Raw genomic sequence first — 72,089 nt, forward strand, 5'->3', positions numbered from 1 at the left:
AAAATAAAAACTTTTTAAAAAATGTTTTTTCAGAAAAACCCCTAAGGCTTTATTTTCTTTTTGAAATTATTTTCTCCACAAGGTTTGTGTTTTCCTTGGCCCAAAATATATCAAAAGTGCCCCTGGTCATTTTAGAGGGTCATATTCCTCCTCTCTTTCTTGCTTGCAAGAAATTATTTCCCGGCACTTCTTGCACGAAGAAAACAAATAGAAATGCAAAAGAAAAATTTGAAAGAATTCAAATGCAAACTCCATTCAAATTCTTTATAGTTGAAGAAGTCATGTCATCTTCTCTCATTGCTTTCAACTGGCTGAATTTGAATTTACGGGAGAAGGGGAAAGTCATTTTATTCCCTCTCATTCAAAAGTTTTTGAAAAGTTTCAAATTTCACTCAAGTTTCAATCACTCAAGTAAACAAACAAACAATATAATAATTATATTATCATTCCAAAATTTGGGATGTTACATCAAATCTAAGATAATCTAGTTGACCGACTCTAATTCCCACATCATCTATCCAAACCCTAGCGTCGCACTTCAACCGTCTGATCATACCCTAGCGCCAAATTACAGCCATCTGATTGGTTCTTCTAGAAGGAATTCCATTGGCACGCTCCTCGCCGTTGGATCGGTTGGCGATCCGCGTCGCTCGATCAGTTGGCCATCTGCATCGTTCGATCGGCCCCTCAGCATCTCTCCAAACCACAACGTCTCACTGCAGCCATCCGATCATACCCTAGCACTAAATTACAACCGTCTGATAGGTTCTTCTAGAAGGAATTCTGTTGGCACGCTCCTCGCTGTTGGATCGGTTGGCGATCCACGTCGCTCGATCAATTGGGCATCCGCGTCATTCAATCGGTTGGCAATCCGCGAGCACCCTCCTTCTCCATGCCAGAGACAGATCAACCACCCTTCCCACCATAGCCTCCCCTTTCTTCTGCTTCTTCTACCTCGACGGGACCACCACTCATCTATTTCTTATTCTCCACGGACGAGAGATGTCCGGCTCCACTTCAACCTCCCATCCCTCGTGTCCCGTGTATGGTCCAGTGCCCATGGATCCATGTCCTAAATGCCCACACACCGCACCATTGAGACGGTGTACGTCGAAGGAGAGCAAGAATGGCAACTATGGGTGTGACTTTGTGAAAAGTGAAAGCAAGCGAGAGGGAAAGTTAAATCTCATGATTTCGCTCTAATTTCCTTCATTCTTGATCTGAATTCTTTTTGTTTTTTCCTATGATTTAGTTTATGATCGAGGATAAATGCAATCATTTTGAATGGATAGATGACTATGTTACGAGGCTTCAACGGGAGGGCTCGCTTGATTTGAAGGGGGCCGCAACCCGGGAGCTCAATCTGTCGCCAGCCATGGAGAATTTGGTCTCTCACACTGTTTCTTTGACAATGGTGGATGCGGATCTGAAGGGGGAATTAAATAAGATGAACAATAATTTGAAGCAGATGATTGGATTGAAGAAGCTGACCAATCTGATATCTTTAGGATTTTTTTATAGTTGCTCTAGGACTTGCTTACTTGCTGGCCGTCTCTCGTTAAGAGATGTTATTACTATGGTGTAAGCTTAATCTTAAATGCTTAATGTGTGGGTCGTATGCTTAATGGTGGTGTAAGCTAAAACTCTGTCTTTGAATGTGTGAATCTCTGAATCTATTTGGACTTACTTACTCAATCTGTGAATCTTTGTAGGTGTTAGTTTTTGATAGTTTCAGTTTCTTAAGAACACACCAAGTGCAAGAAAACAAAAAGTGATTTATTGGGCCCAAACCTAAACCAAGATTTTGTTCGGCCTTGGCAAGGTGAATGTGAAACCCCCAACCCCCAAAGATAAAAGAGACCCACAAAAAACAGTGCATGTGACGACTCTATTTTTTTCTGCTTCATTTATTTGATTGCTTTTTTATATTTGAAATTTAATCTCCAATACAACATTTCAAAAATTAGGCACCAACATTTATTTGATTGCTCTTTCATGCAATATGACGACCAACATTTCAAAAATTAACCACCAACAATTATTATGATTAACATTGCAATATGTCCATGTCACATGGTTGGATGCTTCCTTCCATATCTGATCCTACTTATCACACTCTATGGTGCATGTTGCATGCTAAGGAATGCAGAGGCACCCTCCAAGCTTGTGATTGGATTAAAATAATATGTGATCCTACTTGTCACACTATGGTGCATGTTGTATAGTATAGGGACCTATATTATATGTGCATGTTGCATGCTGTAGGGATCACCATGGAGGCAAAGGTGAGCTTTTTTATACACTGTGTGGTTTATACCAAGTTTATAGGCACGGATCCCCATGATATACTTCATATTTTTTTGCTCTTTTTGCTCTAGCTTTTGTATCCCTTTTGACAAATTTTATTATGTTGTTTCTAATAAAATCCAAATATAACACAACATGAATAAAAGGTTCATATTTTTTTTTGCTTTTTTTCTCTAGCTTTTATATCCTTTTTTGACAGATTTGATTATGTTGTTTCCAATAAAATCCAAATATAACACAACATGAATAAAAGCCCTTACATGCTAGCCAAAAAATCCAAATATAACACAAGCATAACATAGATATATAAATAGAAGTTCTTACATATAACATGATATAACACGACAACAATAAAGATAAAACGACAAGTTCACGGTACAACTTAACAAACAATACAATAATAGTAGAAATTAATAGGCCTAACACACTAGGGAAACAAACTAGGGCAACATCAGGGCAACACCATCCTTACAACAAACCGACCTGCCATCAGCGCCATCTTCCGTAGTCCTCCTCCATGCGATTCTCGCCGATGTAGTAGGGCAGGTTGTGCATAGAGTTGGGGGTGGGGAAGATGTTGTCGACGTCGGTGAAGATGTTGTAGGTTGAGAAAGCGATGAACTCTCAGCCACACCAAAACACCTTCTCGAGAAGATAGAAAGCGTCAAAGTGGTTGGTGAAGTGCGCGAGCAGCCCAGTCGCCGGAGAGGATGCATTCGGACTCATCTCATCCAGGCGAAACATGACCGACGAGCCTGCCGGGAGGTGGCCAAAGCCCGCATGAAGGAACACCTGGGCCAACTCCCTAGGACCCCTCCACCTTGAGATCGCTCAGACACACAGCGTCGTTTCCACGTCGACGCCGATGGGATACCTCCTCTCTGGCACAGTGGGTGGGAAGCGGAAGGTGGGGCCATTGTAATTCATCTTCTCTACTCGCCTTGCTTTGAAACAACTTTGGAGTTGGATGAAGAAGGGAAGGAGCGGCGAAGATGGAAGTTGTGGAGAAGAGACGGAGGGGTGGGTGGTTTAAATAGATTGCTGGGCTTGGTATGCCATGGGATTTAATTGGCAACTAACTCGATGCGAGCCACTGAATCGACACCATGCATTGAATCAAGACGCCAACCATTGAATCAACACGAGCGAACTGAGAAAGCTGAAACGACCATGTTGCTAGCCAGTGGCATCCCTCTGCGACTCTAGCGTGGCTGAAACGCATGCTCCCTGGCGAGAAGAGCAAGCCAAGGAGACGCGAGACGCGTGCGCCCTAGAGTGGCTGCCTGCGCCCTAGCACCCTATGTTACCGCTCTGAAACGACGCCACTATGAATCGAGGAGACTTGAGATGCGTCTGCATGCCGGTCCGGGGCTGCATGTGAGTCTGTGGCGAGGAAATGTCGGTTCATGGTGGTGCGTGCACCCTGGCGTCCCACGCGTGATATACAAAAGGTAGGCTACGTCCCTCGCAGTGCGCGTGACGCGAGGCAAGGAGACGCGAGTGATACGTCCCAAACGTATCTATAATTTCTGTTTGTTCCATGATCTTTTGGGTGACATTGTTATATGTTTTGCTACACTTTCATACCTTTTTACACATATTTGGACTAACCTACAAACTCAGTGCATCCAGTGCCAGTTTCTGTTTGCTGATGTCTTTTTTGCAAGAAATTTTACCCGAATTTACAAAATCCCAAAAATCCCAAGAAAAAAATATAAAAATCAGCGTGACAGAAGCTTCACGAGCATCAAAGGTGGGCCAGAGGGGAGCGAGGCCTCACCCAGACGGCCTCCCTGCGCAGCCCAACCCTTGGCCGCGCCACCAGGTCGTCGGGGTGGGTCCCATGCCCTCTGGTGCCCTCCTTCGGCCTATATTTACCTCTCCGAGAGGAAACCCTTCCAGAATATCCAGAATCACGAATTTCTCCATCATTCCGCCGCCGTAGCGCTTCCGAGACCGGGAGCGTCAGAAGACCTCTTCCCGGCACTCTGTCGGAGGGAGGATTGACCTCCGGGAACTTTTCCACTGCCATGGACGCTTCCCGGATGTGCCGTGAGTAGTCTTCCTTGGAACATGGGTCCATGACAATTAGCTATTGATACGTCCATTTTGCATCATGCTTTCATGTTGATATTTATTGCTTTATGGGATGTTATATTACTTTGTGGTACCATGTTCATGCCTTTTCTCTCTTATTTTGCAAGGTTTATTTGAAGAGGGAGAATTCATGCAGCTGGAATTCTGGACTGGAAAAGGAGCAAATCTTGGTCCACTATTCTGCACATCTCCAAATGCCCTGAAAACTTACGTGGATTTTTTTGGGATTATATAAATAATATTGGGCGAAAGAAGTACCAGAGGGGGGCCACCAGGGCTCCACAAGCCCTGCCACCACCACCCCCTGGTGGCGGAGGGCAAGCTTGTGGGCTGCCTGACGGCCCACTAGCCCCCCTCTTTTGCTATATGAAGGGTTTTGGTCCAGGAAAAATTTATTCGGGAGCTTTTTCGTGGTTTCGCCACCGCCACAAGGCGGAACTTGAGCCGATCCAATCTAGAGCTTCGGCAGGACGATCCTGCCGGGGAAACTTCCCTCCCGGAGGGGGAAATCGTCGCCATCGTCATCACCAACACTCCTCTCGTTGGAGGGGAGGCATCTTCATCAACATCTTCATCAGCACCATCTCCTCTCCAATCCCTAGTTCATCTCTTGTAACCAATCTTCGTCTCGCAACTCCGATTGGTACTTGTAAGGTTGCTAGTAGTGTTGATTAGTCTTTGTACTTGATGCTAGTTGGATTACTTGGTGGAAGATTTTATGTTCAGATCCTTGATACTATTCATTCCACCTCTGATCATGATTATGATTATGCTTTGTGAGTAGTTACTTTTGTTCCTGAGGACATAGATAAGTCATGCTGATAATAGTCATGTGAATTTGATATTCGTTCGGTATTTTGATATGCTCTATGTTGTCTTTTCCTCTAGTGGTGTTATGTGAACGTCGACTACATAACACTTCACCATATTTGGGCCTAGAGGAAGGCATTGGGAAGTAGTAAGTAGATGATGGGTTGCTGGAGTGACAGAAGCTTAAACCCCAGTCTACGCGTTGCTTCGTGAGGGGCTGATTTGGATCCACTAGTTTAATGCTATGGTTAGACTTTGTCTTAATTCTTATTTTGTAGTTGCGGATGCTTGCAAGAGAGGTTAATCATAAGTGGGATGCTTGTCCAAGTAATGGCAGTACCGAAGCGCCGGTCGACCCACATATCAAACTATCAAAGTAACGAACGCGAATCGTATGAACATGATGAAACAAGAATGAGAAAAATTCCCATGTGTCCCGGGGAGTGTTTTTCCTCCTATAAGACTTTGTTCAGGCTTGTCCCTTACTACAAAAGGGATTGTGCCACTTGCTGCACCGTTGCTACTACTTGTTACTTGTTACTTTTTGCTTGCTACGTTTCACCTCGCTACACAATCACTTGTTACTGCTACTTTCAGTGTTTGCAGTTTTTACCTTGCTGAAATCCGTTTATCAGAGCCTCCTGCTCCTCGTTGGGTTCGACACTCTTACTTATAAAAAGGACCATGATTGATCCCCTATACTTGTGGGGTCATCAATTCTCTTTTCTGGCACCGTTGCCGGGGAGTGAAGCGCCTTTGGTAAGTGGAAATTGGTAAGGAAACATTTTTATACTGTGCTGAAATTTATTGTCACTTGTCACTATGGAAACTGTTCCTTTGAGGAGTTTGTTTGGGGTATCTTCATCACGAACGGAAGCACGAGGAGTTTTTCCTCAACCTAAGGTACCTACTGAAAATATCTTTATGAAATCCCTTCGGGTATGCTTGAGAAACTGCTGGCTAATCCTTTCACAGGAGATGGATCTTCACATCCAGATTTGCATCTAATCTATGTAGATGAAGTTTGTGGTTTATTTAAGCTTGCAGGTTTGCCCTAGGATGAGGTAAAGAAGAAATTATTTCCTTTATCTTTGAAGGATAAGGCGTTGACATGGTATAGGCTATGTGATGATACTGGATCATGGGGGTACAATCGGTTGAAATTGGAATTTTATCAAAAAGTTCTATCCTATGCATTTAGTACATCATGATCTGAACTTTATTTATAACTTTTGGCCTTGTGACAGGGAAAGCATAGATCAAGCTTGGGGGAGGCTTAAATCAATTCTATATTCATGCCCCAATCATGAGCTCTCGAGAGTAATCATCACTCAAAACTTTTATGCTCGGCTTTCTCATGAAGATCGCACCATGCTTGACACTTCTTGTACCGGTTCTTTTATGAAGAAGGATATTGACCACAAGTGGAATTTATTAGAGAGAATCAAATGTAACTCTGAAGATTGGGAGCTGGAGGAAGGTAAGGAGTCAGGTATGAATTTCCAGTTTGATTGCGTTAAATCTTTTGTTGAGACAAACACTTCTAGAGATTTTAGCGCTAAGTATGGACTTTACTCTGAGATAGTAGCTTCTCTATGTGAATATTTTGCTGCTCATGTTGATCTTACCAAAGAGAAGTGGTTTAAATATCATCCTCCTGTAGAAAGCACACATAGCCAAAACCAATCTAGTTGAGGATAAAGTCATTGCTTTTAGTGATCCTGTTGTTCCTTGTGCTTACACTGAGAAACCACCATACCCTGCTAGGATAAAGGATTATTCTAAAGCTCCAACTGTGATACGTAGGGGTTACATTAGACCACTTGCACCCCCTGAGGAGATTAGAGTTGAACCTAGTGTTGCTATTATCAAAGATCTCTTAACCGAAGACGTAGACGGACATGTTATCAAATTCTGTGAGGACTCCGCTAGAATTGCTAAACCTCACGCGAAAGACAAATACGGACCTGTAGTTGGCCTGCCCGTTGTTTCTATCAAGATAGGAGATCACTCTTACCATGGTTTATGTGATATGGGAGCTAGTGTTAGTGCAATACCCCGTTCTCTATATGATGAAATCAAAGATGAGATTGCACCTCCTGAGTTAGAACCCATTGATGTCACTATTACGCTAGCTAATAGAGACACTATCTGCCCTCTTGGAGTTGTGAGAGACGTAGAAGTACTGTGTGGTAAGACGAAGTATCCTACCGATTTCCTCGTCCTTGGTACTGCACAAGATAGCTTTTGTCCCATCATATTTGGTAGACCCTTTCTCAACACTGTCAATGCTCACATTGATTGCATTAACTAGACCGTCACTATTAGTTTCGAGGGTGTGCCTCATGAATTTAACTTCTCCAAGTTTGGAAGACAACCCCATGAAAGAGAGTCTTCTGGTAGGGATGAAATCATTGCTCTTGCCTCTATTGCCGTACCTCCTACGGATCGTTTAGAGCAATATCTGCTTGAGCATGAAAATGATATGCATATGGAGGAGAGAGATGAGATAGATAAAATTGTCTTAGAACAATATCCTATTCTCAAGAATAATCTGCGTGTTGAACTGCTTGGGGATCCTCCCCCACCAAAGGGTGATCCTGTGTTCGAGCTTAAACAGTTGCCTGATACTCTTAAGTGTGCCTATCTTGATGAGAAGGAGATATATCCTGTCATTATTAGTGCTCTCCTCTCAGAGCACGAAGAGAAGAAGTTACTAAAAATCTGAGGAAGCACCGTGCTGCTATTGGATATACTCTTGATGATCTTAAGGGTATTAGTCCCACTCTATGCCAGCACAAGATTAAAACTGATCCTGACTTCAAACCAGTTGCTGATCATCAAAGAAGATTGAATCCTAAGATGAAAGAGGTCGTCAGAAAAGAAATATTAAAGCTTCTGGAAGCAGGAATCATTTATCCTGTTCCTCATAGTGATTGGGTAAGTCCAGTACATTGCGTACCTAAGAAGGGAGGTATCACCGTCGTTCCTAATGATAAGGATGAACTAATCCCACAAAGGATTATTACCGGCTATAGGATGGTGATAGACTTCTTGAAACTGAACAAGGAAACCAGGAAATATCATTATCCTTTGCCGTTTATTGACCAAATGCTAGAAAGGTTATCAAAACACAGACACTTCTGCTTTCTAGACGGTTATTCAGGTTTCTCGCAAATACCTGTTGTACAATCTGATCAGGAGAAAACCACTTTCACCTGCCCTTTCGGTACCTTTGCTTACAGACGTATGCCTTTTGGCTTATGCAATGCACCTGCCACTTTTCCAAGATGTATGATGGCTATATTCTCTAACTTTTGTGAAAAGATTGTCGAGGTTTTTATGGATGACTTCTCCGTTTACGGGTCTTCCTTTGACGATTGCCTCAACAACCTTGATCGAGTCTTACAGAGATGCGAAGATACCGACCTCGTTTTGAATTGGGAGAAGTGCCACTTTATGGTTAATGAAGGTATCGTTTTAGGACAGAAAATTTCTTAAAGAGGCATTGAAGTTGATAAGGCTAAGGTTGATGCAATTGAGAAAATGCCTTGCCCCACAGATATGAGAGGTATACGAAGTTTCCTAGGTCATGCTGGTTTCTATAGAAGGTTCATTAAAGACTTCTCTAAGATTTCTAGGCCTCTTACAAACCTCTTGCAGAAGGATGTTCCTTTTGTTTTCGATGAGGATTGTGAGGAAGCCTTTGAAATACTTAAGAAGGCTTTGATAACCGCACCTATTGTTCAACCACCTGACTGGAACTTGCCCATTGAAATCATGTGTGACGCTAGTGATTATGCTGTTGGTGCTGTTCTAGGACAAAGAGTTGACAAGAAGTTGAATGTTATTCACTACGCTAGTAAAACTCTAGACACTGCCCAAAGAAACTATGCCACTACGGAGAAGGATTTTTTAGCAGTCATGTTTGCATGTGAAAAGTTCAAATCTTATATAGTTGACTCCAAAGCCACTATTCACTCTGATCATGCTGCTATTAAGTACCTCATGGAGAAGAAGGACACTAAGCCTAGACTGATCCGATGGGTTCTCCTGCTACAGGAATTTGATTTGCACGTCGTTGACCGAAAGGGTGCTGATAACCCTGTAGCAGATAACTTGTCTAGGCTAGAGAATGTCCTTGATGACCCACTACCTATCGATGACAGCTTTCTTGATGAGCAACTGAATGTCATCGGCACTTCACATAGTGCACCGTGGTATGCCGATTATGCAAACTATATTGTAGCCAAATACATACCACCCAGTTTCACCTATGAGCAAAAGAAGAAATTCTTCTTTGATTTGAGACACCACTTTTGGGATGATCCTCACCTTTATAAGGAAGGAGTAGATGGTGTTATTAGACGTTGTGTGCCTGAACATGAACAGGGACAGATCCTACAGAAGTGTCATTCCTAAGCTTACGGAGGACACCACGCTGGAGATAGAACTGCCCATAAGGTATTGCAATCAGGTTTCTATTGGCCCACTCTCTTCAAGGATGCCCGTAAGTTTGTCTTGTCTTGTGACGAATGCCAAAGAATAGGGAATATTAGTAAGCGTCAAGAAATGCCTACGAACTATTCACTTGTCATTGAACCATTTGATGTCTGGGGCTTTGATTATATGGGACCCATCCCGAGTTCCAATGGGTACACTCACATCTTAGTTGCTGTGGATTACGTTACTAAGTGGGTAGAAGCTATCCCCACCAAAAATGCTGATCACCACACCTCTATTAAGATGCTTAAAGAAGTCATATTCTTAAGATTTCGAGTCCCTAGATATCTGATGACTGATGGCGGTTCACACTTCATTCATGGTGTTTTCCGCAAGATGCTCGCTAAGTATGATGTCAACCATAGAGTTGCATCTCCTTATCATCCTCAGTCTACTGGTCAAGTGGAGTTGAGTAATAGGGAGATCAAATTGATCCTACAAAAGACCGTCAATAGATCTCAAAAGAATTGGTCTAGCAAACTTGACGATGCACTATGGGCTTATAGGACTGCTTATAAGAATCCCATGCGCATGTCACCGTATAAATTGGTTTACGGTAAGGCCTGTCATTTACCTCTTGAGCTGGAACACAAAGCTTATTGGGCAATCAAAGAGCTCAACTTTGATTTCAAACTTGCCGGTGAGAAGCGGTTGTTTGATATCAGCTCATTACATTGATATGAGAATGCCAAGTTGTTCAAGGAAAAGGTTAAGAGATGGCACGACAAACGAATACAGAAACGAGAGTTCAATGTAGGTGATTATGTCCTGCTATACAATTCTCATTTGAGATTCTTTGCAGGCAAGCTTCTCTCTAAATGGGAAGGTCCTTATCTTATCGAGGAAGTATATCGTTCCGGTGCCATCAAAATCAATAACACGGAAGGAAATTTTCCTAGAGTGGTAAATGGGCAAAGAATCAAGCACTACATCTCTGGTACTCCCATAAATGTTGAGACCAATATCATCAATGTCATAACTCCAAAGGAGTACATAAGGGATGTTTATTAGCCTGTTTCAGACCCTGAAAACGAAGAGGCATCTATTTCGGTAAGAAATTGGACTCCGATGCTTTTCCAATAGGAAATTTCCTCCGTTTTGGAATTTTTGGAAAATTAGAAAAATAAAAAGCAGTCCGGAGAGCGCACGAGGCGGCCACAAGCCCTGCCACCGCCCCTACCCCTGGTGGCGGAGGGCAAGCTTGTGGGCACCTCGTGTGCCTCCCGGACTCCGTTTTCTTGCAGAGCACTCCTTCTGGTCCAGAAAAAATCAATATATACTCGCCCGAAGATTTTGATCTCCGTATCGCGCAGTTTTCCTCTGTTTTTGTTTCGAGCCTGTTTCTGTGACAGATCTAGATCATCATGACTTCCCCAAATGCTCCTAAGGACAAGATCTTCGAGAAGGTCATCAATCCCTACCTCACGGAAGTACTGAAACACCCTCAATCTATCAAGATGAGCGAGGGGATGTTGCACATGTGTGATGTTGAGGGGCCTAAGAAGACCGGAAGCATGGAGACGAGGCTCGAAGCAATGGAGCAACAAGTCTTCAAGTGCCAAGGGATGGTGGAGCGTGGACTCAACGCCAACCACATGATGATCACAGAGTTCACTAGCAATCGCAAGATGGATTCCATTGACATTGGGAAACACCTCTCCAGGCTCTATGACAGGGTTGATCAACTTCAGGGCCAGATCTATGACTTGCAGAACCAAAACTGTGAGTATGAGTACATATTTAAATTAAGAAGGTTGGCTGCAGATTTGAGGATTCCGGCAACTCGTTCATCCTGCCATGATGGAGCACCTATGCCTTGGAAGACGGAGGATCAGACTACTCCAACAAATCCACCACCATCACCACCAAAGGAAGACAACTAAGCATTGGTATGGGCAATCCCCTTGGCTTCTGCCAAGCTTGGGGTAGTTGCCTTGGTATCGTATCACCTTTATATCTTTTGCTTTTACCTTTGTTTTAGTTCTTTCCTTTTCAGTTTTTATTTCTTCTCTTAGAGGAATAAGTCTTTAGTGTTTAGTTTGAGTATTTCGCTTTTGTCTCTCCCCCGATGTATTCGAGCTTACGAGCTATATAATAAAGAGTATCTTAGTCAAGGGCTTTGCTTTGTGCCATGATCAAAAGTATGAAAAGAATGATAGCATGAAAGATCCTGAGACGATCTTATGGAAAGTGATAACTTCACTTATGAAACGTATGATGATTGAAACTTGTTGAGAATAAGACAACATAGACCTCAGTCATTGTTGCAATTAATAAGAAGTAATAAGGAAAGAGAGGTTCACATATAAATATATCACCCTAGACACTTTTTACAATTGTGAGCACTCACCAAACTATTACATGCTTAGGAGTAGATGTTGGACAAGGAAGACAACATAATGAATTGTGTTTGCTTGGTTCCAAACAATGTTATATGATTAGAGATCCCTTAGCATGTGACGATTGCTTCCACCTCATATTAGCCAAAACTTCCGCACCAAGTAGAGATACTACTTGTGCATCCATAAACCTCCAACCCAGTTTTGCCATGAGAGTCCACCATACCTACCTATGGATTGAATAAGATCCTTCAAGTAAGTTGTCATCGGTGCAAGCAATAAAAATTGCTGTCTAATATGTATGATTTATTAGTGTGTGGAAAATAAGCTTTGTACGAACCTGTGATGAGGAAGACATAAAAGCGATAGACTGCATAATAAAGTTCTTTATCACAGGAGGCAATATAAAGTGACGTTCCTCCGCACTAAGAGGACACACATTCAAACCTCAAAAGCGCATGACAACCTCTGCTTCCCTGTGCGAAGGGCCTATCTTGTACCTTTACTTTTTTCCCTTGTAAGAGTCATGGTGATCTTCACCAATTCCCTATTTTTACCTTTGTTTTGGCTACCGTCACATGTTTGGGAAATATCTATATTCATTTATCAACTTGGAGTTGAGTACTTATGCTTTATTATTGTTGACTTTACCCTTGAGGTAAATCGTTGGGAGGCAAAACTATAAGCCCCTATCTTCCTCTGTGTCCAGCTGATACTTTGACACCATGAGTACCACGTGAGTTGTAACAATTGTGGAAAACAAAGAGATGATTGAGTATGTGGGTTTGCCTTACAAGCTCTTTTTTGACTCTTTCTGATGTTGTGATAAATTGCAATTGCTTCAATGACTATGGAGTATTGTTGGTTACTTCTTGGTAAGTTTTTGCTTCATGCTTTGCTTTGTGAAGGAATTGTTACTTTCTCCTAAGAATCTTTATGATGTATTGCTGTTCTATGTGTGATCATGATGCCCTCTTGTCCGTATTATAGTTTATCGACACCTTCATCCCTAAACATGTGGACATGTTTATGGAACTTGGTTTTCGCTTGAGGAGAAGCGAGGTCTAAGCTTGGGGGAGTTGATACGTCCATTTTGCATCATGCTTTCGTGTTGATATTTATTGCTTTATGGGCTATTATATTACTTTGTGGTACCATGTTCATGCCTTTTCTCTCTTATTTTGCAAGGTTTATTTGAAGAGGGAGAATTCAGGCAACTGGAATTCTGGACTGGAAAAGGAGCAAATCTTAGTCCACTATTCTGCACATCTCCAAATGCCCTGTAAAGTTACGTGGATTTTTTTGGGATTATATAAAAAATATTGGGCGAAAGAAGTACCAGAGGGGGGCCACCAGGGCTCCACAAGCCGTGCCACCGCCACCCCCTGGTGGCGGAGGGCAAGCTTGTGGGCTGCCTGACGGCCCACTAGCCCCCCTCTTTTGCTATATGAAGGGTTTTGGTCCAGAAAAAATCATTCGGGAGCTTGTTCATGGTTTCACCGCTGCCACGAGGCGGAACTTGAACAGGTCCAATCTAGAGCTCCGGCAGGACGATCTTGCCGGGGAAACTTCCCTTCCGGAGGGGGAAATCGTCGCCATCGTCATCACCAACACTCCTCTCATCGGAGGGGAGGCATCTTTATCAACACCATCTCCTCTCTAATCCCTACTTCATCTCTTGTAACCAATCTTCGTCTCGCAACTCCGATTGGTACTTGTAAGGTTGCTAGTAGTGTTGATTACTCTTTGTAGTTGATGCTAGTTGGTTTACTTGGTGGAAGAGTTTATGTTCAGATCCTTGATGCTATTCATTCCACCTCTGATCATGATTATGATTATGCTTTGTGAGTAGTTACTTTTGTTCCTGAGGACATGGGATAAGTCATGCTGATAATAGTCATGTGAATTTGATATTCGTTTGGTATTTTGATATGTTGTATGTTGTCTTTTCCTATAGTGGTGTTATGTGAACGTCGACTACATAACACTTCACCATATTTGGGCCTAGAGGAAGGCATTGGGAAGTAGTAAGTAGATGATGGGTTGCTGGACTGACAGAAGCTTAAACCCCAGTCTATGCGTTGCTTCGTGAGGGGTTGATTTGGATCCACTAGTTTAATGCTATGGTTAGACTTTGTCTTAATTCTTCTTTTGTAGTTGCGGATGCTTGCGAGAGAGGTTAATCATAAGTGGGATGCTTGTCCAAGTAAGGGTAGTACCCAAGCGCCAGTCCACCCACATATCAAACTATCAAAGTAACGAACGCGAATCATATGAACATGATGAAACTAGCATGACAGAAATTCCCGTGTGTCCTCGGGAGCGTTTTTCCTCCTATAAGACTTTGTTCAGGCTTGTCCCTTGCTACAAGAGGGATTGGGCCACTTGCTTCACCGTTGCTACTACTTGTTACTTGTTACTTTTTTGCTTGCTACGTTTCACCTCGCTACACAATCACTTGTTACCGCTACTTTCAGTGCTTGCAGTTTTTACCTTGCTGAAATCTGTTTATCGAAAGGACTACGATTGATCCCCTATACTTGTGGGTCATCAGCTATGTGATGTATTCTCTCCAATCTTGTGCTTCAACGCTTAGCCCTTGTGAGCTTCCCTACATGATCAAGGCATCTATGTAATTTTCCTGCTATTGCTATGCTTGGTTTGCTGGGATCCGATGGATTACGAGATTATGTTTAGATTGTGATGAGTTATATATTTGGTTATTCTTTTATATTATGTTCTTGAGTAATTCATGCATGTTCTCCATTGCTTTTTATTGCTTTGGCCGAGTAGTAGATTGTAACTCCAAGACGGAGCGTTATGCATGATTGTGGGTTCATGCCCCCTGATGTCTAGCTTGAGTGACAGAAACATGAGACTAGGGGATGTGCTGTTGCCACCAGGGAGAAAACAACGGTGCTTGTGATCACGGTTGCAAGGATTGTTTACCTTAGGAAAATTCGTTAATATAGTTGTCCGTTGCTTTGAGTTTACACTTTTGGTGGGGCTCGCAACTTAATACCAGCGAGATGTTTTGGATAGATATCTCAAGGTGGATGATTAGTAAGTAGATGCTGATGAATAAACGGTTTACTTGTCTTGGCGTACTGTCCATTACTTTTGAGCCACTAACTTTCTAGTAGCATGATTAGCATTGCAGTGCGTTTATAATTCTGTCAATTGCCGAGCTGTGATTTGTTTACCCATGCATAGTTGTTTATCGTCTTTTGGGAGAGAGACATCACTAGTGAATGTCATGTGACTCTGGTCCATATTACCACCATTGCTTACACCTCCATTTTCACAGCCCTAGTTTCACTTTGCTTGCCAAGCATTCATGCATGCATATTTAAATTCTTTTAAATTTGAAATGGGGAAGTGATCAAGCCTCATGAACCAAAGTTTTGTGAAATATGCAATATAAAAATTGCTTCAAATAGTTCCAGAAAAGCGTCCCTGGTTTTCCAATAAATTATTGGCATGATATAAAAGTGTCAACCAATATTTTTGGATCACACAAACATTTATTTTGGACCTTTGATTTAATCTAACAATTATTTGCAATGGAATTATATTTCCTATATATAAAATATAGTTTCATAAACTCTGAAAATAATTGTTTGGCATTAGATAATTATTTTATGTCACATAAAAATATTTTAGGGTTTTATAAAATGGTTTGAATTTATTTTCAAATCCAAACAAATGTTAGAAAAATAATAAAAGAAACAAAATAAAAAAAGAGGAGCGGAAGCTTACCTGGCAACAGGGGCACGACCAGCCCACCAGGGGCTCCCGTGTCATCTTCCTCCTCCTGCCAGTAGGCAGAGGGGAAGATGAGAACGGCGGCAGCCCCATGCGCCACCTCCTGCATCGCGTGGCGTCTCCCCCTTGCCTCCCCGCGCGAGCAACCCCCCAGAGCCGTCCCAATCTCCTCCTCCTCTCCATTCCCCCCTCTACTCAGATCTCCTCGCCACCATTAACGAGATCGGTCCGAGCTCCGCCGAAGCCTCTCCGGCCACAGCGACGCCTCCCCGACCGGCTCATCAGCTCCGCCACCACGAGAAGCACCTCCCTGCCAGAGGAATCGAGCCGCAGGCCCCCCCCACAGCGCCACCGCCATCGCTGTCTTCAACCTCCGGTCACCTGAGCTCTCATCGTCGATTCGTCCTGCCTCGAGCTCCCCTTCCCTCCCCGTTGCCTAAAATGGATTCGCAGTGAGCTCCTAATCATTTTTCCCTATCTTTCCCCTCTTTTTCCCGCGCCTTAGCACCGTGCCCGTCGAGGCCGAGCTCTGACCGCCGCGCGCCTCATCGCCGGCGCCTCCTCCGGCCACCCCAGCTCCTCTGCTTGCCCGTGGAAGATCGGTCGCTTCGCGAGCGTCCCGCAGCCGCAAAACCGCATGCAAAATGGACCTCCGTAGCACCGGTTAGGGCAACTCCGGCGAGCCCCTCTGTCGCGGCTTAGTCGCCCGCGACCACCCTCTGGTGGGGGCCGGCGTGGCTGGCCATTAGCGCCTAACCAGCCCCCCACAGGCACTGCCAGAGGGCCCCACGCCTGGTCAAACCCCAATTAGGGGCTGGTCAGCGCGGGTTTAGTCCTGGGTCACTGACCAGTGGGCCCCACTGGTCAGGTTTGACCTGGAATGGCTGGTTGACCTGCTGACACAGGGATGACATCATCCTGACGCAGTAAATCTATTTCTGATTTTAAATAACTCCAGAAAATTAGCAAAACTTTGAAAATTCGTAGATATTAAAATAGAACTCGGATGAAAATAATTTATATACGAAAAATTATTAGAAAAATGCAAGGAATCCAATGGTACCATTTTCATGCATGTTTGAGCAATTTAAACTTGTTGAATAGGACAATTAATAATAGGCATATAAATGCTTATATTGGAGTTTAGAATTGATCTATATTGATCAATTAAACCCCAATTAACCTGTGATGACTTGCATTAGATAAAACCAGCATCATGTTAACATGCCATGCTCATGCATCATTGTGAAGCATTTGCTGTGCTTAATTTGTCCTCTGTTGATTTTGGTGATAGACCTTGCAAGATGTAGTTATCACCGACATCAAAGAACAACTGGGTTCTTCTGATCGACAGGCAAGCAAAACCCCCTTGAGCATTCCGATACAATCCCACTTTCTCGCTCTTGCTCTCATTTCAATGCATTAGGACATAAAGATTCAACTGCTATTTATGTTACAGTAGATGAACCCATTCCTTTGCATGACCTGTGATACATCTCAAACGTATCTATGATTTTTGATGGTTTCACGCTGTTATCTTGTCAACTTTGGATGTTTTATATACTTTTTATATCTTTTTTGGGACTAACTTATTAATTCAGTGCCAATTGACAGTTCCTGTTTTTTCCGTGTTTTTGACTCTTTTCAGATCTGATTTTGGAACGGAGTCCAAACGGAATAAAATCCTTGAAATAAATTTTTCCAGAACAGAAGAAGATCGGGGGACTTGAGGGCCAAGGCAGGGGGCCCACAGGGAGCCCACAAGCCCTGTTGCCGCTGCTAGGGGGGCCCGCCGCAACCAGGCTTGTGGCCTCCGTGGCGCTCCCCTGCCCTAGCTCTTTGGCCTATAAATTCCCTGAAATCGCAAAAAAATCAGGGCATCCACGAAAACACTTTTGCGCCGCCGCAAGCTTCCTTTTCAGCTAGATCTCATCTCGAGACCCTTCCCGGTGCCGTGCCGGAGGGGACTTTGGAGCTGGAGGGCTTCTACATCAACATCATCGCCTCTCCAATGACTCGTGAGTAGTCCACTTTAGACCTACGGGTCCGTAGTTAGTCGCTAGATGGCTTCTTCTCTCTCTTGGATCTTCAATACAAAGTTCTCCATCATCTTCATGGAGATCTATCCGATGTAATCCTCTTTGTCGGTGTGTTTGTCGAGATCCGATGAATTGTGGATTTGTGATCAGATTATCTATGAATTATATTTGAGTCTTTGCTGATTTCTTATATGCATGATTTGATATCCTTGTAAGTCTCTCCGAGTCTTGGGTTTTGTTTGGCCAACTAGATCTATGATTCTTGCAATGGGAGAAGTGCTTGGTTTTGGGTTCATACCGTGCGGTGACCTTTCCCAGTGACAGAAGGGGCAGCAAGGCATGCATCATGTTGTTGCCATCAAGGGTAACAAGATGGGCTTTCATCATAGATTTGAGATTGTCCATCTACATCATGTCATCTTGCTTAAGGCGTTACTCTGTTCTTTTGAACTTTATACACTAGATGCATGCTGGATAGCGGTCGACGTGTGGAGTAATAGTAGTAGATGCAGAAAGTATCGGTCTAATTGTTTTGGACGTGATGCCTATAGATATAATCATTGCCTTAGATAACGTCATGACTTTGTGCGGTTCTATCAATTGCTCGACAGTAATTCGTTCACCCACCGTCTACTTGCTTTCATGAGAGAAGCCCCTAGTGAGCAGTACGGCCCCCGGGTCTATTCACAACTATCGCCTCCACCTTTACTTTTACTTTGCTTTGTTTACTCTTTGCTTTCAGTTCTCACTTTGCAAACAATCTATAAGGGACTGACAACCCCTTCATAGCGTTGGGTGCAAGCTCTTTGTGTTTGTGCAAGTACTTGTGACTTGACGCGATCCTCCCACTGGATCGATACCTTGGTTCTCAAACTGAGGGAAATACTTACCGCCGCTGTGCTACATCACCCTTTCCTCTTCAAGGGAACACCAACGCAAGGCTCCAAGGCCGCGGGGAAATCCTTTGTATATTTGCCAAGGAAGTCCCTATAGGCGTAGCCTCTAGCAGAAGGATTCCTGGCGCCGTTGCCAGGGAAGGTATGTTGACGCAGTAGCAGAAGGATTTCTGGCGCCGTTGCCGGGGAGGAGAGATCAAGTCAAGATCTATCCAAGTAGGTGTCACAAACTCATATCTTGCATTTAGCTTTTTTGCCAGTTGCCTCTCGTTTTCCTCTCCCCCACTTCACATTTGTCGTTTTCGTTTGCCTTTCTCCTTTGCCGTTTTCTTTTGCCTTTCTCCTTTTGCCGTTTTCTTTTGCCTTTTGCCATTTTCCTTTGCCAGTTTTCTTGCTTGCTTGTGTTCTTGTTAGTTTGTTGAAGTCATCATGGCTGAAAACACCAAACTTTGCAACTTCTCGAGTACTATTAATAATGATTTTATCAGTACTCCGATTGCTCCCGCCACTAGTGCGGAATCGTACGAAATCAACGCTGCCTTGCTGAATCTTGTTATGAAAGAGCAGTTTTCTGGCCTTCCTAGTGAAGATGCCGCATCCCATCTCAATACCTTCATTGAACTTTGCGATATGCAAAAGAAAAGAGATGTGGATAACGACGTGATTAAGTTGAAGCTTTTTCCTTTCTCGTTGCGAGATCGTGCAAAAACTTGGTTTTCTTCTTTGCCTAAAAATAGTATCGATTCTTGGGATAAGTGGAAAGATGCTTACATATCCAAGTATTTTCCGCCGGCTTAGATTATCTCTCTACGTAACGATATCATGAATTTCAAGCAACTTGATCATGAACACGTTGCACAATCTTGGGAGAGGATGAAGTTAATGATTAGAAATTGTCCCGCTCATGGCTTGAGTTTGTGGATGATTATACAAATCTTTTACGCTGGTTTGAATTTTGCTTCTTGCAATATCTTGGACTCCATCTCAGGTGGAACGTTCATGGAGATCACGTTAGGAGACGCTACAAAAATCCTAGACAATATCATGACCAACTACTCTCAGTGGCACACTGAAAGGTCACCTGCTAGCAACAAGGTACACGCTATAGAAGAAATTAACTCGCTTAGTGCTAAGATGGACGAGTTGATGAATTTGGTTGCTAGTAGAAATGCTCCTTTAGTTCCTAATGACATGCCACTATCTTCCTTGATTGAGAGTAGCAACGCTAGTTTGGACGTTAATTTTGTTGGTAGGAACAATTTTGGCAACAACAATGCCTTTAGAGGAAACTATGTTCCTAGGCCTTTTCCGAGTAACTCCTCTAACAATTATGGCAATTCCTACAACAACACTTATGGAAATCACAACAAATTACCCTCTTATTTAGAGAGTAATATCAAAGAGTTCATCAACTCTAAAAAGATTTTCAATGCGTCCATAGAGGAAGAACTACTCAAAATAGACGATTTGGCTAAGAGTGTTGATAGGATGTCTTGTGATATTGATACTTTGAAAGTTAGATGTGCTCCTCCCAAGGTCAACTTGGATGAAACTTTAAAAGCTATGCGTGTCTCCATGAATGAGAGCAAAGAAAGAAACGCCCAAATTCGCGCTAGGTATGAATGGTTTAAAAGGGTGCGTTCTAGTGATGCAAATCACGAAGATCTTAAAGTGCTTGGTGTGACTCCTCTTGAATCTTTGTTTTCGCGTGTCAAACCTATTGATGAAGGGGATGGATATGAATCCACTTTGGTTGAAAAACGCCCCAATGATTCGGAGTCCACCTATCTTGATGATAAAGGTGTGGAGAGTGGAGTAGAAGAAATCAAATTATTGGGTAGTAATGAAACTCCCACTTTGGATTTCAAGGAATTCAATTATGATAGTTGCTCCTTGTTTGAATGCATTGCTTTGATGCAATCCATTGCAAACTCTCCACATGCTTATAGCCAAAGCAAAGCCTTTACCGCACATATCGTAGATGCTATGATGAAATCTCTTGAAGATAAACTTGAATTAGAAGTCTCTATACCTAGAAAACTTCATGATGAGTGGTAACCTACTATCAAAATCAAAATCAAAAACTATGAATGCAATGCTTTGTGTGATTTGGGTGCTAGTGTTTTCGCGATTCCAAAGTTTATATGTGATATTCTTGGTTTTCATGAGATTGAAGAGTGTTCTCTTAATTTGCATCTTGCGGATTCTACTGTCAAGAAACCCATGGGAAGGATTGATGATGTTCTTATTGTTGCAAATAAGAACTATGTACCCGTGGATTTCATTGTACTTGACATAGATTGCAATCCTTCATGTCCCATTATTCTTGGTAGACCTTTGCTAAGGACTATTGGTGCTATCATCGATATGAAGGAAGGGAATATTATATTTCAATTTCCTCTAAAGAAGGGCATGGAGAGTTTCCTAGAAAGAAAATAAGATTGCCTTATGAATCTATGATGAGGGCTACTTATGGTTTGAGCACCAAAGATGACTATATGTGATTCCATCACCTTATGCCTAGCTAAGGGCGTTAAACAATAGCGCTTGTTGGGAGACAACCCAACGAATCTATCCTTTTTCTTTCTATTTTGTGTTTTCCACACTTTCATAATTCTGTTATGATTGTGTTTTTATGTTTGTTTTGCGTTTGTTCCAAGTAAAACCGTTATGATTAGTCTTGGGGATGATCGTTTGGTCATGCTGGAAAAGACAGAAATTTTCTGCTCACGAAAAGAAATTTCGTTTTTTCTGTAAGAGATTTTGAGTTGATTCTTTTTTCTGCTGATTGCTACGCAAATTCTTCAGACTGTCGTAATTTTTCAGAATTTTTGAAGTACCAGAAGTATACGAAGTATACAGATTGCTACAGACTGGTCAGCTGTTAACATATTCTGTTTTTGTTGAGTTGGTTGCTTATTTTGATGAAACTATGGATAGTATCGGGGGGTATTAGACATGGAAGATTAAAAATACAGTAACCCAACATCAACATAAGTAGAATTTAAGTTTGCTACAATACCTAAGGAAGTGGTGGTTTGCTTTCTTATAGTAATGTTATCACGAGTTTCTGTTTAAGTTTCGTGTTGTGAAGTTTTCAAGTTTTGGGTGAAGTTCTTATGGACAAAAAGATAAAGAGTGGCAAGAGCTCAAGCTTGGGGATGCCCAAGGCACCCCAAGTTGATTCAAGGATGCCGTAAAAGCCTAAGCTTGGGGATGCCCCGGGAAGGCATCCCCTCTTTCGTCTTCAATCCATCGGTAACGTTACTTGGGGTTATATTTTTATTCACCACATGTTATGTGTTTTGCTTGGAGCGTCCTGTATCATAGGAGTCTTTCATTTTTGTTGTTTCACAATCTTCCTTGCTGCACACCTAGAGAGAGAGACATGCACTCACCGTGATTTTGTCGAGCTTCACTTATATCTTTTGGTTAGACAATTCAGCTCACATGTGCTTCACTTATATCTTTTGAGCTAGTTGATTTTGCTCTATGTGCTTCACTACTATCGTTTAGAGCATGGAAGCGTGTGTCTTGGTAGTTGATATATGCTATGAAAGTAGTCTCGAAAGGGGTAGTTATCCAAAGGGATATGAAAACTTCCACCTTCATGTGCATTGAATAGTTAGAGAAGTTTGATTCATCTCAATTAGTTTTGAGTTGTGGTTCTGGTAATATTGAAGTTATACTAGTAAGGTGTTGTGGATCTAGAAATACTTGTGTTGAAGTTAGTGATTCCCGTAGCATGCACGTATGGTGAACCACTATGTGATGAAGTCTGAGCATGATCAGTCTATTGATTGTCATCCTTTGTGTGGCGGTCGGGATCGCGCGATGGTTTATACCTACCAACCCTTCCCCTAGGAGTATGCGTTGAATGCTTTGTTTTGATTACTACTAAAACTTTTGCAACGAGTATATGAGTTCTTCATGACTAATGTTGAGTCCATGGTTTAGACACACTTTCACCTTCCACCATCACTATGTTCTTTAGTGTCGTGCAACTTTCGCCGGTGCACAAAACCCACCATTAGCCTCCCTCAAAAGAGCCACCATACCTACCTACTATGGCTTTTTCGAAGCAATTCCTAGATATATTGCCATGCAACTACCACCATGACATGTGCCACCACTCCTACATTCCCATTGCATGATCATAAGATAGCTAGCATGATGTTTCCATTAATGTCTATGCCATGCTAGATCATTGTCACGATACACTACCGAAGGCATTCCTTATAGAGTCATCATTGCTCTAAGTTTTGAGTTGTAAGTGTGATGATCATCCGTGATGGAGCATTGTCCCATGTGAGGAAATAAAAGAGGCCAAAGATGCCTACCAAAATAAAATAATAAAATAAAAAATAAATAAATAAAAGAGGCCAAAGAGCCCACCAAAAAAATGAGAGAAAAAGAGAGAAGGGACAATGCTACTATCTTTCCACACTTGTGCATATTAAGCACCATGATCTTCATGATTGAGAGTATGTCATTTTGTCACCACCATATAGCTAGTGGGAAATTTTCATTATATAACTTGGCTTGTATATTCCAATGATAGGCTTCCTCAAAATTTTCCTTAGGTCTTCGTGAGCAAGCAAGTTGGATGCACACCCACAAGTTTTCTTTAAGAGCTTTCACATACTCTTAGCTCTAGTGCATCATTTGTATGGCAATCCCTACTCATTCACATTGATATCTATTGATGAGCATCTCCATAGCTCGTTGGTATGCCTACTCAATGTGACCATCTTCTCCTTGTTTTCCTTGCAACCTCCACCACACTCCATGCCATTTATAGTGCTAAAACCATGGCTCACGCTCATGTATTGCGTGAGAGTTGAAAAAGTTTGAGAAAGTAAAGGTGTGAAAACAATTATTTGGCCAATACCGAGGTTGTGCATGATTTAAATTCGTTGTGCAAGGAAGATAGAGCATAGCCAGACAATATGATTTTGTAGGGATAACTTTCTTTTGGCCTTGTTATTTTGAAAGTTCTTGATTACCTTGCTAGTTTGCTTGAATTATTATTGTCTCCATGTCAATAGCAAACTATTTTTTTGAATATAATGGATCTGAACATTCACGTCACATAAGAGGAGTTACAAAGGACATCTATGCTAGGTAGCATGAAAGCTTCAAAAATTCATTCTTTATCACTTCCCTACTCGAGGACGAGCAGGAGTTAAGCTTGGGGATGCTTGATACGTCTCAAACATATCTATAATTTTTGATGGTTTCACGCTGTTATCTTGTCAACTTTGGATGTTTTATATACCTTTTATATCTTTTTTGGGACTAACTTATTAATTTAGTGCCAAGTGCCAGTTCCTGTTTTTTCTATATTTTTGACTCTTTTAAGATCTGATTTTGGAACGGAGTCCAAACTGAATAAAATCCCCGAAATAAATTTTTCCAGAACAGAAGAAGATCGGGGGACTTGAGGGCCAAGGCAGGGGCCCCACAAGGAGCGCACAAGCCTTGTTGCCGCGGCCAGGGGGCCCGCGGCAACCAGGCTTGTGGCCTCCCTGGCGCTCCCCTGCCCTAGCTCTTTGGCCTATAAATTCCCTAAAATCGCAGAAAAAATCAGGGCATCCACGAAAACACTTTTCCGCCACCGCAAGCTTCCGTTTCCGTGAGATCTCATCTGGAGACCCTTCCCGGTGCCCTCCGGAGGGGACTTTGGAGTTGGAGGGCTTCTACATCAACATCATCGCCTCTCCAATGACTCGTGAGTAGTCCACTTCAGACCTACGGGTCCGTAGTTAGTAGCTAGATGGCTTCTTCTCTCTCTTGGATCTTCCATACCAAGTTCTCCATGATCTTCATGGAGATCTATCCGATGTAATCCTCTTTGGCGATGTGTTTGTCGAGATCCGATGAATAGTGGATTTGTGATCAGATTATCTATGAATTATATTTGAGTCTTTGCTGATTTATTATACGCATGATTTGATATCCTTGTAAGTCTCTCAGAGTCTCGGGTTTTGTTTGGCCAACTAGTCTATGATTCTTGCAATGGGAGAAGTGCTTGGTTTTGGGTTCATACCGTGCGGTGACCGATCCCAGTGACAGAAGGGGCAGCAAGGCACGCATCGTGTTGTTGCCATCAAGGGTCACAAGATGGGCTTTCATCATAGATTTGAGATTGTCCATCTACATCATGTCATCTTGCTTAAGGCGTTACTCTGTTCTTTTGAACTTAATACACTAGATGCATGCTGGAGAGCGGTCGACGTGTGGAGTAATAGTAGTAGATGCAGAAAGTATCGGTCTACTTGTTTTGGACGTGATGCCTATAGATATAATCATTGCCTTAGATAATGTGATGACTTTGCGCGGTTCTATCAATTGCTCGACAGTAATTCGTTCACCCACCGTCTACTTGCTTTCATGAGAGAAGCCCCTAGTGAACACTATGCCCCCCGGGTCTATTCACAACTATCGTCTCCACCTTTACTTTTACTTTGCTTTGTTTACTCTTTGCTTTCAGTTCTCACTTTGCAAACAATCTATAAGGGATTGACAACCCCTTCATAGCGTTGGGTGCAAGCTCTTTTTGTCTGTGCAGGTACTTGTGACTTGACGCGATCCTCCCACTGGATCGATACCTTGGTTCTCAAACTGAGGGAAATACTTACCGCCGCTATGCTACATCACCCTTTCCTCTTCAAAGGAACACCAACGCAAGGCTCCAAGGCCGCGGGGAAATCCTTTGCATATTTGCCAAGGAAGTCCCTATAGGCGTAGCCCGTAGCAGAAGGATTCCTAGCGACGTTGCCAGGGAAGGTCTGTTGACGCAGTAGCAACCTGTCTTTGTCACAGTAAATAGCTAAACCAAGCAACCTAGCATACCTGGTAGATGCTTGAGCCATGTTGTGCCATTACCCTGATATGCTTGCTATGCTTAGAGTTGAGCTGGTCTGATCATCTGGATGATGAATTGGAATGATCATGTCCTACATATGAGAGTTAAGTGTGTGAACCTGTTTTGGTAAAGGTAGCGATGAGAGGCCATGTAGGAGTACATGGTGGGTTGTCTCATTGTTGTCGCACTTAGGACGTGGGATCTTGTGTTGGTTTACCAAGACTAGCTACTACCACACACTGGGTTCCGGTAACTCGACCCCTCTCGGCCTATTAACTACTTTGGTCTCAGTCCAGGAGTCGTGGTAGTTCGAAACGTTCACAGGTTGTGGCACGGCCTGCTAAGTGGAAGAACGGCCCAATCAGGACCGGCTTGGGGCCCTGCTCACATCGTTTGAGACCATGTTGGAAACCCCGGCCGGACTTCCATCATGGGTTCCAACTCATATAGGCAACTGCCTTGGGCGTGAGTCATTGTAGGTTAACGTCCGTGGCCGACTCCCTCGCTGGGCTTCCGCTTGAAGGTTGCCAAGGTGCTTGTTTTTATGTGCACTTGGCGATAAGTGGCGGGAGCATGTGTGACGAAGTACACCCCTACAGGGTAATTATCTATTCGAATAGCCGCGTCCTCAGATATGGAGTACTTGGATACTTACATGGTTCATAGATAACTTTAATGGATACTTTAAAATGGTCCAAATAAGTGTGAGTGCTATGGATGGCCTTCTCGTAGGATGACGAGAGAGGATCCATGGTGGTGTATTGATGTGGTGGCTATGTGGACTCGTGTGCGCTCTCTCGTAGGGAGACGAGAGAGGTATAAAACATTGTTGTAGTTTAGGTTAGCCAAAGGTCAAAGATGGCTTTTCTGCAGTAAACCCCACAACCCCGTTCATTGATACATGATGCATATGTAGTTAGTTCTGATGTAAGTCTTCTGAGTACCTTCGTACTCACTGTTGCTTATTTTCATTTTTGCAGAGATAGACGTTGTTCTCTCTACGTTTTCTTTTTGACGTTAACATCGATGGAATAGTGTGGGAACCCAGATAGTGGTCTGGCTCCTATGCTAGGGTCATTGTAGCTTTTTAGGCTCTTCCAGCCGCTTTTAATAGATGTCTATACCCAGACATGTAACTTCTGCTTGATGCTTGTATGCTCTGAATGTTCGGTCATGTGACCCCTCTGTTTGTAACATTATACTATGTTAGCTCTTCGGAGCTTATTAAATAAATGATGAGTCATAGAGTTATGTTGTGATGCCATTGTTGTATCTACACATATCATGCATATTGTGTGTATGATTGAAATGCATTGGTATGTGTGGGATTCGACACCTAGTTGTGTACCTGTAGTAGTACTCTTTACAGGGAAATGCCTCTGTATGCTTCCACCGAACCTTGGTAGCTTGCTACTGCTCCAAACACATTGATTGACTGGCATGTATCCTTCTCTGCTGCTGTGTCTGTCCCCTCAGGGAAATCTCACGCGGTGTAATGGAGTCCATGTAGCTTGCTACGACTCGTCTACACACGCTGTTGACCGACACCTGCTCTGCTGGGTTATGTATGCCTGTCCCTGTACAGATGTGCCACTGGGGTATATAACTATCCATGTCGGCACGGGTTCTCTGACATATGATTGCTGGCGACATAGTCATATACGTGAGCCAAAAGGCGCAAACGGTCCCGGCCAAGGTAAGGCGGCAGCCGTGGGGATTACCGTGCGTGAGGACACAGAGTGATATGATGTGTTACAAGCTGGAATTGTGTGGCTTAGGATCGGGGTCCCGACATCCATCATTTATTGTTTTTATTTACTTTTCCGTCGCAATCACTATCACTATTCCCGCTTGTGTTTTCATCCTTTGCAAAATACAAGGCCAGAGATATTGACAACCTCTCTATACTCGTCGGGAACAAAGTTATTTGTTGTGTGTGCAGGTCCACGTCTTCTGCTAGCGCCAGAGCATCAGACACCTACTTGTTGATCCTCGGAGTCCTCCTGGTTCGATAAACCTTACAGTCCCCGTGTAAGGGAAATCTGCTACTGACTACATCTCCACCTTCCACTTGGGGTAACCAACAAGGGGCCAGAAGTATATCCATCAACTCGTCATCAAGCAAATTTCTCGTGCCGTTGCCGGGGACTCTAGTCTTCAAGATAGGGGAGTTGCACACTATCTTTTACCTTTGCTTTTAGTCTTGTTAGTTTGCTTTCTAGTTTTTTCTTTATAGTCTTATACCAAAAAACTACAAAAAAATTAGATGACCTCGGCTTAATGGAAAACAACAAAAATATGAGAGATCTTTATAAACTTTATCTTGAACTAGGACATGAAGTGTTTGAGGAGAAAATTTAAAAACCTATGGAACTTTATTATTTGCATAACAATTATGATGGTGGCAATGTTATTAGCATGCTTTCTTTGAATACCAATATTGCTAATGACATGGAAAGCTCTAAGCTTGGGGATGACGGGTTTGTTGAACATGATATTTTTAGTCCCCCAACTTTTGAGGAGAAAATTTGCTCTGATGATACTATGCTTCCTAAATATGATGATAATGATTGCTTTACTCTCACTATTCCTAATAAGAAAGATTTTGCTTATAAGAAGAGTAATGATACTTTTATGCTTTTGGATCATGGAAATAATGCCTTATGTGATAATTATATTGTTGAGTTCATCCATGATGCCACTAAAATTTATAATGAGAAGGGGAGACATGGTTCTAAATATCTAAAAAATAAGAAGTTTCCCCTCTTTATGTCAAAGGTTTTGAAGCTGCACTTGTTTTTCCTTCCTATGCTTATTGCTTTGTGCTTCAATGAATTATTCTATTGCAATATTCCTATGCATAGGAAGCATGTTGGACTTAAATGTGTTAGTTATTTGCTTCTTGATGCTCTCTTTTGTTCTACAACTCTTATTCCTACGAGAGCATCATTAAAATCTTAAGCCTATCTTTATGGCTATAAAGAAATAGCTCTAGGGAGACAACCCTTGTTATCTTTACTTTGAGTTTTTAGTGTTCCTGATGTGTGTTACTACTGTGGCAACATCATTGTATCTTTATTTTTAAGCTTTGTGCCAAGTTTTAGCCTCCGATTGCAAGAAAGTTCAAAAGTTGTGACATGCTGTCCAGAAACAGATTCTGTCTCCTTGACGCACAAATTCGCCAAAAAATCAACAGATCATATTTTTGATATGATTTTTTTACAGTATGCTCTATATAATTTTCTTTCTGGCGTCTATTCTGAGTTTTTTGATTTGAGTTGCAGAATTGCCCCGAAAAAATTATTTACTACCTGTTGGTCTGTTTTTCCCAAATTCTGCCACATTTTGCATTTTCATCGTTTTGCAAATCTTAAGCTTGCCTTTTCTTTGCAAAAAACTTTTGGCAATCTTGAGAAACAGTATCTCTTCATGAAAATATTTATTTCCAGTAGAGAATAAGTTATTTTATTATGGGCACTAACCACTCTAATCAGCTTATGATGAGTTTCGTATGAAGGGAGTTTTCAAGTATGCGATGGAAGATGATGAAAGAAGATACAAGAGTGTCAAGCGCTCAAGCTTGGGGATGCCCCCATGAACCCCCAAGAAATATTCAAGGAGACTCAAGCGTCTAAGCTTGGGAATGCCCCCGTGCATCCCCTTCTCCATCAACAATCATCAGTTCGTCCTTCTCCATGCTATATATTTATCACTTCATATGTTATCTGCTATGCTTGGAGCGTCCCGCTCTTTAATTTTTAGTTTGTTTTAGTTTTGATTGCTGTTCATAACAAGTTGGAACCTAGCCTTCTTTGTTTGGGAGAGAAACACGCTCCACTCCACCCTAGAACACAACATAAGTTTTCATGCTTATCTTTTTGTGTGTTCTTTATCTTTTCGTAGCTATTGTCATGCTTATCTCTTAGTTTTCATGCTTTATATTTTAAGAGATTTTATCTAGGTTGCTTTTGGAACCCTCTTGAGTTATCATGCTTATCTTGTTTAGAGAGTTGGCTTGTTGCACTAAGTTGTGTGTCTTGCATGAGTAGGTAATTGACGTTGCTATTTAAGTACAGTAGTAACTTGCAATAGTTTTGAGGTATTGATTTGAGTAATGTTTGGACTATTGGTGCAAAGAGATTGAGCCTATAAGTGATAGGTTTCGTATTTTGGGAAATCCGTGTGTTTTTCAAAACAAAAAAAAATAGTTGAGAACTCTAGGTACTAGATGGATCGCTAACCTCTGGAGGGGTTGGAATATATAGAGTACCCTCACGTTATCATGCGTCGAGGATGCGCAAGGATAAGCAAACCCCCAAACACTCCTCCTCGGGGTACTTGTATCTTTGTGAATCTCCTAACTAGATAGAGAGTTACCTATAACAAGTGCATGAGTTCTTCGGACTAATGTGAGTATTCGATTGTTGGCACTTCCACCATCCATATTTTGCTAGCCTCTTCGGCACCGTGCATTGCCCTTTCTCATCTTGAGAGTTGGTGCAAACTTCGTTGGTGCATCCAAACCCTTGGCATGATACGCTCTGTCATCATAAGCCTCATTATATCTTTCCTCAAAACAGCCATCATACCTACCTATTAAGGCATTTCCATAGCCTTTCCGAGATACATTGCCATGCAACATCCACCATCTCATGACTTTATCTTCATGTCATACATGCTTTTTCTTGATCGAGGAGCCTCATGCTAGTTGGGCCTTGCCCTTATCATTTGTACATGACGCGCTAGTTTCATTGCATATCCTGCTACATTGGCACAGGCATACATTTGCATACATCATGATAGTTTTCATTTTTCTTTATGTTGAGTACTTCTTATAAAGTGTGAAGATCTAATTTTTTTTGACAAGTGAAGATCTTCTTTTTATTCTTGTAAAATATAGAGTGTTGCCCTTAAGTGAGGAAAAGATCCCAAAGAGGACAAATTAAAAGATCCCAAAGAGGACATATGAGAGATAAATAGAAAGAGCCAAAGATGCCACAAAAAAGAGAGAGAGAAAGGGCAACACTACTATTCCTTTTGAAAGATCCACACTCGGACTCCATTGTTATATTTGTACTCCATAGAGATTATCATTCATGCATAACTATGTGGGGACCCTTACACTATAGAACTTGGCTTGTATATTCCAATGATGAGCCTCCTCAAATGAGCTCTAGGTCTTCATGAGCAAGCAAGTTGGATGCACCCCCACTAGTTCCATTGGAGAGATTACCTTAGCTCATATGTGCATCCATTGCACGGCAATCCCTACTCCTCACATCATGTCTATCATTTGGCTTTCTCTCGCCTATGGTTGTCCTCATTGATGTGAGCCTTTCACACCTTTTTTGTCTTCCTTCCCCATCATTATTCTCTTTGCCATTCCTAAGTGCCAACATATCTTGCTTGCGTTCATCGATTGCATGAGTGCTCAATGTCGAAAGGGAGATGATCATTTTGACTTGTGCCTGACTAGTGGTGTGGGAATGAGTCAAAATAAGATTTCGAAGGAGACCAAGTCTGAAGTTTTAGTAGATTGAGTTCTCAATTAAACTACACAATATTTTTTATGCTCTAAACCCATCTCCCATTTCGTGCACGCAAACACCATTTGGAGACATTCGAGTCACGGACACCAAGAGCTCTTGCACCTTTATGTTCTTACTTTGCTATTTTCAATACTAAATATAGAATCTTGCTTGTTATTGCCGTGAATTGAATTGCATATCTCACTTGGTTTAGTTTGAAGTTCTTATATGCGTGTTAGCATGTCACCACAGAAATTATTTGTGTTATCATTTACCTACTCGAGGATAAGCAGGAATTAAGCTTGGGGTATGTTGATACATCCCAAACGTATCTATAATTTCTGTTTGTTCCATGATCTTTTGTGTGACATTGTTATATGTTTTGCTACACTTTCATACCTTTTTACACATATTTGGACTAACCTACTAACTCAGTGCATCTAGTGCCAGTTTCTGTTTGCTGATGTCTTTTTGCAGGGACTTTTACCCAAATATACAGAATCCCAAAAATCCCGAGAAAAATATATAAAAATCAACATAACGGAAGCTTCACGAGTATCAAAGGTGGGCCGGAGGGGAGCCAGGCCTCACCCAAGCGGCCTCCTTGCACGGCTCACCCCTTGGCCGCCCCACCAGGTTGCCTGGGTGGGTCCCACGCCCCGTGGTGCTCTCCTTCGGCCTATATTTACCTCTCCGAGAGGAAACCCTTCCAGAATATCCAGAATCGCGAATTTATCCATTGTTCCGCGGCCGCAGCGCTTCCGAGATCGGGAGCGTCAGAAAACCTCTTCCCGACACTCTGCCGGAGGGAGGATTGACCTTCGAGAGCTTCTCCACCACCATGGACGCTTCCCGGACGTGCCATGAGTAGTCCTCCTTGGACCATGAGTCCATAACTAGTAGCCATTTGATGTCTTCTCTCCAATCTTGTGCTTCAATGCTTAGCCCTTGTGAGCAGCCCTACATGATCAAGGCATCTATGTAATTTTCTTGCTATTGCTATGCTTGGTTTGCTGGGATCCGATGGATTATGAGATTATGTTCAGATTGTGATGATTTACATATTTGGTTATTCTTTTATATTATGTTCTTGAGTAATTCATGCATGTTCTCCGTTGCTTTCTATTTCTTTGGCCGAGTCGTAGATTGTAACTCCAACAAGGAGCGTTATGCATGATTGCGGGTTCATGCCCCCTGGTGTCTTGCTTGAGTGACAGAAACATGAGACTAGGGGATGTACTGTTGCCACCAGGGAGAAAACAACGGTGCTTGTGACCACGGTTGCAAGGATTGTTTACCTTACACAAAGTTTGTTAATGCAGTTGTCCATTTCTTTGAGTTTACACTTTGGGTGGGGCTCGCAACTTAATACCAGCGAGATGTTCTGGATAGATATCTCAAGGTGGATGATTAGTAAGTAGATGTTGATGAATAAACAGTCTACTTGTCTTGGCGTACTGCCCATTACTTTTGAGCCTCTAACTTTCTAGTAGCATGATTAGCATTGCAGTGCGTTTATAATTCTGTCAATTGCCGAGCTGTAATTTGTTTACCCATGCATAGTTGTTTATCGTCTTTTGGGAGAGAGACATCACTAGTGAACATCATGTTACTGTCGTCCATATTACCACCATTGCTTACACCTCCATCATTTACTATTTTTATTTACTTTTCCGTTGCAATCACTATCACCATTCCCGCTTGTGTTTTGATCCTTTGCAAACTACAAGACCGGAGAGATTGACAACCTCTCTGTACTCATTGGGAGAATACTTATTTGTTGTTTGTGCCGGTCCACATCTTCTGCTAGCGCCAGAGTAGCGGACACCTACTTGTTGATCCTCGGAGTCCTCCTGGTTCGATAAACCTTACAGTCCCCGTGTAAGGGAAATCTGCTGCTGACTACATCTCCACCTTCCACTTGGGGTAACCAACGAGGGGCGAGAAGTATATCCATCAACTCGTCATCAGCGAGCAAGGCGAGGAGACGCGAGCAAGGCCAGGCAAGGCTACGTCCCTAACGACACGCGCATGCATGGAGAAAAAGCTACGTCACGCGCATGCATAACAGGCCTAGGCTGCATCGGTGACATAATAGAGGTTGCATGCAATTAAGAGCGGCCCAACAATCATCAGAAGCCCGACGGTCCAACCAGCACCACAACCCCACCTGTCAGGTTCAATGGCCGAACACAGTCCACTGCCAACATAGCCCCACTCGCCAGAGTTAACGATCAAAGCTTGACACGACGGCAAACGTCCAGTTTGGGCTTTTGTGAGGGTTTCGGACAAGCAAGTGTGGAAAACTGAGCTAAATTTTAGAGCGTGGGGTTCAGTGAGTAAGACTAAGGAACGAGGGGCATAGATATAAAAAACCCTTTTTGAATTTAGCTTTTCTGAAACCCCGCAATTGGTATTTGTACTACAAGTCCTCAAATTAGGGAAGATATTTGTCCCAAATATTTTATTTAAATCCTATTATCAAAAAGACTTCCCAAAACCACAAAATTATTATTTTAAAATTTATTTTCCTATTTTATTTAAATACCTTTTTTGAGGCAAGAAATGGTCTTTTATAAAGAATAATTGTTTTCTTGCTTCCAAAATATTTAAGAAAATATAGGGAAACTCACTCGACATATATATTCCATATATAAGAGTTCCAAGACATGGTCATGCTCAAAATATTGGACAAAACCCTTCGAAATCCTTTCTGCCTATTTTAAGCTTTTGAAATATTTCAACAAGAAATATTCTCAATAATTCCAAGAAAATTCTAGCATGTCGCACATGATATATTGATTTTCTTGCCAGGTTTCATACCAATTCAAGTTGATTTGGTTCACCAAAATATTACAAAACCCTATCTGTCCAGAACCAAATTTGAGCAACTCTAGATTGCCAAGTGTCTCCAAATATGCTCAAATTTTGTGGACATGTTCTAATACTCTAATAATGCATCCACACCAAGTGGTGAATCAAGGTGATCAGATGAACTTGTCCAAAGACCCTCAAAACCACTTGTGCTGATTTCTAGAATTGGAAAATTTTACATTGTGAAGTTTCTCCAATTGATCCCAAACTTTTTGGGCAAGCCATAATACTCAAATAAGGCCACCACACCAAGTGGTGCATTAGTGGGAATTAATTTGCATGTATTTAGCTGCATAAAAGCATTTCTAGGGTTTATAAAATTTACATTGTCAACTTTCACCATATAATCTCTAAATTGGTGATCAGGGCCAAATAGTATTACCATTTACCCCTCGTAAGTCCCAAGGACATTGGATACCCTTAGATGCCCCTCGACAACATCAAACACCTCCTGCCATAAAATAGAGGACAAGCAAACTTGACCCTAAAAGATTCCCCTTGCCTCCAATTTTCTACCACAATATTTTCCGACCCTCTTCTACCTCCGATAACCTTTCTATGCCCCCTAATCAATTATTGGATGGTAACTCCTCTCTTTACTTCTCCTTTTCACCATGGGAGCACCCCTTTTACCCCTCTCCTATTATTCTATGCATGCAAATTCCCCCAATTTTTACAACAACCTCATTTGCATCTTGATTCACCAATCCACACCCAAAGATGGCAGGCTCATATGGAAATAATGAGAAGCTCATCTAAAACTAAGTTTTGGCATCAAATATAGCCTTAAACTACAAGTGCTAGTTATGCTTATCTCCCTGAGCTCAAACTTGGTGTATTTGTAGTCCTTCCATACCTAAGACCACCTAACAACCTTTTTACTCTTACGACCTATAGCAAAGACAGCTTATATGAGCCTCTAGTTTGTTCCTGCAAACTTGTCCCATGTAAAGTCCCAGCCTAACCTACTCCACATGGGTCCAAACTACTCAGTGCCGTCTAGCATGCATGCCGTGCATGCTAGAAGTGTTTGGTTGACCAAACGTCCACTCTGGACACAGGTTGGCGTGGTGACCACCCAGCTGACCTGGAGCAACGATGTTCTGCCAATGAAACTTGTCTTGGAGCTCGTGTTCGGTTGCGGTAGGGGTGTCCACAAGTGCTAGGGAATCCCCCTCATCACCCCACTCCCCTCCCCGATGCTAAGAAGACTCCAAGGTGGCTCTGGCACGCGTGTTCTTCATATTGAAGGCATCCGAGCCATGCTCGAGCCCCACTTCATCGCCCCTCTATTTCAGCCTCTCCTTGCGTGCCCCAGTGCTCCTCCTCCACCCCGGCTACCTCCCTGGCCTCTCCCAGCTCTCCATGTACCGTCTCCCTTCATCGATGGCCGGAGATTCCACCACACGACTCTTCTTAAATTAGGACTCTCCGGTGCCCCACTCCCCGTCCTAACCATGACACAAGACTCCTACGACACTTGCAAGCCACTCTTCAAGCCCCAATCTTGCTCCCCTTGACCATGCCACCACGATTTTCAGAGTCGACGGTCACCTCCACGACCTCCGGTTCCTTGTCGCTGCGTGCCTTGTTGGTAGGTGTGCTGCACCGGGACGGATGCGCCTTGCAGTCCCGAGCTCTCCGGTGGCCGGTTTTCCCGAAGCGGTGGCCGTTGGCACCGGAAGGCTTCCCCGATGCCCCATGCTCCTCCCCTCTTCGAGGGGGAGGATGTAGACGAAGCTGCCAGCCAGGTCCCACCTGTAGGCCTGTGATCCAAGGCCCAGCCGCTGGTGGGTGGGCCCTGGCCTTTAAGTGGAAGCGCCACTGATCGGCTACCACGTCCTTGTAGAGGAGGCGTAATCTTGGGAGTACACCTTTAGCTTCGCCCAAGTCTCCAGGCCTAGCCACTGGGCCAGCCCAGCTGCCTTTCCATGCCTAGTGCACTGTTTTGACCTTTCGAGTAAGGATTCATTTCTTTTTATTTTTTAGAGGAAGAAATTAATTCATAATTAATTCATCGTAGCTCCAAAATTGATGATTCAAAATCCTAGGTGTTCCTAAAATCACGACCTATCCAAATATGTGCATTGCACATTTTTACAAAGAAATTTTCTCTAGTGTTTAAATTCAAATTTGAATTTGAATCATTCAAACCCCACCTTGGAAAGTTCCTAGAGAGATCACATCAACTCCAAATGGAGTGATTCCAAATTCTAGGTGACTCTAAAATCATGCCTTATTTTCCTAGCCAGGGTGAACATTTTTCTCTAGCATTGGTTCTACTAGGTCTAATAAATAGCTCCTTTTTCTACCACAAACTAGAGGACAAGAAAAGTTGACCCTAAGAGATTCCCCTTGCCTCTAATTTTCTACCACGGTATTTTCTGACCCTATTCTACCTCCATTAACCTTGCTATGGCCTATGATTAATTATTGCAGGGTAACTCACTCTCTTTTTCTCTCCTTTTCACCATGACAGCACCACCTTTTCTCCCTCTCCCATTATTCTATGCATGCAAATGCCCCCATTTTTTTTACCAAAACCTCATTTGCATCCTGATTCATCAACCCACACCCAAAGATGGTAGGCTCATATGGAAATAATGAGCAGCTCATCTAAAACTAAGTTTTGGCATCAAATATAGCCTTGAACTAGAAGTGCGAGTTATGCTTATCCCCCATAGCTCAAACTTGGTGTACTTGTAGTCCTTCCATACCTAAGACCACCTCACAACTTTTTTCTCTTATGACCTACAGTAAAGACACCTTAGACGAGCCTCCAGTTTGCTCCTGCAAACTTATCCTGTGTAAAAACCCAGCCTAACCTGCTCCACATGGGTCCAAACTACCCTAGTGCCCTCTCGCACGCATGATTTGCATGCTAGACATGTTTGGTTGACCAAACGGTTGCCATGGACATAGGTTGGCGCGTTGACCACCATGCTGACCTGTAGTAATGGTGCTTTGCCAATGAACCTTGTCCTAGAGCTCGCGTTCAGCTGTGGCAGGGTGTCCACAAGTGCCAGGGAATCCCTGTCATCACCTCATGCCCCCCCGACGCTAAGAAGACTCCAAAATGGCTCTCGCACGTGTGGTCTCCACACTCGAATGCATCTGAGGCGCGCCCGAGCCCTACTTCATCACCCCCTCTATTTTAGCCTCTCCCCGAGCGCCCGAGTGCTCCTCCTTCACCTTGACTACCTCCCTGGCCTATCCCAGCCCTCCACCCGCCTTCTCAATTCGTCCATGGCCGGAGATGCCGCCGCTCGGTTTTGCTTAAATTAGGACTCTCCGGTGCCCCACTCTTCCTCCTAACCACGACAAAAGACTCCTACAACACCTGCAATCCACCCCTCAACCCCCATCTTGATCCCCTTGACTGTGGTGTCATGATTTTTGGAGCCGGAGGTCACCTCCATGGCCTTCGGTCCCTTGCCGCTGCATTCCTTGCCGGTAGGCATGCTACACCAGGACAGATGCGTCTTACACTCTCGAGCTCTCCGATGGCCAGCTCGCCCGAAGCGGTGGCCGATGGCGCAGGCAAACATTGATGACCCACAAGTATAGGGGATCAATCGTACTCCTTTCGATAAGTAAGAGTGTCGAACCCAACGAGGAGCAGAAGGCTTTGATAAATGGATTTCAGCAAAGTAATAACTGCTAGCACTGAAAGTAGCGGTAACAAGTGATTGTGTAGCGAGGTGAAACGTAGCGAGCGAAAAGTAACAAGTAAAAAGTATTAGCAACGGTGCAACAAGTGGCCCAATCCCTTTTTCAGCAAGGGACAAGCCTGAACAAAGTCTTATAGGAGGGAAAACGCTCCCGAGGACACACAGGAATTTCTGTCATGCTAGTTTCATCATGTTCATATGATTCGCGTTCGTTACTTTGATAGTTTGATATGTGGGTGGACCGGCGCTTGGGTACTGCTATTACTTGGACAAGCATCCCACTTATGATTAACGTCTCTCGCAAGAATCCGCAACTACAAAAGAAGAATTAAGACAAAGTCTCACCATAGCATTAAACTAGTGGATCCAAATCAGCCCCTCACGAATCAACGCATAGAATGGGGTTTAAGCTTCTGTCACTCCAGCAACCCATCATCTTCTTACTACTTCCCAATGCCTTCCTCTAGGCCCAAATATGGTGAAGTGTTATGTAGTCGACGTTCACATAACACCACTAGAGGAAAAACAACATACAACATATCAAAATACCGAACGAATATCAAATTCACATGACTATTATCAGCATGACTTATCCCATGTCCTCAGGAACAAAAGTAACTCTCACAAGACATAATCATAATCATGACCAGAGGTGTAATGAATAGCATCAAGGATCTGAACATAAACTCTTCCACGGAGTAATCCAGCAAGCATCAACTACAAAGAGTAATCAACACTATTAGCAACCTTACAAGTACCAATCGGAGTCGCGAGATGAAGATTGATTACAAGAGATGAACTAGGGATTGGAGAGGAGTTGGTGCTGATGAAGATGTTGATGAAGATGCCTCCCCTCCGGGAGGGAAATTTCCCCGACAGGATCGTCCTGCCGGAGCTCTAGATTGGATCTGCTCAAGTTCCGCCTCGTGGCGGCGGCGAAACCACGAAAAAGCTCCCTATTGATTTTTTTCCAGACCACAACGCTTCATATAGCAAAAGAGGGGGGCTAGTGGGCCTTCAGGCAGCCCACAAGCCTGCCCTGCGCCACCAGGGGTGGTGGTGGTGGTGGGCAAGCTTGTGGGGCCCTGGTGGCCCCCCTCCGGTAGTTCTTTTGCCCAGTATTTTTAATATATTCTAGAAAAAATCCACGTAAATTTTCAGGGAATTTGGAGATGTGCAGAATAGTGGACTAGGATTTGCTCCTTTTCCAGTCCAGAATTCCAGCTGCCTGAGTTCTCCCTCTTCAAATAATCCTTGCAAAATAAGAGAGAAAAGGCATAAATATGGTATCACAAGTAATATAACAGCCCAAAAAGCAATAAATGTCAACATGAAAGCATGATGCAAAATGGACATATCAGGCATCCCCGATGCCCCCTCCTCCTCCCCTATTCGAGCGGGAGGAGGTAGACAAAGCTGCGAGCCGGGTCCCACTCGTCGCCCTATGAACTAGGGCCAAACCACTCGCGGGTGGGCCCTTGCCTTTTTAAAGTGGAAGCGTCACCGATCGACTGCCACGTCCCTGCAGAGGAGGCGTAATCCTTAGTGTACTCCTTCAGCTTGGCCCTAGCCTCCGGGCCGAGCCACTAGGCGGGGCGAGCTGCTATTCCACGCCCGATGCACTGTTTTGACCTTTTGAGTAAGGATTCTTTTCTGTTTCTTTCTCAGAGGAGGAAAATAATTCATAATTAATTCATAGTAGCTCCAAATTGATGATTCAAAATCCTAGGTGTTCCTAAAATCACGACTTATCAAAATATGCGCATTGCACATTTTTTCAAACAACTTTTCTGTAGTGTTCAAATTAATAATTGAATTTGAATCATTCAAACCCCACCTTGCAAAATTCCTAGAGAGCTCAAATCAACTCCAAACGGAGTGATTCCAAATTCTAGGTGACTCTAAAATCACGCCTTATTTTCTCTAGCATTGTTTCTTCTAGGTCAAATAAATAGCTCCTTTTTCCAATTAAGTCCTCTTAGTAAATTCATAGGGAAATCATCCCAAGTCCAAATCCAGTGAAACTACTTCCTAAATGTTTCTAAAATCATGCCCTATTAAATGCGTGCTTCCACTGATTTTAAGAAAATGTTTTATGTAGACTTCTTGTGGGGCCAGTGATGCCTCCATTTACACCATTCAAAATTCTCCGGTGGTCCAAATCCCTTAGAACAAAGCTTAGGTATTTTTCTTATGACGAGAGATGTCCAAGAAAAATAAAACTCCTATTTTTAGAGCACTTCTATTTTTGGCTTGTTGTGTTTCTCATTTTGTTGTTCCGGCGATAGTTGACAAAGTACACGAGGTGCTCGGAGTGCACTAGAAGCTCGTGAAGACCTGGAAAACTTTGCTGAACCAAGCAAGCAACCCCTTGGCCATGACTTGAAACTATTTATTCATGTCATATGGCACTTTACTTTGTTGCATTTGAATCATTTTGAATCGGAGACCACCTTGGTGGGTTGCCTCCGAAACTCCTCATTGATACTTGCACTAAGAATGACCCTACCTTCCTATGAGGGTTGTGCGGGTGGGTAGTAGTTAGGATGCTAGTAGTTGCTACGTAAATGGGATGGGACTATGCATGGTGACAAAAATAGGAAATGATTTCAAGGACTTTTCAAAAAACCCGTTGGGTGCCACTAATGCCCGAGGGATATGGTGTTGAGCTAGCTAACCACTTAGGAAATAAGTGGTGTACCGAGGCAAGCGAGTGTGTTGTTTCGTAAATATATTGGTTTAAGTTGCGACCATTACTCCAACCTTACATGTGCAATCACGATATCCCTTTATGGGCCGGACTTTGTTGATTACCTTGGTCGATGCTAGCAGGGAGCCCACATTACTAGTGGCGAGAGGGCTAGAGTTACCCTCTCGATACAGGGTCGTGCGAGGTAGCGCGACCATGGGCTGTTTTCACAGACATCGGGCACACTGTTGTGTCTCCTCAGGGATGGTACGATCTTGAGCGAGGCTCGTATGATGTACATCATGAAGATGTGGTCCATGAGTGGACTTTTTGTTTAGTGTCGCTAGGGGAAAGGCATTGTTCGGGTGCTTACCTCGGGTATGAAATATACCGTGAGTCCTGGATGACACGGAAGTTCCCCGAATCTTGTGGGTACAACGCGCAAACCTCTGTAGAGTGTAAAACTATTCGAATAGCCGTGTCCACGGCCAAGGATAGTTGGATGGTCGCTCTTGGGCTACGTACATTGGTTACAAAACTTGGTGTGTGTGAGTGAGAAAGATGATGCTTGAGTTAAGTCAGATGACTTGACATGATGAATGAACATGAGATGTTCAACCCCTGCTTATGATGATATCTATAACTTGTTCGTGTGGATATCTGAAACCTATTGATGTATTCTTTTACAAGCTGATTGATCATGACATTGCACTCAAAAATTAGCTTTCTGCAAATTACCTACTTAGTGCTATATCATGCATAGTTATTGCCTTGTTCCAAACATGGGTTGCTTGCGAATACATTCAAAATACTCATTGTCTTGCCACTGGTTATTCATTGACCAGGCATGAGAGAACAAGATATGATGAAGAGGACCTTGGTGAGGTTCGTGCAAGCTAGGACGCTTCCTAGTCAGAATGCCTATAGGGTTATGGCAGATGGCATGGGTTCACGCTATCGATGAGGATTTTCCACTGCAAATATAATAAGACTTGGCCATGAAGGCCATATTCTAGTAAAGTAGTACATAATGGATGTAAGACTCTTGTTATTCACTTTTTGTGTGTTCAGTGAGCATTGATCACTGGGGTCATTGTGCACGTACATTTAGTGATCACGACTTGTGAGTCGGGGTCCCCAGAGAGATGGTATCAGAGCCATCTTGACTGTAGGAAGCCCTTAGTTAGCATGGAGGTTTTTTTTGAAGGAAAATTGTAAGGGAAACCCCCCACAGCGAAAACTGTAAGGAAAACTGTAAGGGAAGCCCTTAGTTAGCATGGAGGTTAGTTAGGAGAAAAATATTTTTTATACCATTTCAAACCACTTACAAAACCTATATATTTCTCACCTCTCCTAAATTTTCCAAGGAAGCGAAGTTTTTTTTTTTCAAAATTGCAAACGGTCGCTAGTACTGTGATGCCCCTGAGCACTGGATTCCTTGAAGTCCTCAGGGTAACTTGAAAGGAACTACCTTGCCAAGTGATCACCCACATATTGGGAGACAAGGTTGGCAACACTACGACCAAACGACACCAATAGAAGCTTCCTTTTAGAGGAATGAGGACATTGAGACTCAAAAGATGGTGGCACAATTGACACTGTCACTGAGTGATGCAACCTTGGTCTACGACAATCAAGACATAATATATGACAGATCATGATATGCATCGCTAAAAGAGCGACTATGTCCTTACCGTTGTTGTGTTGACAACCACCGGTGGATGAGAACCTCACCATTTGGTCCGCATCACCATAGTGAGCAGGAAAACGGTTCTCTTCATCCCTCGCTCTTGGTGTCGATGTTGTCATCAACATAACCGACAAGTCAGAACTCTATCAGGCCTTGTCGATGTCATTGCATAAAGAATCGTCCACTTGGAACTCTCCACGATCGGGAAGACAAGAAGACACTAACGGGATTACGAAGACAAGAGAAGACTATGTCGACGACAATCATGAAGAATCACCCAAGTCTTCAACTCACCAGACGCGAAGATGTGAAGGACTCTCCATCCACAACCCAGATCCTTTCGACAAACGACAACAACAGACATAGCGACACCTGAAGAAGACCAAGAGGACTGAGCGGACTCCTCTCCCACACATGAAGCAATCACGACTTTTGAGCCCGAGGACCCCTAGGGTAGGATGAGTCGTGTGTTCCCTATGCAAAGCCGAGTCCGTGTGATGGTCTGAATGGAACCATGTTGTGTGTTGCTTGTTTTATCTGTTTGTGTTTTGGTGCAAGTCACACTTTTGCCCTAGGCAACAAGTATATGACTATATCACCTACCTCATCATGATGGTTGTGTATGGAATTTTCAGCACTTGTTTGATTGCACTTGCACTATACCACCCCCTTAGGCCCCCTCTATGCTACTTTTATCTCTCTTACCTTTCTCGACAACCGAAGACTAGGAGACAAGAGGATCCACCTCAACAGACAACTAACACTGAAGACTTTGACTACAACGTACTCAATCACACACAATCCCGTAGCTTATGCTTCTCCCTCAAGATTGGAAACCCTCCCTAGACCGACCTAAACCTCACAAGCTTCCCCAGCTTAAACCTCTGATCACGTGTTTAATACACGGATTTGCCACAACACTCATTGAGCTCCGATAACCCCTGCTTAGCATTGGGTTCGTTATGGAACAAGTGATCACAGTGAACAAGCATGTTTCATTCTTAAGCTAGCACCAGGACCTTGATGCCATAGGAAGGATCATTTTAAGGATATATGATTTTCTAGGCAATGATTTTGTGTGATTATTATGAGTGTCTTGAGGATGTAGCTAAGCCCCTTTGGTGGATCATAAGGCTCTCATGTTAGTAGATGAACTTGATGGAGCAAGTTGATGAAGGAGCATAACCTACATATCTCTTAAGTAAATTTTGGATTTAGTAGTGAAATTATGATCATGAGCCAAATTTTTTTGCTAGTATAATGAATTAACTTTGTCAATAAGTAGTCTTGGATTGATGATGTTACCATAATGACTTGGAGTAGCAAGTAAGAGTTCTCCTTGGGCAGAAGATTTGAATTTAATAGGTAATGCTAATAGAGTGTCGATGATAAATGACATGAAATGGTTCGGAGTAAATTGGATTTAGCCCGATGATCTTGATCATGATACCATGTTCCTCCATGGATGATAGTAGAAGTAATTGGAGTTGTCAAAATTGATTTAAGAATCTAAATAAGCTTGGCCTTGGAGTTTAGTTGGTCATGATATTGGAAGTTCATGGATATACTGTGATATAGTCCTTGCAATGATTTATGGATTATAGGGACTTTAGGAAACTAAGTAGAACTCCACTGATAATTGGATTATAGGACTAGAGTGTCATGTAATGATTGATGGGATTGGTGAGGCCCTTGATTGGATTTGTAGGAAGGAAACAAGATCTTGGATTGATATACTACGTGTTTCCTTAGTATATGGATACAACATCTTAGGCTTGGATAACTTAGTGGAGCACTTGGATTTCTAGTCTCTTGATCAAGCTTAGCAACTTGTAAGCTTTCCCGAGAGTTTTTTACATGGGGATATAAATGAGTTAACTATAGTACACTATGAGATTTTGGTTTAGTCCTTCTCTCAAACCTTGGAGTTGAGTAGCATAAGTAATGTTGGTGTTGACTTATATGAGCTGATACTTTTGATGGTATTGGATGATTTTGTTTGGGGAAATAGGTAGGACTATTGGCATCTAAGCAAGTGTGCTCAAGGATAAGATGATAGATGTTCACTCATATCCTAAGTTCCTTGAAACCCCAGAGCTTTACCGAGCCATACCATGGCCGGATTGTAACCATAGGCCTTGGCTCCAAGTCACTAGACTATGGCCAATACTCCACCTCGACGACAACTAAACCCTTGGACAAGTGACCGTCCAGAACAGATACCCGCTCCTCTCTCACATCCCATGAACAAAGTCCTTGTGTGATGCTTGGATAAATATGTTGTTGTCCTCATGGATGGCATACTTATTTACCCAGTAGGGGAAGGAACACCTTAGTCCTATTTGGATAAGCCCCAGAAGCATCGACCACCAATCTTCTCAAGTATAAGGTTTTACCTTGGAGAAGATGGACTCCTCGAAGCACCCTCCAAGCAGAAGAAGATAATCCTACCCAATCAAGGTGATTAACCACCACAGCTGAGAAGCCACAACAATGAAGGAGAGACAACAAAAGTCAACCACAAGTCATGTGCTGGCTACATCAACTATGTCAAGCAGCATCGACGGTCAAGCACAATGAAGCCTTTGGACATCAAGAGGGGTTAAAGAGCTCCTTTTTGTCCAATAAAGAACATGAAGCCTGATGGGACCATGTTGGAACCCCTGCCAAAGGTGGTTCACCCCGCTTGCCAAGCCACGGGCTTGGAGGATTGGATGACTGGTCTATACTTTTGGGTAGCCAACTCATCTAAGGCCCCTCAAAAACCTTTCCTAGGTAATAGAACCCGCTTATAAACAAGTCTCTGAACTTAGTCCTAGGGTTGAGACTCAACCCAGACTTTTAAGAAGTAGCTTCAAAATGACTAGAAGACCAAGCATCCAAACACACTACAGAAACATCTGTCCGTGACGACAAAGAAAAATGAGAAAGACTATTGAAGAACATACCTGGGAAGCTTACTCAAGCAGAAGATCTCGTCACAAGCCTACGTTGGCACACTTCAACACTCTCAAGGATGAGGACCACCTGCGACTGAAGATCACCTACTTCAAGGAAGTCAAGGACTTCCCCGTTGATGGGAAGCTACACCAAAATCTTGACCCTTCTATTCTAACATGAGACATCTAGATGTCACTAACCAATGTGAGTAACCCTAGGACCAGCACATACATACCTTGGCACGTATTCCGACATTGGAATACACACGCAAACGAGACCCTTGCCCGAACCTCGATTACCAAGCCCTTGACCCTTAGTCAAGCCTAGATTATTGCAAGAACCCCGTTCAAGTTCAGACAAGGACAAGCGAAGCATTCGAAGCCATATCATCAAGCACTTGAAGATCCAGTGGAGCAATCACGTCGAAGAAGAAGCAACATGGCAACGTGAAGACTATGTGAGACCCAAATTTCTGCATCTCTTGAACACCTAGCCTAGGATCTCGGGGACGAGATTCTTGTAAGGGGGGTAGGTTTATCACACCCTGTGTTTTGACTCTCCTAACTAAATTAACATAGCTAAAAAATTAGGACAAGTTTAAAATTTTGTGAGTGTTTGTGATGCTTGATGTGATTGTGAATGCTTGCTTGATTGGTCGTGTTTTAAATCACAAAGCTTCCTCCTACTCTCTAGACTCATCTTCTTGATCCAAATCCTACCCCAATGACCATACCATGTGTATAGGACCTAAACCTATTTTTACCAAATATTATTTTGACCAAAAAGCATTTATTTAATTTTGCTTTTCAAAAACCCTGAATTGGGATTTGTACTACAAGTACGCAAATTAGGGAAGATATTTGCGAGAAATATTTTATTTAAATCTTATTATCAAAAAGAATTCCCATAAGCACAACATTATTATTTGAAAAGTTATTTTCCTATTCTATTTATATACCATTTTCTGAGGCCAGAAATGGTCTTTTATAAAGAAAAATTATCTTCTTGCTTCCAAAATATATGAGAAAATTTAGGGAAACTTAATGGACATATATATTCCATATATAAGAGTTTCAACACATGGTCATGCTCAAAATATCGGACAAAACCCTTCAAAACCCTCTCTGCCTCTCTCAAGCGTTTGATATATTTCTACAAGAAATATTCTCAATAAATTACAAGAAAAATCTAGCATGTCACACATGATATATGGGATGATCTTGCGAAGTTTCATATCAATCCAAGTTGATTTGATTCTTCAAAATATTCCAAAACCCTATTTGTCTGGAACCAAATTTGAGCAACTCTATATTGCCAAGTATATCCAAATATGCTCAAATATTGTGGACATGTTCTGATACTCTAATAATGCATCCACACCAAGTGGTGCATCAAGGATATCAGATGAACTTGTCCAAAGACCCTCAAAACCACTTATACTAATTTCTAGAATTGGGAAATTTTACATTGTGAAGTTTCTCCAATTGATCCCAAGCTTTTTGGGCATGCTATAATACTAAAATAATGCCACCACACCAAGTGGTGCATTAGTGGGAATTAATTTGCATGGATTTATCTGCAGAAAACCATTTCTACCCATTTCTAGGGTTTATCAAGTTTCATTGTCAACTTTCACCATTTTATCTCAAATTGCTGGTCACGGCCAAATGGTCTTACCATTTACCGCTCGTAAGTCCCAAGGCCATCCGATACCCTTAGATTCCCCTAGACAACATCAAACATCTCCTACCATAAACTAGAGGACAAGCAAAGTTGACCCTAAGAGATTCCCCTTGCCTCCAATTTTCTACCACAATATTTTCTGATCCTATTCTACATCCATTAACCTTGATATGGCCACTGATCAATTATTGCAGGGTAACTCCCTCTCTTTCTCTCTCCTTTTCACCATGGCAGCACCCGTTTTACTCCCTCTCCCATTATTTTATGCATGCAAATGCCCCCTATTTTTACCACAACCTCATTTGCATCGTGATTCATCAATCCACACCCAAAGATGGCAGGCTCATATGGAAATAATGAGAAGCTCATCTAAAACTAAGTTTTGGCCTCAAATACAGCCTTAAACTACAAGTGCTAGTTATGCTTATCTCCCTGAGATCAAACTTGGTGTACTTGTAGTCCTTCCATACCTAAGACCACCTAACAACCTTTTTTACTATTATGGCCTATAGTAAAGACACCTTATATGAGCCTCCAATTTGCTGCTGCAAACTTGTCCTATGTAAAATCCCAGCCTAACCTGCTCCACAAGGGTCCAAACTACCCTAGTGCCCTCTAGCACGCATGCCCTACTTGCTAGAAATGTTTGGTTGACCAAACGACCATTCTGGACACAGGTTGGCATTGTGACAACCCAGCTGACCTGGAGCAACGACGCTTTGCCAAAGAACCTTGTCCTGGAGCTCGCGTCCGACTGCGGCCGGGTGTCCACAAGTGCCAGGGAACCCCTCTCATCACCCCACTCCCCTCCCCGATGCTAATAAGACTCCAAGGTGGCTCTGGCACGCGTGTTCTCCACACCCGAAGGCATGCGAGGCGTGCCCGAGCCCGACTTCATCGCCCCTCTATTTCAGCCTCTCCCTCCATGCCCTAGTGCTCCTCCTCCACCCCGGCTACCTCCCTGGCCTCTCCCATCACTCCATGTTCCGTCTCCCTTCGTCCATGACCGGAGATGCCGCCACACGATGCCACTTAAATTAGGACTCTCCGGTGCCCAACTCCCCGTCCTAACCACGACAGAAGACTCCTACGACACCTGCAAGCCACCCCTCAAGCCCCAATCTTTCTCCCCTTGACCATGCCACCACGATTTTCAGAGCCGACGGTCACCTCCACGGCCTCCGGTTCCTTGCCGCTGCGTGCCTTGTGGGTAGGCGTGCTGCACTCGGACGGATGCGACTTCCAGTCCCGAGCGCTCCGGTGGCCGGCTCTCCCGAAGCGGTGGTCGTTGGCACCGGAAGGCATCCCCGATGCCCCCTTCTCCTGCCCCCTTCAAGGGGAAGGAGGTAGACGAAGCTGCGAGCCGGGTCCCACCGGTAGGCCTGTGATCCAGGGCTGAGCCGCTGGTGGGTGGGCCCCGGCCTTTAAGTGGAAGAGCCACTGATCGGATGTCACGTCTCTATAGAGGAGGTGTAATCCTGAGAGTACACCTTTATTTTCGCCCCAGTCTCCAGGCCAATCCATTGGGCCAGCGCAACTGCTATTCCACGCCTAGTGCACTATTTTGACATTTCGAGTAAGGATTCTTTTCTTTTTACTTTTTAGAGGAAGAAACTAATTCATAATTAATTCATAGTAGCTCCAAAATTGATGATTCAAAATCCTAGGTGTTCCTAAAATCATGACCTATCCAAATATGTGCATTGCACATTTTTCCAAAGAATTTTTCTCTAGTGTTCAAATTCAAATCATTCAAGCCCCACCTTGGAAAATTCCTAGAGAGATCAAATCAACTCCAAATGGAGTGATTCCAAATTCTAGGTGACTCTAAAATCATGCCTTATTTTCCTAGCCAGGGTGAACATTTTTTTTCTAGCATTGGTTCTACTAGGTCTAATAAATGGATCCTTTTTCTACCATAAACTAGAGGACAAGAAAAGTTGACCCTAAGAGATTCCCCTTGCCTCCAATTTTGTACCACATTATTTTCTGACCCTATTCTACCTCCATTAACCTTGCTATGGCCCTTGCTCAATTATTGCAGGGTAACCCACTCTCTTTCTCTCTCCTTTTCACCATGGCTGCACCCCTTTTCCTCCCTCTCCCATTATTCTATGCATGCAAATGCCCGCAATTTTCACCAAAACCTCATTTGCATCCTGATTCATCAACCCACACCCAAAGATGGTAGGCTCATATGGAAATAATGAGTAGCTCATCTAAAATAAGTTTTAGCATCAAATATAGCCTTGAACAACAAGTGCCAGTTATACTTATCCCCCTGAGCTCAAACTTGGTGTATTTGTAGTCCTTCCACACCCAAGACCACGTAAAAACCTTTTTCCTCTTATGGCCTTGATGTCCCACAAGTATAGGGGATCGTGTGTAGCCTTTTCGATAAGTAATAGTGTTGAACCCAACGAGGAGCTAAAGATGGGATAAATATTCTCTCAAGTTCTATCAACCATTGACACAACTCTACGCACACTAAACATTTTGCAATATCTAGGAGATGAAACTAGAGTGACAATACGAGTATGAGAGAAAGCTTTGCAAGATAATAAATACAAGAAAGTAAATGTTAGTGCTGCAGCGATAAAATATACTAAGTAACCATAAACTAACAACACCATGAGTGCGTAAAAGTGGTGGTAATTGTGGTGGAATTGTCCATGATCAAATAACGAAATACAACGTTGATATTCCTCTTTTATATGGGAGAGGCAAAGCTAACAAGCTCTCACTATCCAATGATTGCAAGTACTTATGATTGGAACTCTAGCAAACATATGTAAATACTAGAAGATACATTAAGGTAAAAATACCCAACCATAGCATTAAGATCAAAAGTTCCTCTTTATCCCATATGCTTTGATCACTAGATTGGGGCTCATGTTTCTGTCACTCAAGCAGCCCATCCTCTAGCTTTCTCCACATACTACAAACCCTATGATGTGATCCATGTGCGCCTAAACATATGATGGGCACCATAGGACTGCAACAAATTCAATATATAGCTCAAACTATCCATGGAGATTCAACAATCAATCATATGACAAAAGGGAACTACACAAACATGACATAGATGCAATAGATCATTTGCAAATAATTTATAACATCAAACACCATGTTTACATAGCGCATTACAGAGGTTTGTGGGAGAGTGGACCGCTGTAGCTATGGAGAAGATGATGATGGATGTGTTGGTGAAGGCGGCATCATGGCGGAGAGGATGGAGAAGGGGCAGCACATGAGGTGCAGGGCGGCGCCGGCGGCCGTAGGCGGCGTAGGGGGCTCCTCCTGCGCTGGCCGGCCATCACGGGGGAGCGCCGCCCCTTAACCCCCTTCCTACATGGGGGAGCGCCGCCCCTTAGCCCCCTTCCTACATGGCTTCTTGGTGCTGTAGATGAGTCCTCCCCCATGGAGACGAGGCCATGGGGGAGGCAAAATTCGTGGCTTTTGGTGGCTGCCCAAAAATCAGGGTTTTCCTCTCCTTATATGAGATGGGACGTTCATCCTTGGCCCTCCGATGGATGCCCCTTTGATCCAAGGGCTCTTGGGCACCCCTAGAACCTTCCTAGGGACCCCTCTCCGCCCTAATGAGGCCCCAAAGTCGTGGCTTGGCCGAATCCATCAAATATGGTAAGAGTTGCACTCAATCGCGTCACTGATTCCCGTAATCCCGTAATCAAATATTTGTCCTCCAGTAAAACGGGCTTTCCTGGAGCGTCCGAACTCCAAATAGGCCGAATTTTATGTCTAGATTTATAAGCATAAAATTCCCCACACTTTTGGATTCTGTGAGATATCCGTTTGTGGACGTCTTGACCCGTAACGCGACAGTATTTAAAAAGAGTTTTCAGACAGATTTTAGGAAAGTCCCAATTCCACTCCAACAAGGTTTCCTCTTCTATTTTTGATAGTTCCTACACATAAAAGTGTAAAACAAGAACATTATGCACTTTTGCAACTATTAATAGGTTAGTTCAAATAAATCATAAACTTAATATAGATATGTTCTGGACGTATCAGGCCTACAGTAAAGACACCTTATATGAGCCTCGAGTTTGCTGCTGCAAACTTGTCCTTTGTAAAATCCCATCCTAACCTGCTCCACATGGGTCCAAACTACCCGAGTGCCCTCTAGCACGCATGCCCTGCATGCTAGACATGTTTCGTTGACTAAACGGCCACTCTAGACACATGTTGGCATGGTGACCACCCAGCTGACCTCGAGTAGCGACGCTCTGCCAATGAACCTTGTCGTGGAGCTTGTGTCCAACTGCGGCAGGGTGTCCACAAGTACCAGGGAATACCTCTCATCACCCTACTCCCTCCCCGATGCTAAGAAGACTCCAAGATGGCTCTGGCATGCGTGTTCTCCACGCCCGAAGGCATCCGAGGCATGCCCGAGCCCCACTTCATCGCCCCCTCTAATTGAGCCTCTCCCCGTGTGCCCCAATGCTCCTCCTCCACCCCGAATACCTCATTGGCCTCTCCCAGCTCTCCATGTACCATGTCCCTTCGTCCATGGACGGAGATGCCGCCGCATGACTCTGCTTAGATTAGGACTCTCCGGTGCCCCACTCCCCATCCTAACCACGACAGAATGGCTAGACGAATGCCGATGACAACAAATCTTCCCCTGCAACGGCACGAGAAGAATGCTGCTAGCACTCTCCGGCAACGAAACAAGAAGAATGTTGTTGATGGCCCACCAGCGCGTGGGTTCGTAACAGTTTTCGAGGGTAGAGTATTCAACCCAAATTTGTTGATTTGCACGACGGGAGGTGAGAGAATACTCTCAAGTATTAGCAGCTGAATGTGTCAGATTCAACCACACATGAAAGATTAGTATCTGCAAGCAAAGTAGTAACAACAAAGTAGCGAGTAACGGCAGTGTAACGAGCAGTAGCAACGGCAAGGAAAAGCAGTATTGACATCAGTAGCAAGTAGCAACAGTAACAAGCGACAGTAGTAGCAATAGTAGCAGCAGAGCAAGACAAGTAACATCAGTAGCAACAGTAGTAGCAACAGCAGAGCAAGACAAGTAACAACAGTAGCAACAGTAGTAGCAACAGTAGTAGCAGCAGTAGGACAAACTCGTAGGCAATGGGTCGGTGATTTGTTTGGATGATATTCATCATGCAACAACTATAACACGGAGGGATATTAAGGTTCTCCTTTTAATAAAGAACCGGACCAACGCATTAGCACTTGGTGAACACATGAACTCCTCAAACTATGGTCATCACCGGGAGTGGTTCCGGTTATTGTCACTCCGGGGTTGCCGGATCATAACACATAGTAGGTAACTACAACTTGCAAGATCGGATCTAAAACACACATATATTGGTGGCAACATAATAATTTCAGATCTGAAATCATGGCACTCGGGCCCTAGTGACAAGCATTAAGCATGGCAAAGTAGTAGCAACATCAATCTCAGAACATAGTGGATACTAGGGATCAATCCCCATCACAACTAACTCGATTACATGATAGATCTCATCCAACTCATCACCGCCCAGCGAGCCTACGAATAGATTACTCACGAACGACGAAGAGCTTCATGAAATTGGAGAGGGAAGAAGGTTGATGATGACGATGGCGACGATTTCCCCTCTCCGGAGCCCAAGACGGACTCCAGATCTGCCCTCCAGATGAAGAACAGGTGGTGGCGGCACCTCCGTATCGCAAACGCGACGAAAACTTCTCTTTTTATTTTTTCTGGGATGAAAGGGATCTTATAGAGCTGGAATTGGGGGCGGCTGAGCCGTGTGGGCCCCACAAGCCTGCCCACCGCCACCAGGGGTGGTGGTGGCGTAGCTAGGGCTTGTGGCCCACTAGCCCACCCCCTGAGGTGGAACTTGGCGTATATATATTTCTTATTTTCCAAAACTGCTCCCCGTAAATTTTCAAGACGTTTGGAGAACTTTGATTTCCGCACAAAAATAACACCAAGGCAATTCTGCTGAAAACAGCGTCAGTCCAGGTTAGTTCCATTCAAATCATGCAAATTAGATTCCAAAACAAGGGCAAAAGAGTTTGGAAAAGTAGATACGATGGAGACGTATCAACTCCCCCAAGCTTAAAACCTTGCTTGTCCTCAAGCAACTCAGTTGACAAACTGAGAGAGAAAGAAAAACTTTGACAAACTCTGTTTGATCTTGTTGTTGCAACTATGTCTAACTCATAACCATAATTTAAGCAAGATCACAAGTTAACCACATAAGCAAATGACACAAAGGTCTCATGGTCAACTAATATCAATGGCATAATCATCTAACGAGCAAATAATAATGAGCTTCAAATACCAACACTTCAATTAAAACAAGCATGAAGCAATATGAATAGGTGGTATCTCGCTAGCTCTTTGTGAGACCGAAAAACATAAATGCACATCACTTTCAAAGATCAAGGACTGACTAAACATTGTAATTCATAGCAATGAAGATCCAGTCATAGTCATACTCAATATCAATCAAAAGCAAAGCATAAAAATGACAGAGGTGCTCTCTAATTGGTGCTTATATAAGAGGAGGACGACTCGACAGGATAATAAATAGACATGCCCTTCGCAGAGGGAAGCATTGATTTGCACAGGTGCCAAAGCTAAAGCTTTGAAAACAGAGATAATAATTTTGGGTGGCATGCTTTCATTGTCAATGCAATGACCAAGAGTTCTCAATATCTTCCATGCTACTCATGCTATAGGCGGTTCCCAAACAGAAAAGTAAAGTTTTAACTCCCCCACCACCAATCAATCACACTCCACGGCTAGCCGAATCCTCGGGTACCGTCCATACTAGCATCAATCCTGGGGGAGTCTTGTTTTACAGTTATGTTTTCGATTTAAGCGTGGAACTGGGCATTCCAAATACCGGCCCCTTTCTCGTGAATGACTGTGAATAAACACATGTCGAGGATAACACTCCTAGCATGGAAGATACCAATAGCCCTCTGTCACCACATGAGCGGTTCAGGCATGCAAAACAGATTATTTCTTGAAGGTTTAGAGAATGGCACATGCAAATTTACTTGGAACAGCAGGTAGATACTGCAAATAGGTTGGTATGGTGGACTCTCATGGAAAAACTTTTGGGTTTACGGAAGTGGATGCACAAGCAGTATTCCGCTTAGTACAAGTGAAGGCTAGCAAAAGACTGGGAAGCGACCAACTAGAGAGCGACAACAGTCATCAAGATGCAATGAGTTTGACTAACATTGAATGCAAGCATGAACAGGATATAAATCACCATGAACACGAACACCATAGAGGCTATGTTGATTTTGTTTCAACTACATGCATGAACATGTGCCAAGTCAAGCCACTTGAAACATTCAAAGGAAAATACCATCCTATCATACTACATCATAGTCATCTCAAAATCTATGTTGGCAATCAAGACAAATCATTATAAGCTCTCAGCTAAATAAGCATGGCATCAGAAACTATGATCTCTAAGTTGTCATTGCAAACATGGTTCTCTCACAACAAAGCTAAATCTGGGTCGACAAGCTAGTCATATTTACAAAAACAAAATAGATAGAGTTCATACCAGCTTTTCAGTCTCAGTCACTTCATCATATATCATCATTGTTGCCTTTCATTTGCACGATCGAACGATGAAAACGATAATAAGCGCATTGGACTAAGCTGAATCTGCAGGCACACACAAAGGAGAAGACAAAATAATATGGCTCTTTGAAAGCTAAACAGGTAAGCATGCAAGAACCAATAAACATTGTAACCAATATCTTCTACCTTGACACAAAGAAAAAGAAAACTATTTACACGGGAAAGCTCCCAACAAGCAAAAGAAGAAAGAAAAATCTTTTTGGGTTTTCTCAAAAGGACACAAAACAAGAAAACAAGAAAACAAAAAGAAACTAGCATGGATAATACAGTGGCAAAGTGTAAACACCGACTAACAAAGTGAAAGCATAAGCATGAATGTAAAGTTGGTGAGAACACGTACTCCCCCAAGCTTAGGCTTTTGGCCTAGCTTGGTCTACTCCCAAGGTGGGAAATAACCAGCTCCACGATACTCCGGAGTAGACTGTGGATGCCACAGTTGTGTGAGCTCCTCTGGCTCCCACTGATAAACTGGCGTCTGGTACTCGACTGGCGGCTCGGGCGCGGGCGCCTGTGGTTGGGCCAAGCCCCAATATGCGTAGATGTCCGCGGGCATAATAGTGTACCTGCCTGCATGAAGATCAAACAAAGAAGGAGCAGGCAAAGTAATAGTATCTCTAGTACCCTGACTAAACACCAGGTTATAAATCATCCGTCTACTAGCATATCTATCCAGAAAATCATGGCGAACCATGCTGTCATAATCCATATATCTCTCAGGGAGAAGCATCTCTCCTTCCTCTCCGAGTCTAATGGGTATCTCAAAGTGGCTGGCAAGACGGGTAGCATAGATACCTCCATAGACAATACCTTTAGAACGGTTCAGGTTCAACCGTTGAGCTACTATAGCGCCCATGCTATAAGTCTTATTGTTATAAAGGCCTTCGCGCAAAACCACAAGATCTGGAGAACTAAGTGATCCATCCTCCCCACGGCCAATCAATCATTTTCCTACAAATAGTGAGAAGTACCGAAGCACAGGAAAATGTATGCTAGCAATTCTAGCGCGAGACACTCCTCTCTCCTCTCCAATAGCAATAGAACCAATGAAATCCTCCAAGTCCCGTGGACGAGGGTCACGGATATCACCAACATAAGGTAGTTTGCATACATTGCAAAAATCCTGCATCGTGATGCACTCGGGGACATCGTATATCACGAACTCAACCATGGGAGGATTCTTCCTCGGATAAAAGTTGAAGCTTTGAACGAAAATATTGGTGGGGAGGAGGTATTGTGGGCACTTATCTTCAACGAACGCAGTAAGACCTGCATTCTCCACCAAGTAATAAAAGTCTTCATAAAGTCCGGCGGCGCGCAAAAATTCATCACTTGGCCACTCGCATGCTCGAACTTCTGTGACTCGAGGGACTACATACTTGGGGTGATTCTTCTCATCCTCCTTGGGGTTACGGCTTGAAGAGCCTCTCAAGAACCTCCTCAACTTTTCCCTTTTTAGCTCTGAAAAATTCTGAAATTTTTAGACACTTCGAAAGGAAAGTGAATGAAGATTAACCCAACTTGTAGCAACTACTCCTACTAGTGCCTAGAGACCGTATCACGCGCTAAAACTACTTGGGACCAGCTAAAATCAACCTTTCTAGATCAAGAACAGGGTCACCAAGGTAGCAAGGATTCACGAAGGATAAAGCACTAGAGCAAAAACTAATTGGACCAATGGAGGAGCCACTTACCAAGGAGTAATTTCCCCAAAACGGTTCAGAGAATGGTGCTTTGAGCAAGGAGATCGAAAATCACAGGCAAATGAGCAAGAACACGGGTTTGAGCTGCGAAACAATTTTTTCTCGAGGTGGAAGAAGAGGCTGAGAGCTGGAATGAGTGGAGGGGGTGCCTGTGGGCCCCACAAGCTTGCACCACGTCACCAGGCGGGTAGGTGGCGGTGGCAGGGCTTGTGGCCCACTGGTCTGGCCCCCAGGCCAGCTCTCACGCCCAGAAATTTTCAAAAATTCCAGAAAAAATCATACTAAATTTTCAGGACCATCGAAGAACTTTTTTTTGAGGTATTTTTCTCCTGGACGCTAAAACAGAAAACAGGAAAAGCTAAACAAATTCTATCATTTTTCTTCTAAGCAAAAGAGAAGGAAAACTCAAAACAGAGGTATGTGACTCCTTGATTCATCCGTTTCATGGTCATCGAAAGAAATCCGTCAATGGGATTGATCAAGTCCTCATGAGAAAACCTTCTCGAATCGCAAGAGAGAACGGAGAATTTTCGAATAGCCACTAAGTCACCTCAATGGGGATATGTATCTCCCCAACAAGCAAATCATACTTCATCTTGACACGAGGAATAGGGCATTCAAAGCTCCCAATGATAATCAATGAAGTTTTTTCGATAGCATTGATGCAATGTACTTGATATCGTTTCTTCGGAAAGTGCACTGTGTGCTCATTACCGTTGACGTGGAAAGTGACATTGCCTTTGTTGCAATCTATAACATCTCCTGTAGTGTTTAAAAGGGTCTTCCGAGGATGATAGCCATGGCATCGTCCTCAGGAATATCCAATATAACAAAGTCTGTTAAGATAGTGGTGTTAGCAACCACAACATGCACATCCTTGCAAATGCCGATAGGGAAAGCAGTTGATTTGTCGGCCATTTGCACAGAAATTTCAGTAGGTGTCAACTTGTCCAACTCAAGTCTACGATAAAGAGAGAGCGGCATAACACTAACACCGGCCCAAGGTCACATAAGGCAGTTCTTACGTAGTTTCCTTTAATGGAGCAAGGTATAGTGGGACTCCGGGATCACCAAGTTTCTTAGGAGTTCCACCTTTAAAAGTGTAGTTGGCAAGCATGGTGGAGATCTCAAGATCTGGTATCTTCCGTTTATTAGTCACGATATCTTTGATGTACTTGGCATATGGAGACATCTTGTGCATATCAGTTAACCGCATCTGCAGAAAGACGAGTCTTATCATCTCAACGAAGCGCTCAAAATCCTCATCATCCTTTTTCTTGGATGGATTAGGAGGAAAGGGCATAGGTCTCTGAACCCATGGCTCTCTTTCTTTACCATGCTTCCTAGCAGTGAAGTCATTCTTGTCGTATCTCTTAGGTTGTGGATTATCAGGATTAACCGTAGGTTCAATCTCCACATCCTCGTCATGGCTAGGTTGAGCATTATTATGAACATCACTGTCCATATTGTCACCAGGTTCATGTTCATCACCAGATTGTGTTTCTGCATCAGACGCAGAAATATCATTAGGTTCTTCAGGTGTGACAGTATTTGGTGAACTGGCGTGTAGGCTTCTATCATCCTTCTTCTTCTCCTTAGGATGACTAGGTGTATCAGCATTGATTCCTTGAGAATCTTGATCAATTCTCTTAGGATGACCTTCAAGATACAAAGGTTCCTGAGTCATTTTGCCTCCTCTAGTAATGACTCTGACAGAGTTGTCATTTAATACATTGAGCAGGTCATTCTGAGCTTTAAGTACTTGTTCTACCTGAGTAGTAATTATAGAGGCATGTTTACTCAGAAGCTTCAGATCATTGACATTTCGGTCTACACAAGCACTTAAATGGCTAAGCACACGAGTACTTTGTTCCAAACGTCTGCTAACATAATCATTGAAACTCTGTTGTTTGGCAACAAAGTTGTCAAATTCATCAAAGCATAGGCTAGCAGGTTTGTCAAAAGGAATATCACTCTCATCAAACCTACGCAGAGAATTCACTTCTACTACCTGTATCGGGTTATCGAGACCATGGATCTCTTTGATAGGTGGTAGATTTTTGACATCTTCAGATCTAATGCCTTTCTCTTGCATAGATTTCTTGGCTTCATGCATATCTTCGGGACTGAGGAATAGAATACCTCTTTTCTTAGGAGTTGGCTTAGGAGGTGGTTCGGGAATAGTCCAAGCATTATCGTTGATCAAGAGGTTATTCAGTAGGGTCTCAGCTTGTTCTACAGTTCGTTCCCTAAAAACACAACTGGCACAACTATCTAGGTGGTCTCTAGAGGCATCGGTATGTCCGTTATAGAGGATATCAAGTATCTCATTCTTCTTAAGAGGGTGATCAGGCAAAGCATTCTATAGCTGGACGAGCCTCCTCCAAGCTTGTGCAAGACTCTCTTCTTGGAGTTGAGCAAAGTTGTATATTTCCTGCAAGGCATCTTGCTTCTTATGGGCAGGGAAATATTTCTCACAGAAGTAATAGACCATCTCCTAGGGACTACGCACACATCCAGGAGCAAGAGAGGTGAACCAGACTTTAGCATCATCCTTTAGAGAGAAAGGAAACAACTTAAGGATATAGTACTGGCGGATCTTCTCCTCATTAGTGAAAAGGTTGGCTATTTCGGATAGTTTGGCAAGATGGCTATGACCGTCTCAGACTCATAACCATGAAAACGATCAGATTCGACTAGAGAGATTATCTCAGGGTCGACAAAGAATTCATAATCCTTATTGGTGACAAAGATAGGCGAAGTGGCAAACTTCGGGTCATTTTTCATCCTAGCTTCCCGAGATTTTTCCTTCCACTTGAGAAGTAATTTCTCAGCGTCATAGGCATACTTACATGCAATAAAATCCTCAGCTATCTCTCCCTCCATAACATAACCCTTAGGTATATCAGGCAATTCATATCTAGGAGAGCTAGAGCTACCAGGAGCAAAAGCAGGTTCTATCTCAATAGTATCGGCAGTTTCAGAAGCATCACTAGCATTGGCAGTAACTCTAGCAATATGAGCATCAAGGAACACTCCTAGTGGAACATCAGGTAAAGGAGTATCTCTAGTAGTATCAAGCATATCATCATCAGGAAAAATAGCATCTCTAGCATCATCAGGCAAAGCAGTATCAAGCATATCATCTCTAGCAGTATCAAGCATAACATCTCTAGCAGTATCAAGCATAGCATCTCTAGCAGTATCAGGCATAGTATCAAGCATAGTATCATCAGGCATAGTATCAAGCATAGTATCATCAGGCACAGTATCAAGCATAAAATCTCTAGTAGTAGTATCACAAGCATAATCAAGCACATGCGACATATCAAGATTTCTAACAGGAGGTGATGTCACAAACTTACTCATAACTGAAGGTGAATAAAGTGCAGAGCTAGATCACAATTCCTTACCTCCCCTCGTAGTTGAGGGCAAGACTTTGGTTTCTGGATGCTTCAGATTCTTCATAGTGATCAGCAGATATAAATCCCAAGTGACTCAGAGAATATAGCAATACCTCCCCGGCAACGGCGCCAGAAAAATGCTGATTGCAATCTCTGGCGATGGCTAGACGAATGCTGATGACAACAAATCTTCCCCTGCAACGGCACCAGAAGAATGCTGCTAGCACTCCCCGCAACAAAACTAGAAGAATGTTGTTGATGGCCCACCAGCGTGTGGGTTCACAGCAGTTTTCGAGGGTAGAGTATTCAACCCAAATTTGTTGATTCGCACGACGGGAGGTGAGATAATACTCTCAAGTATTAGCAGCTGAATGTGTCAGATTCAACCACACCTGAAAGATTAGTATCTGCAAGCAAAGTAGTAACAGCAAAGTAGCGAGTAACGGCAGTGTAACGAGCAGTAGCAGCGGCAAGGAAAAGCAGTAGTGACAGCAGTAGCAAGTAGCAATAGTAGCAAGCGACAGTAGTAGCAACAGTAGCAACAGAGCAAGACAAGTAACAGTAGTAGCAACAATAGTAGCAGCAGGAGAGCAAGACAAGTAACAGCAGTAGCAACAGTAGTAGCAACAGTAGTAGCAGCAGTAGGACAAACTCGTAGGCAATGGGTTGGTGATTTGTTTGGATGATATTCATCATGCAACAGCTATAACACGGAGAGATATGTGGCTAGCTTCCGTTCGTCAATGTGATGTAGGCATGCATTCCGTGTGTCGTCATACATGCTTAGGGAAAAGAACTTGCATGACATCTATTGTCCATCCCTCCCATGGCAGCGGGGTCCAAAAGGAAACTACGGGATATTAAGGTTCTCCTTTTAATAAAGAACCGGTCCAACGCATTAGATCTTGCTGAACACATGAACTCCTCAAACTATGGTCATCACCGGGAGTGGTTCCGGCTATTGTCACTCCGGGGTTGCCGGATCATAACACATAGTAGGTAACTATAACTTGCAAGATCAGATCTAAAACACACATATATTGGTGGCAACATAATAATTTCAGATCTGAAATCATGGCACTCGGGCCCTAGTGACAAGCATTAGGCATGGCAAAGTAGTAGCAACATCAATCTCAGAACATAGTGGATACTAGGGATCAATCCCCATCAAAACTAACTCGATTACATGATAGATCTCATCCTACTCATCACCGTCCAACGAGCCTACGAATAGATTACTCACGAACAACGAAGAGCTTCATGGAATTGGAGAGGCAAGAAGGTTGATGAAGACGATGGCGACGATTTCCCCTCTCCGGAGCCCAAGACGGATTCCATATCTGCCCTCTAGATGAAGAACAGGTGGTGGCGGCGCCTCCGTATCACCAACGCGACGAAAACTTCTCTTTTTATTTTTTCTGGGACAAAAGGGATCTTATAGAGCTGGAATTGGGGGCGGCTAAGCCGTGTGGGCCCCACAAGCCTGCCCACCGCCACCAGGGGGTGGTGGCGGAGCCAGGGCTTGTGGCCCACTAGCCCACCCCCTGAGGTGGAACTTGGCGCAGATATTTTTCTTATTTTCCAAAACTGCTCCCCGTAAATTTTCACGACGTTTGGAGAACTTTGATTTCTGCACAAAAATAACACCAAGGTAATTCTGCTGAAAACAGCATCAGTCTAGGTTAGTTCCATTCAAATCATGCAAATTAGAGTCCAAAACAAGGGCAAAGGAGTTTGGGAAAGTAGATACGATGGAGACGTATCAGTGGCCGTTGGCACCGACAGGCATCCCCGATGCCCCGTGCTCCTCCCCTGTTCGAGAGGGAGGAGGTAGACGAAGCTGCGAGCCAGGTCCCACTGGTCGGCCTATGATACAAGCTCGAGTCGCTGGTGGGTGGGCCCTGGCCTTTAAGTGGAAGCGCCACTGATCGGCTGCCATGTCCGTGTAGAGGAGGCGTAATCTTGAGAGTACACCTTTAGTTTCGCCCCAGTCTCCAGGCCGAGCCACTGGGCCAACCTAGCTGCCATTCCATGCCTAGTGCCTTGTTTTGACCTTTCGAGTAAGGATTCATTTCTTTTTATTTTTTAGAGGAAGAAAATAATTCATAGTAGCTCCAAAATTGACGATTCAAAATCCTAGGTGTTCCTAAAATCATGACCTATCCAAATATGTGAATTGCACATTTTTCCAAAGAAATTTTCTCTAATGTACAAATTCAAATTTTAATTTGAATAATTCAAACCCCACCTTGCAAAATTCCTAGAGAGATCAAATCAACTCCAAATGGAGTGATTCCGAATTCCAGGTTACTCTATAATCATGCCTTATTTCCCTAGCAGGGTGAACATTTTTCTCTAGCATTGGTTCTACTAGGTCTAATAAATAACTCATTTTTCCAATTAACTCATCTTAGTAAATTCAGTACGCTCGGATGCTGGCGTCCCAGCGAGTCAAGCAGTTCAAGGGCATCGCCGGCCGGGTGATGCGCGCGCGACGCGCCGATTCGTGGGTGACGCCCCGGCGCTGCCGAATGTGAGAAGCGATGGGGGCTACCTCGCCTTCTTCCACAAGGTGGTGGAGACGCTGGAGGCCGGCGTCTCCCGCGTGGAGGAGGATAACGCGTCTGACGTGTGCGAGCCTCTGGGCCTTGCCTTGATGCTCGTCTTCTCCAACCCGCGTCGCCTCGTCCCGGAGCTCGATCTCCAGCGCTTCGGCGAGCCGGTGCCTGCTGAGTCCCGCCGACTTCTCCGGGACAAAGTCCTCCCGCGCGTGGATGCCCTGGTGGAGCGGTATATCCAGGTGCCCATCTCCAGCGAAGAGGAGGGCTCCGACGTCGAGCCTGCTGATACGTCTCCAACGTATCTATAATTTTTGATGGTTCCATGCTATTATCTTGACAACTTTGGATGTTTTATATGGATGAATATACTATTTTATATCTTTTTTGGGACTAACCTATTAACTCAGTGCCAAGTGCTGGTTTTTGTTTTTTCTGTGTTTTTGACCCTTTTTCAAACGGAGTCCAAATGGAATAAAACTTTCACGATGATTTTTTTGGACCAAAAGAGACCACCGAAGCTTTGGAAGAGGGCCAGAAGAGCCACGAGGGAGTCACAAGCCCAGGAAGCGCCCCCACCCCTAGGTCGCACCTAGCAGGCTTGTGACCTCCTCGTTGGCCCAACCGACATAATTCCACCGCCATAAATTCCTATAAATACAGAACCCCCCCCAAAAGAAACCTAGATCAGGAGTTCCGCCGCCGCAAGCCTCTGTAGCTACCAAAAACCAATCTGGAGCCCGTTCCGGCACCCTGTCGGAGGGGGAACCCATCTCCGGTGGCCACCTTCATCATCCCGGTGATCTCCATGACGAGGAGGGAGTAGTTCTCCCTCAGGGTTGAGGGTATATACCAGTAGCTATGTGTTTGATCTCTCTCTCTCGTGTTCTTGAGATGTCTTGATCTTGATATACCGCGGGCTTTGCTACTATAGTTGGATCTTATGATGTTTTTCCCCCTCTCCCTTCTTGTAATGAATTGAGTTTCCCCTTTGAAGTTATCTTATCGGATTGAGTCTTTAAGAACACTTGATGTATGTCTTGCACGTGTCTATCTGTGGTTACAATGGGATATTCATGTGAGTACTTGATGTATGTTTTGGTGATCAACTTGCGGGTTTCGTGACATTGTGTTAGGCAATTTAGATCGCATGTGTTTCAGTTATATCTTTTGAGCTAGATAATTTTTCTCTAGTGCTTCACTTAAATCTTTTTAGAGCACGGCGGTGTCATATTTTGTAGAAATAAAAACTCTCGATCTTCACTTATATCTTTTTGAGAGTGCTCTTTCTAAGTAACTTGGTAATTGGATTGTGCTATGAAATTTGTCCTAAATATGATAGGCATCCAAAGAGGATATAATAGAAACTTCCATATTCAAGTGCATCAATTAGTAAGAGAAGTTTGATTCCTCACAATTAGTTTTGAGACATGGATATGGTAATATTAGAGTCATGTTAGTAGGGTGTTGTGAATCTAGAAATACTTGTGTTGAAGTTAGTTATTCCCGTAGCATGCACATATGGTGAACCGCTATGTTAGGAAGTCGGAGCATGATGTTTTTATTGAGTGTCATCCTTTGTGTGGAGGTCGGGATCGCGCGATGGTTAAAACTTACCAACCCTTCCCCTAGGAGTATGCGTTTAGCACTTTGTTTCGATTACTAATAAAAACTTTCGCAATAAATATATGAGTTCTTCATGACTATGTGAGTCCATTGTATAGATGCACTTTTACCTTCCACCATTGCTAGCCTCTCTAGTACCGCGCAACTTTCGCCGGTGCACAAACCCACCATATACCTTCCTCAAAACTGCCACCATACCTACCTATTATGGCATTTTTCATAGCCATTCCGAGATATATTGCCATGCAACTCCCACCATTCTGTCTCAGGACATGTGTCGTCACTTTCATATTGCCATTGCATGATCGTGAGATAGCTAGCGAGATGTTTCAACATCATACGCTAAGCTAGATCGTTGCACATCCCGGTACACTATCGGAGGCATTTCCTATAGAGTCATCATTGTTCTAAGTATTGAGTTGTGAGTAAATAAAAGTGTGATGATCATCATTATTAGAGCATTGTCCCATGTGAGGAATAAAAAAAAGCGGCCAAAGATGCCCACCAAAAAAATATAAAAAAAGAGGCCAAAGAGCCCCAAAAAGAGAGAGAGAGAAAAAGAGAGAAGGGACAATGCTACTATCCTTTTCCACACATGTGCTTCAAAATAGCACCATGTTCTTAATGATAGAGAGTCTCTTGTTTTGACACTTCCTTATACTAGTGGAAATTTTATTTATATAACTTGGCTTGTATATTCCAATGATGGGCTTCCTCAAAATTGCCCTAGGTCTTCGTGAGCAAGCAAGTTGGGTGCGCACCCACTAGTTTTCTTTTTGAGCTTCCACACACTTATAGCTCTAGTGCATCCGTTGTATGGCAATATCTACTCATTCACATTGATATCTATTGATGGGCATCTCCATAGCCCATTAATACGCCGAGTCAATGTGACCATCTCCTCCGTTTTGCCTCACAACCTCCACCACACTCTATTCCACCTATAGTGCTGTATCCATGGCTCAAGCTCATGTATTGCATGAGAGTTGAAAAAGTTTGAGAAAGCAAGAGTGCGAAAACAATTACTTGGCCAATACCGGGTTGTGCATGATTTAAATTCGTTGTGTGGGGATGATGGAGCATATCCAGACTATATGATTTTGTAGGGATAACTTTCTTTGGCCTTGTCATTTCAAAAGTTCATGATTACTTTGCTAGTATGCTTGAAGTATTATTGTTTTCATGTCAATAGTAAACTATTGTTTTGAATCTTACGGATCTGAACATTCATGCCACAAGAAAGAAGTTACAAAGGAAAAATATGTTAGGTAGCATTCCACATCCAAAATTCGGTCTTTATCACTTCCCTACTCGAGGACGAGCAGGAGTTAAGCTTGGGGATGCTTGATACGTCTCCAACGTATCTATAACTTTTGATGGTTCCATGCTATTATCTTGTCAACTTTGGATGTTTTATACGGATGAATATGCTATTTTATATCTTTTTTGGACTAACCTATTAACTCAGTGCCAAGTGTCAGTTTCTGTTCTTTTCGTGTTTTGACCCTTTTTCAGATGGAGTCCAAATGGAATAAAACTTTCGTGATGATTTTTTTGGACCAAAAGAGACCCCTGAAGCTTTGGAAGAAGGCCAGAAGAGCCACGAGGGAGTCACAAGCCGAGGAGGCGCCCCCACCCCCTAGGACGCACCTAGGAGGCTTGTGACCTCCTCGTGGGCCCAACCGACGTAATTCCACCGCCATAAATTCCTATAAATACACAAACACCCCAAAAGAAACCTAGATCGGGAGTTCCGCCGCCGCAAGCCTCTGTAGCCACCAAAAACCAATCTGGAGCCCGTTTTGGCACCCTGCCAGAGGGGGAACCCATCTCCGGTGGCCATCTTCATCATCCCAGCGATCTTCATGACAAGGAGGGAGTAGTTCTCCCTCAGGGCTGAGGGTATGTACCAGTAGCTATGTGTTTGATCTCTCTCTCTCCTATGTTCTTGAGATGTCTTGATCTTGATGTACCGCGGGCTTTGCTACTATAGTTGGATCTTATGATGTTCTTCCCCCTCTCCCTTCTTGTAATGAATTGAGTTTCCCCTTTGAAGTTATGTTATCGGTTTGAGTCTTTAAGAACACTTGATGTATGGCTTACACGTGTCTATCTGTGCTGACAATGGGATATTCATGTGAGTACTTTATGTATGTTTTGGTGATCAACTTGCGGGTTTCGTGACATTGGGAACCTATGCATATGGGTTGGCAGACGTTTTGACTCTCCGATAGAAACTTCGGGGCACTCTTTGAAGTTCTATGTCTTGGTTGAATAGATGATTCCGAGATTGTGTGATGCATATCGTATAATCATGCCCACGGATACGTGAGGCGACAATGGAGTATCTAGGTGACATTAGGGTCTTGGTTGATATGTGTCTTGAGGTGTTATTCAAGTACAAACTCTATGATGGATCGAACGAAAAGAATAGCTTCGTGTTATTTTACTACGAACTCTTGAATAGATCGATCAGAAAGAATAACTTTGTGGTGGTTTTGTACCCGACAATAATCTCTTCGTTTGTTCTCCACTATTAGTGACTTTGGAGTGACTCTTTGTTGCATGTTGAGGGCTAGTTATATGATCCAATTATGTTATCATTGTTGAGAGAACTTCACTAGTGAAAGTATGAACCCTAGGCCTTGTTTCCACGCATTGCAATACCTTCGTGCTCACTTTTACTATTGGTTACCTTGCTATTTTTGTAATTTCAGATTACAAAAACCTATATCTATCATCCATATTGCACTTGTATCACCATCTCTTCGTCGAACTAGTGCACCTATACAACTTACCATTGTATTAGGTGTGTTGGGGACACAAGAGACTCTTTGTTATTTGGTTGCAGGGTTGCTTGAGAGAGACCATCTTCATCCTATGCCTCACGCGGATTGATGAACCTTAGGTCACCCACTTTAGGGAAAATTGCTACTGTCCTACAAACCTCTACACTTGGAGGCCCAACAACGTCTACAAGGAGAAGGTTGCGTAGTAGACATCACCTGCCAGCGCGAATGGCGACCCCTCCCCCTAGGTGTCTCCTCGCTTCTGTTCTCCCATCCCTGTAATAGTGAACCATGGACTTTGCCCCGGTGGGCATTAAACTTTTGCCTGTTACCTTCGTCGTTCTCCCTTTTCCCCTCGCTCTTGAATCGGCGGCTTGCTCGCTGGTAGTCGTTGCGGCTTGGCTTCCTTGCATAGGGCCCATCGAGGACCCAGTCGTTGCTCCGGGGCAACGGTAGCCAGGGCTCTCAGGAGGTCCTATCCTCCCGAGGCATCGTTTGTGCTGCTGCACGCTTGGTCGGTGGCCTCGTTGTTTGTCGCAGTTTAGTCCTTAGGCCCTGCATTTTCTCGTTAGTGCGCGTGGTTTTAACTCATGGTTAGTTTGACGTGAAACCACATGGCCCCCGTATGGGCCTGTGGGGTACTTAGCTCGTGGGTTTGCGCCGATCCCTTCTGTAACTCCTCCTGAGTAGCTCCTTCTTTGTAGATGGGATGGGGTGGGGACCATTTCGGCACTCTGTATCTACAGGCCCGGTCCTGGACATTTCCTTGCCGCCGTGAGGCGCAACCCGTTACCAAGTTTGTTCCTCATGGGGCAAAGCCCTGATGCCCTGGGTGCCGACAAGGGAAACACCTGGGTGGCCAAGTGGATTTGCAACCAGTAAGGACCCTGAGGCATTCTTCTCGGGAGCCCCCCTTGACACTCAAGCCGCTCTACGCCGACAGGCCCCGGTTATGACCGGTAATGCTCTTGAGGCTCTATGCTCAGGAGCCCCCTTTGGCGCTCGAGCGATTCCTCTTCCCGTTCCTTTGGTCATCGCCCCAGGACGCCCTGAGGCCTCCTAAGACTCTTTGTGGTGATATCATGCTTCGATCTGGACCCCCGAATGGGGGTTGATCACTGAAAATGTTTGCCCCTGGGACGGCAAGTCCTTGCTTTCGCTCCTTGGCCCCTAGGCGCGGTGCGGAGCGTTCAACTCCTTAGAAAATGTCATCTAGAAAAGAGGCTTCAAAACCGGCGAAACGAGAAAGCGCAAGAGAAAGTTCCCCCTTTTGTTTTTCAAACATAAACTCTTAAAATTGATAGATTTAAGTCCGACAGAAGATAGTTCAAAATACAGGAAGAAGCAAGCAAACGCCGCGTCCGGCACCTAGGCTGACATAGTCATTGGTGGACTGTGTTGATTTCCTTGCCAGCTGCGGGCATAGTCATTGGTGGGCTGAATTGATTGCCTCCGTCTCCTCTCCAGCACGGAGCGTAGGGCTTCCACTAGGCGTGGTATGGACCCCTTCCGCATCCTCGGGGGCCCCTGGGCGTATACAGCCTCGGCTCGTTATTACGCGAGAGTGTCATGGTGGGGGTGTATATGGGAGGTCGCGTGTACGCTTTGGCCTCGCGAGTGTCCCTACCCCCGAGGCATAGGCGCCTAATTCTGGATGTCATTGGTGGACTGTGTTGATTGCCTCCGTCTATACCCAACGAGGAGCATAGGTCTTCCACTAGGCATGGGGTGGACCCCTTCCGCGTCCTCGGGGGGCCCTGGGCATATACAACCTCGGCTCATTATTACGTGAGAGTGTCATGGGATGAAGTAGGTTCCGAAAGGATTGAAGGACGATACAGAGGTGCCACGAGTTGGTGCTGGTCCCGTGGGGATTGTAGGGCGAACGTGAAGGCGCTCCGGCTTCGCGATGTTTCGTCCTTATCCTGAGGCTGGTTGAGGGCTTTTCTACTGCTCCACGTCGGCAGGTCCCAGTCCTGCACATTTCCCTGCCGTTGTGAAGCGCCTCATGAGGCAAGGCCCCAACACCCTGATACCAACCGAATGTGCCTAGCCGACACCAGGGTGGTCAAGTGGCTTTGTGACCGGTAAGTCTCCTGAGGTGCGATACCCTCTACTTGAACATGATGCTTTATGCTACATATTATTATCCAATGATGTGTTGCTATCCTATGATGTTTGAGTAGATTATTGTTGTCCTATCGGTGATTGATGAATTGCTATGATTGGTTTAATTTGCTTGTGGTTATGTTGTTGTCCTTTGGTGCCCATCATATGATCGCGCGCATGTATCACATCATAGGGTTAGTTGTATGTTGATAGGACTATGTATTGGCAGGCTAGAGTGACAGAGGCTTCAAACCTAGCATAGAAATTGATGCATATGGGTTTGAAGGGGGACCAATATATCTTATTGCTATGGTTGGGTTTTACCTTAATGAACGTTAGTAGTTGCAGCCGCTTGCTAATAGTTCCAATCATAAGTGCATAGAATTCCAAGTAAGGGATGACATGCTAGCAGAGGCCTCTCCCACATGATACTTGCTATCAATCCAGTAACGTAGTCAATTGCTTAAGGACAATTCCGCAGCTCCTACCACCACTTTTCTACACTCGTTAGACACTCGTATTTGTTTCTTTTTCTAACCAGCCCCTAGTTTTATTTACGTGTTCTTTACTTTCTTGCAAGCCTATCCTATCACTCCTACAAAGTACTTCTAGCTTCATACTTGTTCTAGGTAAAGCGAACGTAAAGTGTGCGTAGAGTTGTATCGGTGGTTGATAGAACTTGAGGGGATATTTGTCCTGCCTTTAGCTCCTCGTTGGGTTCGACACTCTTACTTATCGAGAAAGGCTACTATTGATCCCCTATAATTTTGGGTTATCAAGACCTTTTTCTCGCGCCGTTGCCGGGGAGCAATAGCGTGGGGTGAATATTGTAAGTGCATCTAGTGCCCCTTAGTGATTTTGGTGGTTTGAAGACTTATAGGTTAAGTATCTAATGTGTTTATGAGTGTACAGAGGATCTATAAGTCATTAAGGAGTTTGACATATTTGATGAATATCGACCCCTAAAAATATATATCTTCGGTTGAAGAAATTGGTCTGAAGCTGAAGAAATGAATCGGGAGGAATCTGCGATGAAATTGATATTCCTCATGAAGATACTGAAATTGAGGAATTCAGTGTGTCCTGAAGAAAATCATTTTGAAGACTTTGAAGCATGAAGATTTACTCTTTCTGTTTTATATTCTTCACACTTGAGTAATAGGAACACTGTACTGTTAAAGGGGGTCGAAGTTACACTTTGGAATGAATTTCCTCATGATGCTCAACCCAAGCCACATCCTACCAAAAGCCTCAAGTGAGGAATACGAGTGACATGAGGACTCTCACAGTTGAGGGTTCCGACCGTTTCTATAGCCACGCCAAGTCATTGGTCTTATCCAAACCAACGGTCATATTATTTAAGGGCATTAGTGTCAAATCATGTCGGGATGCTCCCAGGCTATAAATAGCCGCCCCCCACAACCATTAGCTGGTTGGCTGCTCCGTTAGGAACTGACACTTGTCATAAGAGCAACCCAAATTCCTCAGAGTCTTCGAGAGTAATTCATCAGTGAGGAAATACCCCATACACCGAAACCACAAACCAAACCTAGTGATTGAGCATCACTGAAGAAGTTGTTCCTGTGTGGGACTGAAGCCTTTTACCTTTGAGGACTGTGCATCCTCCAGACGGTTAGGCGTCAGGGTCTAGAGCTTTCCAGCAGTCAATTGTGGATCGCCGGGTGACCAAGTTTGTGAGGGTTTGGAAGTCTGCCCTGAAGACTTACCACGAGTGTTGATGACTTTTGCTACTACTGTTTGTGAGGGTAGGGACTGCGTGTCCCGGGACTGTGTGTCCTTTGGTTTCAATACCAAGCCGCTCCAAACCAGATGTACGACTGGCACAACAGTTGGAACTGGGTCATCAACTACTATCTTCACTGAGAAACGGGTTCTAATTCCTCAACTCCTTACTTTCCTGAGATTATGTGTTGATGACTTTCACTGCAACTGTTTGAAGAATTTGCTGAAGACTTTCTCTGAATTTCCTCAACCCTAAATTCTTCACGCCAGTTAATCCTCATCTGTATTTTGCGTGCCTGCTCACTATGCAATCTGTTTTCACATTCCTCACTCTGAAAAACTGTTGTTGTGAAACTTTGCACTTCTGATCCTTTACTGTTTCCGCTGTAAGTTAGTCATCAGTGAGGAATTTCCTCAAAAGGAATTTCCTCAGTGATGAAATTCTAAAAATCTCCTATTCACCCCCTCTAGTCGATATAACGCACTTTCAATTGGTATCAGAGCAAGGTACTCCCTTGTTCTGTGTGATTTTGGTTTAACCACCTGGAGTTTTAGTTATGTCGACTGCAGGCATGTTTAAGGTGACTGCAACATGTCCTACCTTCGAAGGAAAGAACTTTCCCTTCTGGAAGAACAAGATGCAAATGCATCTACAAGCTATTGATAATGATCTCTGGTATATTGTGGAACATGGTGTTCCCATCATCTCTGCTAGTGTCTCTGCTGCTGATGTGAAGAAATTCAAGCAACTCGATTCTCAAGCAAAGAATATCATCTGTGGCCATCTGAGCCTAGGCCAGTTTGGAAGAGTGAGTGCTTTGGTCTCATCAACACTGATCTGGGAGAGACTGTGCAAAGTAAATGAAGGAGTATCAACCCAGCATGACTCTCGTGTTGATATTCTTCGCAATCTCTTCAATCACTTCAAGAGGCATGACAATGAAAGCTGCCAAGAAACTTTTGATCGCCTCACTGACATATCAAATGAACTGCAAGCACAGGGAGCTCGAGATATTACTGATCACGAAGTTGTGAAGAAACTGCTGAGATCTTTGGATTCTTCATTTGATACTTTAGTTCTGATGATTCAAGAAAGACCAGACTACAAGATGCTTGATCCAGCTGATATACTCGAAAGGCTAAATACTCATGAATTCCAGCTAGAAGAAAATAAAGAACTATATGGACCAAGCTATTCTAGACCACGTGCACTGAAGGCTAGAGCAATTTCCTCATCTGAAGAAGATTCAGATGACAACAATGGTGACCCTGAAGAATTTGGACAGGAGCTTGCAATGCTCATGAGGAAATTCTAGAGGTTTACACAACGCGGCCAGTTCGGTAAATCTTCAAGAAGAGACATGAGGAAATCAGAATCTTCATCGGAATACTACAAGAAAAGAACCTGCCACAAGTGCAGGAAATCAGGTCATTACATTGCTGATTGTCCCCGTTGGGGAAAGGAATCAAAGAAGAAGAAATACAAATATGACAGTTCTGATGACTCGAAGAAGAAGAAGAAATCTTCAAAATCCTCATCTTCAAAGCCCTCATCGCACAAGAAGACTAGTTTCAGAAAGGCTCGGGCACTTATTAGCAAGGAAATGGACTCCGAGGCAGAATCAGAGGAATGTGATGAAGAAGAGGGTTCTGATGAAGACTCAGAATCCGGACAGGCTAGTCTTGCACTGGCAACCACTTTCATCAGCAAGTCAATCTTCAATCTTGAAGAAAATAATTGCACCATCCACACTGATGACTATGCTGATGACTTCGCTCCAACCTATTGCTTCATGGAAAAAGGTTCAAAGGTAATAAT

Source organism: Hordeum vulgare, chromosome 4H (genome assembly GCF_904849725.1).
Source record: "Hordeum vulgare subsp. vulgare chromosome 4H, MorexV3_pseudomolecules_assembly, whole genome shotgun sequence".
Taxonomy (NCBI): Eukaryota; Viridiplantae; Streptophyta; class Magnoliopsida; order Poales; family Poaceae; genus Hordeum; species Hordeum vulgare.